Source organism: Dipteris shenzhenensis, chromosome 9, assembly GCF_047967505.1.
Source record: "Dipteris shenzhenensis isolate YYH24624 ecotype China chromosome 9, Dip_SZ_1.0, whole genome shotgun sequence".
Classification (NCBI taxonomy): domain Eukaryota; kingdom Viridiplantae; phylum Streptophyta; class Polypodiopsida; order Gleicheniales; family Dipteridaceae; genus Dipteris; species Dipteris shenzhenensis.
This window is the reverse complement of record NC_141604.1, coordinates 44,233,785-44,294,150: the sequence shown is the minus strand read 5'-3', so window position 1 is coordinate 44,294,150 and position 60,366 is coordinate 44,233,785. Positions and strand designations below refer to the sequence as shown.

The 60,366-nt window shown below is 41.2% G+C and overlaps 3 protein-coding genes and 1 long non-coding RNA gene across 5 annotated transcripts in view; 3 read left to right on the top strand and 1 right to left on the bottom strand.

The window, feature by feature from the left end:
- The first annotated feature begins 17,314 nt into the window (after positions 1 to 17,314).
- On the top strand, positions 17,315 to 38,876 carry LOC147898694 (putative 38.1 kDa protein). The gene is made up of 9 exons (XM_087378955.1): positions 17,315 to 18,005; positions 18,115 to 18,170; positions 20,596 to 20,710; positions 20,792 to 20,953; positions 21,126 to 21,316; positions 21,430 to 21,492; positions 21,594 to 21,753; positions 21,957 to 22,025; positions 38,608 to 38,876. Exons 1-9 carry the CDS (start codon positions 17,637 to 17,639, stop codon positions 38,710 to 38,712), a joined length of 1,290 nt encoding a protein of 429 aa, XP_087235081.1. The 5' UTR covers positions 17,315 to 17,636; the 3' UTR covers positions 38,713 to 38,876.
- Positions 21,608 to 33,520, bottom strand: LOC147898695 (uncharacterized). The gene is made up of 3 exons (XR_015541498.1): positions 32,858 to 33,520; positions 32,545 to 32,678; positions 21,608 to 21,731 (listed from the first exon to the last, which is right to left on the bottom strand). It is a non-coding gene; the product is annotated as an uncharacterized LOC147898695 (long non-coding RNA).
- A 16,098-nt stretch (positions 38,877 to 54,974) lies between the features above and the next one.
- LOC147898693 (thioredoxin domain-containing protein 9 homolog) lies at positions 54,975 to 57,262 on the top strand. 2 transcript variants are annotated; one of them, XM_087378929.1, is made up of 5 exons: positions 54,975 to 55,615; positions 55,754 to 56,020; positions 56,103 to 56,300; positions 56,790 to 56,946; positions 57,148 to 57,262. In XM_087378929.1, exons 1-4 carry the CDS (start codon positions 55,592 to 55,594, stop codon positions 56,847 to 56,849), a joined length of 549 nt encoding a protein of 182 aa, XP_087235055.1. In that variant the 5' UTR covers positions 54,975 to 55,591; the 3' UTR covers positions 56,850 to 56,946; positions 57,148 to 57,262. The 2 variants fall into 2 exon arrangements, with proteins under 2 accessions (XP_087235055.1, XP_087235056.1); XM_087378930.1 differs by having other exon boundaries at positions 57,154 to 57,235.
- The window catches only part of LOC147898692 (pentatricopeptide repeat-containing protein At2g33680-like), a 4,016-nt gene continuing 801 nt past the window's right edge, over positions 57,152 to 60,366 (top strand). The window contains exons 1-2 of the mRNA XM_087378928.1: positions 57,152 to 57,608; positions 57,777 to 60,366. The exon at positions 57,777 to 60,366 is cut by the window's right edge and continues 801 nt beyond it. Coding sequence (XP_087235054.1) covers positions 57,224 to 57,608; positions 57,777 to 60,366 — 2,975 coding nt within the window. The 5' untranslated portion in view covers positions 57,152 to 57,223. The remainder of the gene's footprint in view (positions 57,609 to 57,776) is intronic.

Below are 60,366 nucleotides of genomic sequence, written 5' to 3'. Positions count from 1 at the left end.
TTTTTGGGGGGGCTGTGTAAGCTTGTATTTTTTGGCAACATGAATACCTAGTAATTCAAAGAAAGTGATCTTTCTTTTGTTACATTGTATGCAATGCAACTATCTATGACAATGTAGTACAATCAAGCATGTTGATGAGAATTGTTTGTATGCAATGTCGTGATCTAGGACCACATAGTATAATTGTGTGTGCAATAATGAAACCATAGACGAGGATCTTGTGATATGAGTTACATATCTAATTTACCAATCGTTTAACAATGCACATTGTATGTGTATGGTTTAAATATAGGGTTTTCTTACTTGCATTATTGCAGGTTTTGCGATGGTTGGAGACTAAATCACATAATAAAGTAAGTACAAAAATAGCATTCAAGTATATGCACTAGGTAAAAATAGGTGAACTTGGATTTTGGATCAATCATTGCAAATAACCACCCCTAAGATCCAGGGTTGGAATCCGTGTACATAAGACATGATAGATCCCATTTGGAGGCCTTGCCATGTGCATATTTGAGTCAATTTCTCCAAGCCCACATGGCAAAGCCTTTTTCAATGCATGTAGGATCCATGTGTTGAAAGGATACCTTAGTTGAAGTGGATCTATTAAGGCAACTCTTTTCTTTTAAATGCGTATATTTTTTTTATCAGACTAGCAAGATGATCTAACCCCTTGCAAATGGAGACCGCCTACGAGAAGGTTAAACCATTAAGTCACCAAATTGTATTTTTAGTGAAATACCATCCATTATATAGATTTGGAAAATATGTTACCTTGGCTATAATGAGACAAAGATTTCAATGAATAACAAAGAAGTTAGGGGCTACCACAAGTATGAAGTTTGAATTTAAAGTCATTGTACCCATGCCGAGCATCATTTGTGTTGTAGTTGCTTATCACGGTGTTCACGATGATTCTTCTAAGGTCGTTTGTGTGTGTTTTGATCTTTGTAGTCAATACATAAGAAACAATGGTTGAAGCTTTGAAGTAGTTTGTGCCTTTGTTATGAAAGACAAGCTACTCCACCATAATGATTCTTTAGGCAAAGGGGGCAATTTAGTTCAATGATACAAAGAGCACACTTTTGCTAGTCTCTTTTTCATTGGGGAGAGTCTCACCACCAAGTTAGGGGTGGGTGTTCTACACATTCAACAAAATTGGAGGTGTTTTCTCCCAACAATTTGGATGAAGCTTATTTGATGGCAAGAAGGGTAGAGAGTAAGTTGAGTTGCAAATCTAGCCATTCCTCTAAGTTTATCACGTGAAGTTATGAAAACACTTGTGATAAGGCCTCTACTGAAGTCGACATCTTGCAAGGAGTGGTTACTTTCACCGTAATGTGGAAAGCAAAGAGAAAAGAAGTTCGGTATTGATTGTTGCATGAAACCAAACATTGTAAGAAGGATTGCAAGCCAAAGCAATCTAGTATCATGCATGTGGTTTTCAGAGTAAGTGTTTTAGCTAAGGAATAAGTCATGAATTATGAGAGCTTATGATGGTCATGGCCTTCTCCTCCAAATGGTCTACCTTCAAACTCAATAGAGGCATTCTCTGGTGAAATGTTTGGCCTACAACTCGAGCTCATCTTCATTCATGTAGCCTTGTACGGATGACAGGATATGACAGTGCAAATGAACAAGCAGTGATTGCATGGTGATTTACCAAACCACCAGGTCAATAATCAAAATGGCCACGTAGCATTCATATTCGCACATCAAGATGGGCACACATACTCTTTATAAGCACATCAAGGATGGGCATTGACATGGTCAATGGCCCATGAGGCAACCTTGTTGGAGAATGACTCAAAAAGGGGTATTTCTATCGAAGATTCTAAATGGGGACGGTAGACAATGGTGAATTCATTGGGAAAAAGAGTATGGCTTCAGAGAAATAATGGGAAAATAAACAACCCTCTCCATAGGCTTGTGACATTGATGGGAGAATTTAGGAAGCTCCCAAGTCCCACTTTCAAAAAAGGGGTTGACATTTGACCATCTGGCTAAATCTTAACCCTTATTTGAAAGTGGGACTTGGGAGGATTTCCTAATATAGTGTTAAGGGCTTGTTAAGGGCAAATTCCACTTTCGAAGAAGGGTTATGGTTTAACCATTTGGTTAAATCTTAACCATATAGCTTAGGATATTCTCTTCCTCATGGACATGAGATAAGTCCAAGTCTTTGGAGGATGAAGAGATTAAGAAAGAAGTTGAGATATGCTCTTATTAGGCTACGTAAGGCCTTCATCCACATGTGTGGCTCTAGTTCTACTTATTCCCAAGAAGGACAACTTCTTTAGACTCTTGAAGAGTGGGGGTATGAAAGAAATTCATATTGACACGTTGCTAGCTCATAGCCATGAATAATGATTATAAAAAAAGGATGCAAATATACTCTATTCCACGTGCCAATTTGTCAAATCATGACCCATCCCTATGTAAAACCTAGAATAGTTCCAATTTCCTACCAAGAATGCAACCTTGCTAGAGTAGGATAACTAAGAAGATGAAGTAATGGACTCACAAACACCCCAATGACCCCAACAAGAGGGCAACATAGGGCCCCAAGATAAAAAATAGGAGGTACTCCAATGTCCCAATTAGATTTTATTGGTTCAAGCCATGGGACATTCAATGAGATCACCACGGAGAATAGATACCCTTTGCAAAAAAATTTAGATGTCTTGGATCAATTATGATGTGTCACCATCTTCGCAAACGCCCATCTCAAATCAAGTATCATCAAACAACATCCAAGACGCACATACTTGGGAAGCAATATTTAAGAAAATATAAGGTTTTTTTATGTGGGTGATCATAACATTTTAATCCTGTTAATGCTCTTGCAACCTTCATGGTCAATGATTTCATAGCAGACTTGGAAAGTGGTGTACCTTGATTACCTCGTCATCTTTTTCACAAACTATTTGCATTGCTCTCTAATTATTTTACATAATTGTAAAAAAGTTCTTTCCTCACATTCTCCCTTTGGACTATTTGGGTTTCAGCCATCTCTTCTAAGGAAGCGGGCACTAATGAAGATATGGTGAATGTCATAGTTAGCCAAATCCGACCAATGTGCATGGTTGAGGAGTTTCGTTGGCTTAGGTGATTGCATTAGGAAAGATGTTCACAATTTTGCGGAGACATGTAGTTCTTGCTTTCACAAATAGGAATATTCCATTTTGAATCAAACTAAACCAACAAACATTCGATCAATTGAAAACATGCATTTCAAAGGATCTTTTAATCAAGTTACGAGAATAAAACATGGAATTTAAAGTGCACTGCATTGCTACAATAAGTCAAGTGGGCATGTTAATTTGAAACATATAAATGGGCATCATAGCCCATATATACAACGTTACATTCAATAATCAAGTACAATAAGTAAGTTGGTTGCTTAAGTAGCCCCCTTAATCAAATTCCCACGATTGGGTCCAATGCAATTCCAACATTCTAGCCTTTGAAGACTAGCCTTCACTATCTCTAATACACTCCAAATCATGGCCATTATTTGGATTACGTGGCTTTTGGTAACTCCCCTCTTTTTTTGCCCATGTTTCTTCTAGGTTTCCTAAAATCCTAACTTTTATAAATCTTTTGAGTTCAACCAACCTCTTTCCAAAAAAACCTTTGATATGGGTAGCACCCGTTGTCCATGTCTTCTGATTGATTCTTCTAGATTCTTTCTTTTTCTCCTTAAAGAGTTAGCATTTGATGGTCTTTTACAGCATTTTTTCAAAACATATCTATTTAGTTATATCCTACTAGGTGTCATATAATTCCTCTATTAGTTTGCCCATCTATACTTTTGATCAACCTATTCTAAAGGCCCTTAATCTCTACAAATTATTCCATACATATAACTTAACCTAAAGGAGATGGTAGTTGAAAAGGGCTCTATTTTTCAAGTTTTATTTCTTAGGTGTAAAGATGGAGTATCGTAATTAAGTTATGTCAAAAGGATGACTTCAAAATTTCATGCAAAGGGGGGACTTGAGCTCAAGAAATCCATTACTCATCACAAGGTCATATCATTAGGCTACATGGATATGTTGTAAAAGAAATAGAGGATAGGTTCTTAAATTCATACGCTTATAAAGGGAGCCTTTCCTCATGAATATAGGAATGTTCTCATTGGCCACTCTTCTTTTAACCCCTTCCCTTGCCTAGGCTCCCCTACCATCCTATCTTTTTTCACTAATCAATGGAGATGTTGTAAAAGAAATAGAGGATAAGGTTCTTAAATTCATACCCTTATAAGGGGAGCCTTTCCTCATGAATATAGGAATGGCTAGTATAGGTATTGCGTTAAGATCCCCCTATGTATGAATTTTAAAGCCATCCCTTTTAGATAGATTTGCATCAGTTGATGTCATCAACACTACAAACCATCAACTTGGGATCATATGACACGTTTGAAATCAAAAACCAAATGATATTTGGGGATCAGTATTGCAAAAAGATGCCTTCATTGGAATGGGGCAAAGATCCATCCTCTATATCCTTTAGTGAGAGACAATGTCCGCCACCACTACTTGGAAAAAGCTAACATATTCTAGTTCAAGAATCTAATCACGTGTCTGATTCCAGGGTATGGTGTTGCTTCCTGGGAACACTTGAGTGCAAGGGAAAAGCTTCTTTTTGTCACTTCCTGTTTCCTGTTTTGCCTACATTTCGCTTCCCAGCAGCTAATGATGATTTTGGCAGTCACATGTGATTGTGGAACGGAGCAATCTACCTCGCTTCCACATAGGATTGCTTTACTATTACCTTGCTCAAAGGATGGAGGGCTCAAGCTCTCTTTACCTCCTAGCCACTGCTGATTAATATGGGGCTCTCCTTGCTTTTTCATGTGTCAAGGTGAGGAGTCTTTTCCTCTCTTCAACCTCCTTCTTCAAGCTCGCCGCCCCCCAAGCCCAGCACTTGCCATTTGGCTTCCTTTCATAGTGCCATGCATCCCACAAGGGACCTTACTAGTTAACCCCTCTCATGGGCTCCCTATGTACCCCTTCATTAATGCCTAGCCTAGAATTAGATCTAGACTAAGCCCTTGATGCCCACTAACTGTAAGTGCTGTCGTGAGCCCTCTAGTTTCATAACCAAGACTTAGTTTTCGCAATTATGGCTGATGTAACATTCCCTTCCCATTGAGAATCATTTATGTCCTTGTTCTTGCCATATGGTATGTTTTGTTTCTTGTCTCACATGGTAAAGTAGCAAGTTCAATGAGTTCAACTAGGACTTCATTGCTAATGAGATTATCATCATCTCTTAACTTTAATTTTAGCCTACTTACATGAAAAATTGGATGTATTCTACATCCCTCTGGTAAGGCTAATTTGTAAGCAAGTTATCCAATTCTCTTAAGTGTTATGGATGGTCCACAGTACCGAGGAGACAAATTTGGACATTTATCTATCTTTAGAGATTCTGAAGATTCAGGTACCTTGAGATAGGCTTTCTCATTTTCTTCAAAATCCAACCTTCTACGATAGTAGGGATTTGCATAACTTCTTGCTCTATCTTGAGCCCTTCTGATGCTATCTTTAGCTAACTTAAGCATTTGATTCATATCCTCAAGAAAGTCTTTAGCCATTTGAACCTTCTCTTTTTCGAGTCCCATTACAACTGGGGCTCTAGGTTGAAATCCATACCTGATAATGAATGGACTAAAACCTGTAGCTGAATGTTTGGCATTGTTATATGCAAATTATGATATGGGTAAATATGTTCCCAATTAGTTTTCTATTTAGTTACATATGTTCAAAGCATATCCTCAATGACCTGATTGACCCTTTTAGTTTGATCATCACTTTGTGGATGATCCGCTATGCTCATATTCAAAGAAGTGTCCAACCAAATGAACACAGGACTCCAAAACTGGCTAGTGAATTTGCTATCCCATTAACAATATCAGCCGGTAGCCCATACAATTATAAATATGCTCCACAAATAGCCTAGCTAATTCTGCACTCTTACCTCTTGATTGGTTGGAATATAGTGAGCCACCTTCGTAAATTGATTTGCAATTACCCAAAAAGAGTCGTGCCCCCTCTGTGTCCTAGGTAATCCAACAAGAAAATCTAGAGCATGTAGGTCACAACCAAGTCAATTGTTGCATAATTGATCGATATCTCTCATGAAACAAGGGCTTACATATGAAATTCTAACCCCATGAAATGCTATTCCTATCATCGCTTTGGCCTCAAAGTATAGAATCGTGTCCTCCACGAGGGTTGGTCAACATCTTTAGGAACTCTTTCTCTCATAAACATTAGAGGCAATGGTGGTATCACAAATCCCTCGAGTTCTCAAAGGTTTTTGGTAGCAAATTGAGAATTGATGCCCATCGCAGGTGTGATCATGGTCTCCCCCCCGCACACTATCTTTGTGCCCCTTAAGTTAGAATGGGTCACATCCCACCACCTCCTATCCCTGCACCTCCTGTTCCACCACCTCCTCCACCTCTCATGAATAGGGTGGAGGAAAAGCATGGCCACCATGTGCCTATCCCCTTATCGCCTTCATGCACGCCTCTGGGTCATGGTATGTGTTTAGTATACGATTTATTCACATGGGTTCTTGGTTAATTTTCTTTTTGGGTGTTAATGTTCCATTAGGGTAGCCTACCATCCACATTGACTTAGAGACACCTCTAGATTGCAAGGGCAAAATGTCCTTGCATGTGGACCTTACTTTCTCGGTTCCACATGACATAAAGGGAGAGAGACCTATAGTCAATGAGCTGCCATAGGTTCCTCGCTTTTCAATACTCATTCACCACATGAGATGCTTGGCACTCAATTCTAACTATCACTTACTACATTCGTAGGTCCCCACGGTCGTTAACCTCGAGTCAGCAGCTACGAGATTCGATGAGACCATGAAGCAGGTGTTTTAGGAGCCTCTGGGTGTGGCCCTTGGTATGTTTTAATAGTTTCTATGTTTTAATGCATTACATATCTCAGCTTGTGTTGTTATGTATGCTTTGCTCATTTGTCATTGTAATAAATTTCAGGACCTGGTCAGGTAGCCCCTGACCCGCGCGTTAAGGAGATGATCATCAGTGTATCCTCCTCTCTTTAGGGTAGGAGGCTTCTCAGCCTCTAGTCCCACCTTAGCCTTTAGTCCCTCTGGTGCCTCCTCCATCTACTGAGGAGGACACACATGTTCATGTTGATGATAATGACGGGAGGCACATGTGTTTGCTGATGGAGACAACGAGGAGGAAGAGGAGGAGGAGACACTTGCGGATGTGTCTAACAAGGAAGAGAATGAGGCAGCCTCACATGCCATATATACGTTTGTCCATGATGAGCACATGGGCTACACGTGCTAGGAGAATTGGCAGACATGGAGTTACAGACACATGCCCCACGTGAGGAGGGAATCCTCGCTTATTTAAGGCCATGCCTTCGAGGTCATGGCCACAGTGTGGAGATAGGTGCTCCCTCAAAGAGTTGAACTCATTTGTAATTGAAGACATGCTTTTTTTAAATTTGAATATTGATGTGCAATTGAATTAGTTATTTTTATTTGATCCATTCTTTTTACATTTATGCATGCATTAAAGAGTCGAGATGATGCCACCCCATGAAGAAAGCAAAGTTCAAACATCTTTATAGCTTTGAAGTTCCAAATTAGAGAATACTTTTGAAGCTTTGGAGCTCATATTTTGTCCAAGCCATGAGTTCATTTTCTTGATATTATCTCATTTCAAAAGTGCTACATGGTTTATGCTCATGTTCGAATAATTTTAGAGGCATGGATGTTCATATTAATACGCATAAATGCATCATAACTCTTTTGTGCTTATGCTTATGTTCGAATATTTTAATATGCCCACGTTCATATTCTTATGTTTAAATGCATACGATTCTTATGTGCTTATGCTTATGCTCAAAAGTCTAAACGAATATGCTCTGTGCTTAAGAGTTCAATTGTATCCTTTTGTTGTACACAATTGGCTATGTTTATATGTGTTCCAATGGTTATGCTCTATTTGCTTATTCTTATGCTCATTCTTATGTGCTTATGGGCTTAGTCATATGTTCTTATTGTTTTGTTCAAATGATTAAATGCCTATGAATTTGTTCTTGGGGATTGTATATGTGCTTATGGGCTGAAATCTTGCTCATATGTTCTTACTGTTTTGTTCAAAAGATTAGATGCCCATGAACATATTCTTATAGATTGTGTATGTGCTTATGCTCAAGAGTTTAAATGCTTAAGAGTTCAAGTGTATACATGTACATTGGATTCTGGTTAGTCTTGATAGTGTATCCTTACAATTACATGTACATTCGATGCCTATGAACATGTTCTTATGGATTGTGTATGTGCTTATGGGCTTAAGCCTTACTCATTGCTTATGCTCTATTTCATAATCCTACATGTACATGCTTAAATGCTTATGCTTATGCACTTATATGCCTTTGCTTATGCTTGTGCACTTATATTCGTATGCTTTGTGATTATATATGCCTATGCTTACAAGTTAAGCACTTATGGTTATGCTCTTATATGCTTAGTTTATGCACTTATGCTTACCTTAATAATTGAATTGAATGTCCTTATGCTTAAGAGTCAAGTTTATACTTATGTTGATATGTACATTGGATTATGTTTATATGTGTTCCGATGCTTATGCTCTATACATATACATTGCATTCGAGCTTGATAGTGTATCCTTACAATTACATGTATGTTAGATGCCTATGAACTTTTTCTTATATATTGTGTATGCGCTTATGCTCAGAGTTTAAATGCATTAGAGCTGAAGTGTATTCTTATATAACAAATAATTAACTAATTTAACTAGCCTAACTTAACCGACTAACCTAACGTAACCTTAATTAACTAATTAATTCAACTTATGAATGAATTAATTAACCTATTTTAATTAATTAATTAGATTAAGGTTAATTAACTAAGATTAATTAATTATTTATTTAATTAACCCCTAATCGACTAACCTAACCCCTAACCCCTAAGCCAACCTAATTAATTAATCAATCAATCTAATTAATTAACTACTTAATCTAATCAATTACTCAACTAATTAACTAATATAATCTAATAATTTAATTAACCAATTAATTAATTAACTAATTTAATTAGCCTAACTTAAGCGATTGACCTAATGTACCTTAATTAATTAATTTATCTAACCCCTAAGCCAACCTAACCGCGATTAACCTAGCGTAGCGCCTAACCCTCAACTTAACCCCTATCCCTAACCTAACCCTAACTTAAGCTAAGGAGTATGGGCAACATGTGGTGCGCACCACATGTTTCCCATACTCCTCTAAGCATTTCCCACATAGCCTAAGCGTTTCCTCCACACTCCTCCCCCCACTCTTAGCTTAACCTGCGCCCACTCCATGCCTCCATGACCCCCCTCTACCTCCCTGCTCCCTCCCGCCTCCCTGCTCCCTCCTACTCTCCCTCTTGCCTCTCGCCACCTCTCCCCTCCTCCCCACTCCCTCCCACCTCTCCCCATCTCCCCAGTCCTATTGTTTGTTGTTCGCCCTCGACTTTGAACCATTTGTGTGACATTGCATACTTCAGGTCTTCAGGAACTGTAACAAACCATTGAACCCGTTTAAAACCTCTTTAAAAAAACCTTTCCCCACGAAACATGGGGACCTATCCTCATCTAATTGTAGCTCAGCCTTGTGGGAGGCAAGGTTTGGGATCCGAATGCAGCCCAATAAGGACAACTATGGTATAACTACATCGTGGAGCTCCCCAAGAAGCGGTGAAGTGCAAGAGCTAGCATTCGTAGAGCAGATAGAAAAACCAGGGAAGCAAAAGAGCTTACATTTGCTGGAGAAGTGGCGAAGGAAAGGGGAGAGGTGAGCGAGGGTAGGAGCTGAGGCAGAGGGTAGAAGCAGAGTGGGAGGCAAAGGCACGAAGGACCATGACGAGAGGAGAGCAGATGGGTTTTAGTTATGGTGATTATAGAAATAAAGAAAGAAAGCCTCTCCCCGCTCCCTCCCCACCTCCCCCTACCTCCCCGTTCCCTCCCCACTTTCTCTACACCCAAGAAGAGAATGGGCTCGAGAGTATACCTCGGAAGAGAAGCTCTGAGTCGATACGGATAGGCAAAGGCGAGGGAAAGCTTGGATTGCTCTTATTCAGGGACCGCCGACTATCTATGGGGCAAGGTGGCTTCAGGGTGGGAGTTCATTCAGTGCGGAGTTCATTGCAAGCGGGAGTCGAAGCAACGCAGTTGCTCAGGTGGTGCGACGACAGGAGCGGTGAGCCAAAAGGGAACTTGGACACAGAAATGGGGTGGGAGAGCAGGGGTAAGCCAAATGGGGGCTTGGAGGCGAGATGGGTGGGAGAGGAGGTTTGATGTGATGAGGGGGCTAGCGACGGGGCTACTGTCAAAATGGGAAGTGGTTGATAGAAGGGGGTGGAGAGGGATGCCAGGGTGTATGGCACCGGAATATATGGAGGTGGCCACCAGATGCCACCTGACTGGCAAGAGAGGCAACGGGTGGAGCTAATGGTGAGACAACAAGGCAAAGGTTTGGAGCTAACGATGGTGAGGAAAAATCTCAGAGTTGGATGTGGACCTCCCGGGATGGATCGAAGGGGGTGTCAAATTGGGAGATGAGTTGAATGGGGTGTCAAATTGATGAGTGGCGAGGGAGGAGGAGGGAGTTGGGAGGTCAGAGAGGGCCCAATTGACAAGAACAATTTTATAAAAAAAAGTAGTGTGAAAGAAAGGGGAGGGGAGAGAGAGAAAGACGTGCAATTTGCCAAGAAGATTTTTTTTTAAAAGTGAGGGCTCTCTCTCTCTCTATATATATATAGATAGATAGAGAATATATATATATATATATATATATAGATAGATAGAGAGAGAGAGAGAGAGAGAGAGAGAGAGTCAGTTGGTGTCAGTCAGTTTACAAGTACTATCATTGGGAAGGCTTCCAACTTCTAGCGTGATTCTACAAAAAACACCAAAATCCAAATGAAGGTAAGTGGAACATATGGTGTATGCCATATCTCCTTTTCTTTGAACACATCCTTCATTTAGAGAAAAAATGCAAAATTAAGCATAATGACTACTTAAGTAGATTGATTAATGAGAGAGAGAGAGAGAGAGAGAGAGAGAGAGAGTCAATTGGTGTTATCAATGGGAAGGCTTCCAACTTCTAGCGTGATTCTACAAAAAACACCAAAATCCAAATGAAGGTAAGTGGAACATATAACGTACGCCATATATCCTTTTCTTTGAACACGTCCTTCATTTAGAGAAAAAATGCAAAATTAAGCATAATGATTAATTAAGTAGATTGATTTATTACATTAATCAATCTAATTACATTCATTAAGAGATTAATTAATCTAATTAGATTAATTTAAATTAAAACATAAGTAGTTAAACAAAGTAGTTGATTAATTAGATCAATGTAATTGATCTATTAATGAGATTAATTAAATTAATTAACTAGATATATAAATCTAATTAATTATATTAATTACTCTAATTAGATTACTTAAGAGATTAATTAATCTAATTAGATTAATTTAAATCAAAATGTAAGTATTTAAATTAAGTAGTTGATTAATTAGATTAATCTAATTAATTGATTACTTAGATCAAGTAGGTTAATCTAAGTAAATGATTAATTAGATTAACCTAAATAATTGATTAATTACATTAATTAAGTAGAGCAATACATTTAATTAAGTATATTCATTACTCTAATTAGATTAATTAAGAATGCTTCCTTTTAAAAATCCAAAATTAAGCATAATGATCAATTAAGTAGATTAAATGTAAGTATTTAAACGAAGGTAGTTAATTAATCAGATTAATTTTAATTAATTAATTAATTAAGTAGATATATTAATCTTAATTATAATAATTTTACTAATCTCCTAATTAATCTAAGTAGATTAATTTAATCTAAAACGTAAGTATTACAATTAGGTAGTTAATTAATTAGATTAATCTAATTGATTGATTGATTAATTAATTAATTAGATTAACCTAAGTAATTGGTTAATTAGATTAATCTAAATAATTGATTCATTAGATTAATTATGTAGATCAATTTATCTAATTAATTATATTAATTACTCTAATTGGATTAATTAAGAATTCTTCATTTGAAGGTATGGCTCAAGCCACACCTTCATCTAAATAGTTCTACTTTTGAGAAAAAAATTCAAAATTTTTACATTTTAAATTGAGAATAATATAACATATGGTGTATGCCATATGTTGTTTTTTAAGGTGTTTTTAAGCCACACCTTCATATAAATATTTCTAAATTTGATTTAAGAAATCAAATTAATAGTAAAAAATGATACTCTCATTAGATTAATTAAGAGTGCTTCCTTTGAAGGTGTGGCTCGCCGCTCAAGCCACACCTTCATCTAAATAGTTCTACTTTTTATTTTAAAACCCAAAATTTTTACATCTTAAATTGAGAACAATATAACATATGGCGTACTCCATATGTTATTTTTGAAGGTGTGACTTAAGCCACACCTTCATCTAAATATTTCTAAATTTGAGAAAAAAATCAAATTAATAGTTAAAAATGAGGGTTTTAAAGAAAAAGTTTCTACATTTTGATTTTTTAATAAAAATTTTCCAAAAGGCCCATAATTTCACATTTGAAAGGTTTTTCCAATTCTATATCTAAAAATGGGGTCTCCAATTTTATGCCTCAAAATGGGAGTTTTCTTAATATTTTTGAAAATTTCCCAAATTCATAGCAAAAAATGAGGGGTTTTCAAAAAAAGTTTCTAGATTTTGAATGTTTTGCATATTTTTCCCAAAAGAAAAAGTCACATTTGGACTTATTTATTTTTTCCATAGCTCAAAATGGGAGTTTTCTAAAACAATTCTTTACAGTGTGAATTTTTTATCAATTTAATTTAAAAACGATAGGGTTTCTTAAAGAATACTTGTATATTTTGTTTTTTTCCTAATTAAATTAGGGTTTTGGATTTAGGGTTTCAGTAGGAAAACAAGAGGGTATGATACTTTGCACAGGCCTTAATTTTACTTACATTAAGGCCTATCCAAAGTATCATGCCCATCCAAGATGCAAGAAGCATGGTTTATGTATTTATTACTCATGCATGATCCATGGTTTCAAGTAAGTGAACAAGGAAATATGCATGTCCAACTCTGCAAATGATATTCCAAGTGTATGATACTTTGCACACGCTCTATTGCTATGTCTCAAAGTTGGGATTTAGTTTCTAGGAATAAAATATAAGGTTTCATTTATAAATCTCAAGCTTTAAGAAATTTTAAGAAGACCTCTCTCTCTCTCTCTCTCTGTCTCTCTCTCTCCTATATCTCTCTCTAAAACACATGTGTGTGCATAGATAAACTAATTAATCTCTCTCTCTCTCTCTCCGTACACACACACACACACACACACTCCTCTCACTCTCTCTCTTTATATGTATATGTGTGTGTAATATTATACAATATAATCTTAGAATATATATTAAACATTATATAATATGTTCTAATATATAATTCTCTCTCTCTCTCTCTCTCTCTCTCTCTCTCTCTCTCTCTCTCATGAGATGGTGGGTCAGAATGCGTTAGCATAGTGTTAGACTGTGCTCGACTACGTGTCAGACTCCTTTAAGGGTGAGTTACGTGTGCTCAGAACGCATGTTAGACTGCTGTAATAAATATTTTTTGATTTAAAATGGATGTTTTAAATCAAAATCTATTCTAAATCTGATTTATTTAAACATATATTATTATATATTTTTTATATTTACATATAATTTTAATATACATTTATACAAATTATTTTTTAATTATAATAGATATTTTAGATCTTAATATATTAAAATATTAATATATTTTTAAATAAATATAATAAGTACTATATTTAAATCCTAAATTAGATATTTCAGTCTTGAAGTTCTCCCGACCAAGACGAAATATCAAGCTTTTCTCCCTCAAGAAAGGTTTGAAATGTAATTTGATTATGAAGAAGAGACTTTGGGATGATCTCGTCCTGATTCCAAAGCATTCATTGTGCTTGTATGTCAAGAATTAGACATTCTATAAATCACAGAGTGTTTCAAAGTCTCCTTGTGGATGCTTTAAATCCACCTTCGGGCCGAATCCACTTCGGGGCGAATCACCTTGGTGATTATTATCACGCACCTTCTTTGACCACACAATTGAAAGTGACACAACCTCATGGGATCAAGACTAAATATTTGCCCAAAGGCAACCAATTCATTTTTCCTATACAATACCACATCTAAACGATGCAGAACCCAAGAGGCCTGTAATGCTATCCGAACAGAATATACAAGAAACTATAATGAAAGTTTGTTGTAAGAAAGTATGCCTTAGAAGAGTCACAAAGGAAGATTGTGAGGCTATACGTGTGGGTAGTTGGAGCAAGATAGGGCGAAATAGACATAACCATCTTCTTCAAGAGTTTTCTTGCTTCCTTCGACAACATGAAGGTAGCTTGCAAACAACGCTACGCAAACCTCTATTGAATGGACTAGTCATTTGTAATCGAGGATACCAGTGGTTAAGTGGATTATCACACGGCACCTACTGGGGCATATGAGCAAAGATTAAAGATAAGGTGATTCATAGAGTTCATGGAAATGTATGCAAGTTAAAAGGACAAAGAAGCACCTTAAATGCAGCCGCAACAATCTTTGAAGAAATGCATTGCCACAACCTCATCTTAAACAAACAATGTCGGATGAAAGTATCGTGTGCCAATGCCATCTTCCTTTAGGAATGACAAAGAAGGTTGTGCTAGAGTTCATTAACAGAATATTACAAGATAGAGAAGAGAGAGAAATTTCTAGAGCAACTGTTTAAAAAATCTGGCGCAAGCAATTTGGCAATGTGAAGATGCCATCAAAGCAAAGAATGTCAAAATGCAAGACATGTGATAAATTGAAAAATGCCATTGAGCATAGTATATGCAAGAAATCTCGAGGACAATATATAAGATGGAGAGAGATCCATTTACGTCATCTGCAAGATGCTAGAATGGTGTATGCTTCTTGGAGAGAGGAAGCTATTTCAGATATCAAGAAGTCTATGGCATCACCATTGATGGCATGGATCCATTTAGACACACCCCACCTCAATTAGTAGGCAAACGTGGACAAAAAACACACTTGTGGGGAGTATTAGTACGAATTCCGACTCTTTTGTGATCTATGGATTGATAGCTTGCAAGAACATGATAGTAACCAAGTGGCAATATCCATCATGAAAGCAACACAAAAGGTTAAGGATGCACGTGGATGTTTACTTACGAATAGATATATTTTTGCTTTGTGCTCTATGCTGGTTAGTTTGAAAATATTTGAACAAGTGGAAGTCAGTTTTCTTCTTGTTGGCCATACACACGAAGACATAGATCAAATATTTAGTATTATCTCTAGAGAGTTGAAGTCCAGGGATGTTTTGACAATGGACGACATGAAACATCGAATTGGGAAAAAAATTAGAGGTTCTCAGAAGGAAGAGCTAGAAGTGGCTATCTTGGGGAGGATGGTAGATTGGAGAGCATTCATAGAGCCACATTTGAATTGAGATGATGCACTATGTGGGCACACAAATCCACACTACTTCCCGTTTAGCATGCATGACAACACTCCAGTGATGCAATGAAAGTACTACTTAGTGCACGCAGATCATTTATGGAGTGCACCATCTGCTTTACTTAGAACGAATAATCCCCTTAGAGGAGACTACATTCGTTCTCACAAAAAACAAAGCACTAGACATGGATGAAATGAAAGGCTTTCAAGCATTCATTTCTCACGTTAGGAATATGATGCATAAATACCCAGAAAAATGTCTCAAAATGTATTCAAACATAAAACTGTATGAAAATCTTCCTAGCATCAAACTATTTAAATGAAAAATGTCTCAAATGTTTCCACCATATAAAAGTTTGAAAATTATGTATCAAATCCCATGCTACTCCTCCTTAAAAAATCCATGACCTCCAAGAAAATTCATAACACAATTATGGACACCTGCTGCTAAAAACATAACACTGCAATTCTCCAAAGCTAGAGCCCTAGTACCTTGAGGCTAGCTCCCCGCAATAATTTTCAAATCACTGGCCTGAGAACGATCCAACACTTCCAATACCTTAAACAACCCCTCCGATGTTCCACTAGAAACATTCAATGACTCCATGGCAATTCCCACAGAAACCTTTAACGCATCACCAGAAACACCATCAGCATTCGCAACGGCACAGCTACGCTGAATAAAACTTGCATCCTAAACATCACTTCCCCGAAGACAAGCACGCTTGACAGACTCCTGAGCAAAACTCCACTGCAGAACACAAGAATCGCCACTATTGCTTTCTGAGTCCCACAGAAAATAGGATTAACACAGATATCAAATGGAACCTCAGCAATTCAAGAACGACCACTCTCAATTCCTACTCCTTCCGAACAATACAACCGAAACAACGATACATATACATTAGAGATTCTGACGGGTACATTTTCCCATTTAGCTTAATAACTTGAAGAAAACTTGAAGCAAGTCATTTAGTTCCCCCAAATCAAGCTTCTCAATTGGAAGGCTACAATCCAAACCCCTCGACCTCCTCCACTCATCAAAGTGACATCTAGCCCAATCATCCTTCAAAACACTTTTGTTCTCACCCATCGAGACACCTTGCCGACAAGAGCACGATCCAACTCTAAGAAAGGAACTCCCACTCCAATCGAAATCTCCTCCAAACATAGAAACAGGAACATTCTCGACATCCATAGTGTCAATTTCACCTCCAACATTATCCACAAGTACTGTTGCATCGGAAACATCTCCATCGGCATAAAGATCGACGCAAGGAGCATCTTGCATCACCATTGCACTCTCCAAATGACAAAACCTCATCGGCAGCAGCAGACAACATGCAGAACAACGAAGGCGCATGCAGCAGCAAACAAAACCAAATGCAGTAATGGAGACGAAGCACTCAGAACCCGAACCATGCAAACAACGAAGCACGAAGCAAACAAAGCTCCATAAACCCTCGCACGCGCCTGCCAATGATCGGTCGATCACGTAGCGCAAACAATGCAACCAATCACAAACCGACAAGGAGGCGCGGACCAATCCAATGCCAACAACATGCACCACAACTGCACGTAACCCGTGGTGAACCAAACCGGGAAGACGCCAAGTGTGAAATGAAGGAGCCCTCCGAGGAATAATCCGGCACCGAGCAATGCGGGCAGCATGTGGGACACACTTGCGGGCCGGTGGCCGGATTCAGAGCAGTTTACTGCTACTAAATTTTTATGTATTTCACAGGCAAATTCGGAGGAGTTTCCGGTCCGAAAAGTCCTGCTAGGCCGAAGAGCGACAGCAACAGCAACAGCAGCAACAACAACAACAACAAAGAAATATGTAACGGCAAGAAGCTCACGGTCACAGTTTACTAAGAACTTCCGGTGATCCAGCTTCAACCATTTGTAGCATTCCGTTAATCAATATCTCGCCTTTCTTCATCTAAGTGAACGAGACACACTTGCGACATTTCCTACTTTTCAAGCTCCTTTTCCCTTCCTTTCTCTTGGTCAACTCCATGCCCTCCCTCTGACCCTTGCGCATGTCCATCCCCCACATTTTAACTTTGGCACTTCTCGCCTTCCTTCTGCGCACCTGCTCTGTATACTATCCGTTTACTAGTTTCGATTCAGTAGCCGATATCACCTCCCTTCTACCTCCTCCATCTCAAAGCCTCGATTCTCAGTCAAGCATCAGATTTTCAATTTCACAGTTCGTCATGGGAAACACACTCCGAAAGCTTTTTAGTGACTGCTTTAGTCCCACAGAGAGCGACCAACATAAACCATCAGCACCAGGTGATGATGTACGTTATCAAGCAACTCCTTTAGGACCCCATGGAGTCACTGTGGACACGGTGGGATTTGCAGCATTGGCTCGTGATCTCTTTCAGTTCGAAGTTACCGGCAAGGTAAGCATGAGCTTCTTTGAGTGTGCATGGGATCATCCATTGCCCCGTTCTTCACCGTTAAAAGGCCACGCCTGTTTTTCATTGAATGGAACTTGACGAACCAATGAAGGTACCGGAGGGACTCAGCGAATACGTGCAATCATCCACAACCGCACAAACAAAATGGTAAGTGTTTCAAATTTGGTTTACAACTTGAGCTTATGTTTCGTAATTAAGTTGCGATGAGATGCGCCTTTGACAATCTTCCTCCTGAGTCCTCTCAAGACTCAAAATACACACCGTTTCCATCCTGCTGGAATGTGGACACATATGGCTTGGAAATTTTAAAACCCCTAGACAAGTAAGCAAGCAAACGAAGGAAAAGCTGAACCGAACTTGATAGTGACGAGAGAAGGTAAAGGGGCAAGGGGTCATGTACTCCATAGCTTATGAATGGCAAGTTTGCGTTCATAGGTACTCATGTGATTAAGGAATGCTTGTTAATAGGTTTTGTATGAGTCCTAGGAGAGGTAAAATAGGGCCATGTTTATAGCACCATGTTTGGACTTCACTTTTAAGTGTTCGAAAAAATAGTACCTTGGTCACCATGTTGTGGGAGCACATTGGTAGTATTTCAATTTGGGGTAAGAAATAGGACCTTGGTTAGCCCTTAATTAAGTGAAAATATAAACCACCCATGGCAACGACATCATGGCATTGGCTCTAAACAACCCATGGCAAGACCTGAACTACATGCTTACACCCTTGTTGTGCTCTCATGAATGATCTAAGCGTAGGCAAAATGAGATGATGGGCTTCAAGAGAAAGCTTCAACAACAGTGAAACAAAAGAAGATGGATGTAAACGCTTACCTTTGCTTTATTGTCAAAACTTGTTCCTTTTCTTGCCTTGGTGCTTTCAAAAAGTTGTGTAGGCAAAGAAGGTTGTCATGAGCTTGAGGGATTTCTTTTGAAAAATGAATGACTCAAATAATTAATTACTTATTGGTTGAAGCCTATCATACATCAGAAGTACAAAGGGCATAGTTTCAAAAAGGGCTTGATCAAGGTTGAAGATTTAAAAAAAGGTGTTTCCAAGCTCACGATTGTCTTTACAGTAAGAAGTAATCTATTCCATTCAAAACAAGTAAGACCAGAGGTGGGAGAGTGAGAACTCTATCCTTGGCTCTACATTATGAATAAACAACCATGGGGTCTATAATGCCACATGGTCCCAAGTGGAGTAACATGAAAAAACAAGGAACAATCCTAGGTAAAACAAGATCAGTCCAAATGGAAGCTAGTATATCAATGATAGTGAATGCGCGTCCACCAATGACCTGGGCCAGAGAAGGTGCATTGACCATGACATAAGGAAGAACGTTTAATAGGGCCTCGAGACCGAGTGTGCCCTGATGCCAAATAAAACAATTTGAATTTCTTTGAAATGTTTTATGCTACCCTTATCTAGCATTGATTACATTTGTGCATTCTAAGCCAACACTATACTCAAAATGAGTGGACATTTTGCACACCAATGGCAAGCATTAGGATGGAATAAATATAATTGGGGGGAGGGGGTTCTTTTACGAGGTGAGTTTGGGCATGTTTAACTGCATGTACTTTTCTGCCATATTAGCAGCATGCAAATTTGGCCTTGTGAAATCGTTGGAGCTTGCTAATATTGTGAGGCTAAGATGAAATAATCTTGTCGACTGTAGCTTTCTCCTCAAGTGCTAGCCTTCATGATTGAGTTGGCCCTTCACCTTGTGTTGACAAAAATTCAGTACAAAGACCTTCATAAAAAACAGATGCTCATGGGAGTGTGGATGCATATGCATGTGTAAGAGCATATATGATCATAACTGGTTTCAACCCTTAGGTACTGATAACATTAGGGAGATTCGATATGGTTATACAAGGGGTGCCCATGACGACAGTGGAAAAGTCATGGTACCTAGCTCCCAAATGATTCTAACTTTTTTGGGCAACTATGACAAGGTTAAAACTGCGACGTTTGTTTGCTTTAGAAGATGAGTTTGCAGCATTCAGATATTTGTGCACATCTAAATGCATGCTCTACAAGCACACAAGGACAGTAAAATGCATGTGCATATGACACAAGCTAGTGTGCATGTGAACTCATGAGTGGTGCACTGCTGCAAATGCACAGATAAATAAGGTTTTACAGAGGAAGAAATTTTCAGTTTGAGCTTAAAGAGTTTTGATAGGCTAGCAGTTACACTCATCCTCAAAGCAAACATTTGGTGTGACTGATTTCAGGACCATGCATTTTGCCATGAAAGTGGATAAGACATTTGTTCATAGGACCTGTCAACTTAATTATGTACATAGGACCTTTCAACTTAATTATGCTGTACTGGCTGACAAGATCATAAGATCAATGCAAAAATTATTCATTCTCATCTAGCTCTTCATTAAAAATCACCCATTAACAGGTACCCAAAGCTGCTCATAGCATGGAAAGCTGCTCATGTCAACTTAATTATGTTGTACTGGCTAACAGGAGTATAAGATCAATTCAAAAATTAATCAAGGTTATGATCTTTACATTCTGATCTAGCTCTTTGTTAAAAATCATAAATTAACAGGTACACAAAGCTGCTCATAGCATGGAAGGCTGCCCAACCTCCTCCAAGCAATGCCCAAGAAGCTTCGCAGCTTGTATTTCAAACACTCCAGGGTCATCGGAAGGCTGATGTGCAGGTAGCAAGGCTGCGCTATGTCTTTAATCTTTGCAGATTTCTGAGATTTTAAGTCAATTTCATTTAAGTTGCGTTGTTGCAGGGCTTTCTGTCTTTCTATGGGCTCCCTCCATCACTTGCCTCACAAATTTCCATACCTGCTCCAGCTGTCCTAATCCCAGCACCAGCAGCAATGTATCCACAAGTGGCGATTGCAACAGGACCTTGGCCAAAAGGCGTGCAGTATGAACTGCATACTCTCCCTGTGAGATATAAACCTTGGAGCGATTTGAAATGCCTTTGAAGCTTGTGCTCAACAAGGAAGAAAAACACTCTCATCAAAGTGGGCAAAAAAAGGGTTGAGGGCTAAATCTTCTCAATTTTGAAAGAAATCCAATGTAGGCATACTGATCTTTGTTTGATTTTGTTTGTGGCAGGTGGAGAGCAATTGTGTTGTTGATGGTGATACTCTCATAGTCTATGTCAATGCAAGCAGCGATGCAAGAGAAGCTGCAGTTGTGCCTCTTTCAGTTAAAGAAGCAGTAGCCAAACGAAAAACAGCTCGGTTACAACGTGATTACAGGACAGCAGATGCATTGCAAAAGGAGATTCTCAAAGCTGGCTATAAGTTAGATATCCTGCCCCACGCTATATTAATTGGTTGCTGTACAATTGCTAGAATAACCTGCATGCATTTCAAGCTGCTGATAGCCATGTTCCTTATCCTTGCGAGTTTTGCAGAGTTCTAGACTCCAAAGATGGTGCTGGTGAATCAATCGCCCGCAAATATAGAGTTCGGCTTAGGTCAGCTAATTTACAATATATGTTCTCTGAAAACCAAAGCTAATCTATTGTAAGAACAAAAAATAACTTCCTTCATAATTACATGCATTGTTCTCTGATAGGGGAGTGGATGCACCTGAGAACAGCATGCCCTATGGCCAGGAAGCAAAAGCTATGCTTCAAAGCATAGTGGATGGGCAGCCACTGCATCTTCTGGTGTACAATGTTGATCAATACGGCCGTATCGTTGCTGATATTTACTGCAGCAGGGGATTTGTTCAGGTCAGTTTTTCATTTCAATACTGACCAGCTATCACAACATTGCTTAGTTTGAGGAGTCATTGAAGTCTTAACACAGTGGATGGCAGATTTTCATTTTCAACCAGAAGCTGCTTATCAAACCCATCAACACTGTCAACACGATGATTCTTAAAATGGTTTCAATAGCCTATGTACTATTGGTTGATCAATTGTAAAATGTGCAGGAAATTCTTCTGAAAAATGGGGGTTGTTGGCATTATGCTGCCTATGATAAACGTCAAGAGTTTTCAACGGTATTCATCACTCTCCTTCACTCTCCTTCATTACAAACAATTAGTTTTTTAATGGAACATCGGGACAATCTCTCAAATGAAGACACTCTGTCTCTCCTCTCATCTTTCTCTGCTCTCCTAACCACACCAAAGAAAAATCAAAACAACAATGATGGCAAGAAATTGTATGAGAGGTTTCATCAGTTTAAAAGTGTTAATACTTCCCACAAACACAATGAGATGACCTGAACTCGTAAAAAACAGGGTAATGAGATTGACAAAGCGGGGTCGAATGCAACCTTGAATACCTATAAGTTGGAATTCACCAGAAGAACATCTTGATCTACCCTCCAAATTATCTAATACTGCCAAACTCAATTGATTGAGAACCATTGTCAGGTGTAGGCAAAGCTTTTAGAAATCAATCAAGATCTTTTGCCTCTTTCAACCTTTCATCCTTTCAACTTGCATCCATATACTTGCACATAAGATCTGTGAAGTTGTAAAACTGCAGTGGGAAAAAGTTGCCTTGTGAAAAAACCACCTTGTAAAGCTATCTTGTGGTGAGGTGTCTCAGGTCAGAATCACTCTGCGTCTTCTTATAAATTCTTCAATTTTTCTTGTACCTCAGACTTACATGGTAGAATTCTATAGTTGCGGAAATGGCCAGGACGGAAGTTACCTATGTCACCCCCATTTCTCAAATGTTTGCAGACTAAAGATTAAGTACCACAAATGCGTTGTTATACCCTCTGTCACCTTGGCCAGTCATGCATCTCTAATAAAGCGTTTCTCAAGTGTTTGCAGACTAAAGATTAAGTCAAAAAATGCTTTGTCATACCCTCTGGCACCTTGGCCAGCCATGCATCTCTATAAAGAGTGCAGATTGACCCGAATTAAACCAACATTGAATCTCTAAGGTTAGAAGCAGGTATGGTCAAGCACAAGGAAGGCTAAACCTTGGATAACTTATCACTCAAGAAGAATGCTAGTATAAGGAGACACACAACTACCCATAATTGGCACAATATCACAGATGATATAGTTCAATGTAATTCCACCTCATCACATCCCTAAGCCACTCTGTGTTTTCAACAAGGTGATCTCTGCATGTCTTAATGAAGCAGGCGAATTGTGCCTCATCTACCTCTGTTGCTACAAAGTATAGATACTACCACTGTCCCAATCAACAAACTAGACTCCAAATGGCAGGATATCCAGTAAATCCTTGAAGAACATATCATAAACTAATTGATCCCTTTCATTAAGCAAATGGTAAAAGAATCTTGCTCCAACAAGCAGGCTGTTTGGCTCAATGACAGTCACCACAAGACCCAAAGTTGTATGGACCTATATCATCCAAAATCATGGAAACACTGAGGTTGCTAGGCCAAAACAATGACCACTGTGTCAAGCTCACAACTTCCCAAAATGTTTAAAAAAAGTATGCTCTGACAAACCTGCTGCTTTGATGCCCTCTGCTGAGATGCTTTATAAGGTGCACTCGGCAGGACTTGTAAGCTTGTCATGCAACTGCACCAGACAAGATTATGGTAAAGCTTTTCTTTCATTGTATGCATTGACCCAACCAATGTTTCATTTGAATAAAATTTGTGCTAACAAAATCCTTCAAGAGACCTTTTTCTGTACTGTTTGGAATACAAAGTTGAGGTTTATTGTAGCCTTAAACAACCTTTACAGGTTGTTTACAATGATGTCCACAAGATCATGCCTTGAATCCAAATAAATGGATTTCTCATTGAAACTTCTTGATGTGCTAAATCATGCCATCCATTGCCCTCATCGGCCTTTGAGGACAAGGTATGATCATTGTTCAGTATAAACTAGTGGTAGCCAATAAGGCAAAGGATGTGTCCAACTTTCTTTTCCATGAAACTTCAAAGAAGACAAATCCAACAAAACATAAAGCAAAAGCAGCTAAAACACTACTTTCTTGCCTTAAGCAATGAAAAAATACAATAAACTCTTGATACTTTCCACTTTCCAATGTAGAGTCTCAATTAATCCTCCGCCTTTTATAGATCTCCACTTGAGTGAGGATGGCTTTATCCAAGAACCAGGGTGCCTGCAGATACACCTCTCCAACGCAATATGGATCTCTATATGTCAGCTCAACACCTCATCCATCGATTCTAGGTTGAGGCAGACACGAGATTGAAGCCACACAATACCATAGATACTTGAGATTGTGCACCCTTTATGTGATACATAGGAGGCAAAGACAGAGGTGAGCATAGTTATCAATTATCCAGACCAGTGATGTGTTGCACATAGTCGGAATAAATCCCAGCACATGGAGTCGATTCCTATTTTTCTATCCTATTTTGATCAGTATCTTCTTAGAGGTGTGCTAGTCCTTTAGTTCCCCCCTGATGGGGGGTGCTTCAATGATGCATTCCGTTTTTACACCTAGCTTTAAATATTAATAAATCTCTCTCTCTCCCTCTCTCTCTCGCTCGCTCGCTCGCTCGCTCTCTCACCCCTCATAGCCTCTCCTGCTGTTGTGCTACCCTCACAACCTTTCTGCTCCCCTTCATAGCCCCTCTGCTCCCTCCCAGCCCCTTCTGCCCCCTTACAACCTCTTCGTCCCCGGCTACTCCTTCCATCCCTTCACAGCCTCTACAACTCTTACACCACCCCTTAAAGCCTCTTTGCCACTCCCTCCCAACCCCTTCAGTCCCCTCTCAAACTCCCCATCCCCTCCTAGCCCCTTCTAACCTCTCATATCCTGTCTTGCTGTTGTGCTACCACTCCCAGCCCCTTCACCACCCCTCCCAGCCCCTTCTGCTCCACCCAGTCTCTTTGTCCCCTCCCAATTCTTTCTCCCCCCTCACATTCTGTCTTCTCGTCTCCCAGCACTTCCACCCTCCTGCTACTTCCCCGTCTCCTTGTGCTGTTGCGCCACCTTTCCCAGTAGCTTTGCCTTGCTACTGGCCACCTTCTTAGTGGTTATCCTGCATACCTTCTGCAGGCTTCTCTCCCTCCATCTTGGGCCCTATGGCTTGACGTAAACATTTAAGTTTGAAGCTTCACTTTCAATTTTCAAGAATCAAGTTTGTAGAATAAAGTTTAAACTTCAAAACATATCACAATTCACATATTTCATGACAAGATGCAAACATAAAGTATATTGGTGAAGGCAACTCAAAGTGACTAAAAACAATCTCTTGGGAAGCCATGAGCACTTTTTGCCATGCTTCTTACATAGAGACGTTTTGAAATGTTTCAGTTTCAAAGAAGTGTGTTTTTTTGTTTCTGTGGAAGGATGCCATGTGAGCTTTATAGGGCTGCCACGTGGGGGAGCTGCTGTAGCAACATGATTGATGGCCATGTGGGCTGCAAATGGAGGCCTAGACACAGGGGTGACATAACCCAGACCAAGGGCTGCACTAAGCATGCCCTGGGGTGTAAATGCTTGTGTTTCCTGGTGCAATTGTGCACAAATGGAGTGATCTTCTTGGAAGAAGTTGTGTGATCTTGGGTGAAGTCTTCCACTGCGGGAAGTGGGCTACAACAAGCATCTCTCTTTTCTTTTCTTTGGCATTAAAGCCCAATGGATCAACAACCAAGATCTACTCCAAATAAAGGGTGAAGTTCTTTGCAAGAAGGAAAGAGCATCAATATTCATCGAGTTGTGTCTATTGTCAAGTGAGGTCTGTAGGGTGTTGGATTAGTTGCATAGTGGTGTTGTGTCTATTCTAGGATCTTCATTCCAATGGATTCACGAACGCTTCTTTGGAATTGCAAAGATGCAAGCAAACTAGATGGGGCAATTACTTGATCTAAAGTGAAGATAGAGAGCTACATCGTGGCAAGGAAGGTGTGGAAGGTGACAAGAAGAGGAGAATGTTGGAAATACAATACGCACTTGTAGAGAGAGCCGGTTTACTCCTAGCCTTAGTAAGAGACAATTTCATAAAGTGGATAGATCCAGGACATCCATCACCTTAAGATTTTTGGTGTTTGGATGGCTAGACCAATTTGTGAAATCTATGGTTAAGCACACTCAGGCATGAACGAATTGGATGGGTGACCTCCTAGAAAAGAGGTGTGGCTACCCCCATCGAGATTTCAACACAGTATACGAAGTTGTAGAGAGAGCCAGCTACTATGTTTGGATCTTAGCAAGAGACAATTCAATAAATTGTATAGATTGAGGACACCGATCACCTTAAGATTTTGGTGTTTGGATGGCTAAGCCAATTTGTGGAAATCTTTGGTTAAGCACGCTCAGCTGTGAAGGAACTCAGATGGGTGACCTCCCTGAAAGGGGAGGTGTGGCTACCCCCATCGAGATTCAACATGGCATGAGAGCCATGGTTGTCAATTTGAGAGCTAGGATCTCAAATGAAGTGTGGCTTGAGGGAAAGTGTTTGAAATACAATCCACTCTCCTTTCAAGAGAAAAGAACTTTCTATTGATGCTTGAAAAATCAACCATACAAATCAGCTGTCCCAAAGGTGCTGATCATGAGAAAATAACTTTCTATTGATGCTTGAAAAAATTGTATGAAAGGAAAAATAGCAGCCTATCGTCCAGAGAACCTAGCTCACTGTCTACTGAAGCTCTGAAACAAGGAGAAGGACTATACAGCCAATGAATCCCTCACGGTGTGAAAGTAGAAAATATGCCTACAAGCCAAGCTTTGCGGAAACGCTCTTGCCTTTCAGCAATCACTCTAGATCTCGATGTCCCACCGCCCAAGTGGCGCATAGTGTGTAGATGATATCTGCCAAATAGATACCAGAGTCACTGCGGGTGGAATCGATTGCCTGCCCATCACTAGGCTGCATCGTGCAACCCAGATGTTCCATGCTGTAATGCTGTCCACTGTCTCCCACACATAGTTTGATGAGGAGGGGAGGGGACCGTGGTGCACCGGTGGGATCATCTCATGTAGCTTAATTCTGAGGATGCTCTGACCATGTCTCCTGTAAGTTGGGGAGACCTCATCGATTGGCAAGGTGCGACTCCCTTTTGTCAACCAAGCCACCATGTCCCAACTTTGAATCCTTTGTACCCAGAGCCACAATCCGAAGAGGTGTGTGCTGGGACAACCCTCATAAGCAATGAGGGATCGACTCAAGAACTCTATTCCTGTAGTGGTGACACCAGCCATCCATACGCATCTAAGACCATCGTAGGCAACCATCAAGTAGAAATATGAGATCTTCCCTGGCCACGTGCTAGACCATAACCATGCCCAGAATCTAGATCTGACCTCCTGAGGCACCTACTGCTTTGCCTAGTGCCTCTCACTCTTAAGGGTGTGAGTCTTCTAAAGAAATTCCAGGAGTCACAACCTACAGAGCCAGTATCAGAGGATCCACCAGAAGTGGATGAGCTGGAGGAGGTCCTTCAGCCAAAGCAGATTGTGTACCATACTGTACGTAAAGGCCCTCAAGGCAAGGAGTTTTATAGGTATCTTGTAAAATTCAAGAATTATACAAGATTGGATGCCAAGTGGATGGATGAAGACATGTTATCCGATCATCCACAGCTTTTGTATGTTTACAAGGAAGCTTTTCAGTTGAGGTCAATTGAATAGAAGCCAAGGGGATGTCACCACAATGTAAATATCCTAAGTCAAAGTACAATTAACCATTTATTTGATCATAATTAAAGAGTTTTCCATTCGTGTTAATTATCGTCGAAGAGTTCTTTTAATGGTCAAAGAATTGACTACGGTCAAAGATACTTGACTCTGGTCAAGTAAACCTGACTTCAGTCGGAGAGACTTGGTTTATTATCAAGAGGGTTAATTGCGGTTAACCAGAGAATCACAGAGCTGACTACGGTCAACGAGACTTGGCATGCGCCAAGAGGGTTAGCTACGGTTAATCAAGATGTGCCAACTTCGGCTGGAGAGTTGTGCCAACTTCGGCTGGAGAGACTTGACTATAATTAAGGTGCCTCGACCCTTAGTCAAAGCCCCTTAATTATGATTAAGAGAGTTGACTTCGGTCAACCAGAGAATAAATATATATTTTTATATTTGTTATGTGTGCACATGTGTTCAGTGGGGACGCCCACCGGGACTAGAATTAGTCCACAGTGTGTTATTTGCATGCAAAGCGCTAACAATTAGTGGGTGCCATGGTGGTGCGCTTAAATTAATTGTTGTTGGTACTAGGAAGAGTTATTTTCCTAAGCGCTACGGGAGCCTAACAAAAGTCTAGGAGGCGGTTTGCGTGACCAAGTGCTTTGAAGACTCCAGAGTTGCCCTTAGTGGCATGTAATTAGGAAAGTAATGTAGAAATTGACAAGTGGCTTGTTGCCAAGAAGGGGAGCCTTAGAGCTCATGTAATGATTCATTAACGTTTTGGATTTGTATGAACAACTTCCACGCTGAACTATGTATTCTTTCTTCTCTCAAGTAATAAAATCCTTTGGGGGGGGTCCAGCCCGACGGTTGCCCTAGTGTATTTGAGAGAGAGAGAGAGAGAGAGAGAGAGAGAGAGAGAGAGAGTGTGTGTGTTTGCAGAAATTTTGTCTACGAGATTCTAGTAGATGGTTTCATTTGATGTTGTAAAATTTTCTTAGAGCAGTCGAGATCATCATTCCCCATAGGCATCCTAGGAAGATCAAATATGAAATCCATGGCAATGCTCTCCCACGGTCTATCTGGGATTGACTATGGCTGCAACAATCAAAGTGTTTTCTACCTGTCAAACTTGACCTTTAGGTAGATGATGCATGTTTGACAAAGGCATGCACATCCCATCTCAAAGCTGGCCAATAGAAAGTGTTCCACTGCTTTCACTGTGGCATCAATGCCTCTATACTTTGCATACGGTGGAGCATGAATTTCTATCATAACCTTGACCTTAACTGCTTTGTGACACAAAGGCGTCCATGCATCATAATAAAGCTATCTCTGAGAGCATAATGGTCATGCTGCTGATTATTAGACATCTGGTCATAAATCCTGGAGAAATCCTCATTCTGCGCATACTGGTCCTTCATTGCATCCAACTCACTGTGGTAAGCAATGGTTACTGTAGAAACCTGACGCTCCCTTGACAATGCATCGGCCACCACACGTTCTTTTTACCTTCCACATGCACTATCTGGAAGTGAAATATAGATAAGAAATTGGCCCAATGCATATGAGTCTCATATATAATTTCGTCTGAGTGAGGAAATATCTCAAAGACTGATGATCTGTCTGCTGGCCCAAGTAAATAATGCTTCCATGGCCAGAAATTCCTTTTCATAAATGCCCAAATGTCTCTCATCATCCTACAAAATTCTGCTCTCATAGGCCACTACCTGTCCTTCTTGCATAATGACCGCTCCAAGGCCATTCTTTCCATATGCATCAGCTTGGACATGAAAAGCTTTCCAAAGATTTGGTAGGATCAACACTGGGTCTATGGTAAGCTTTTCTTTTAGCATCTCAAATGCTGCAATTGAATTCTCAGCCCATACGAAGGATGCTCCCTTCTTCTGCATAGCATAGTGAGGCGAAGCAATTTCAGCGCAATGACATATGAATCGCCTATAGTACGAGTAGAACCTTCTTTGCATTTACAAATTACAATCAACCTATGCTTGCTGAGTTCTGCAAATACTATTGCTGGATGCTTTTTGTGCTCTGCCTCATCTTTTGAATACACAATCATATCATCGAAGAAAGTGCCCACAAAAGACCTATGCTCACAGAAGATTCTATCCATCATCCGATTAAAAGCGGCAGGAGCATTCGTAAGCCCAAATGGCATAACCAAGAACTCATACAACCCAAAGCTGGTCTTGAAGGCTGTCTTGGACACATCCTCTGGACGAATGTGTATCTGGTCATACCCACTCTTGAGATCTATGCGCCTGAAAATAGCTGACCCTTCCAATCTATCCAAGATATCATCAATTCTTGGAATAGGAAATCTGTTTTTTATGGTTATCTTGTTCAATGCACAATAGTCAATGCACATTCTCCAAGAACCATCACTTTTTTGCACTAATAGAACCGGTGAACACTAAGGGGAAGAACTGGGCTGAATCAGCCCCTTCTCTAAAAGATCCTTCACTTGGCTCATGATTTCTTCCTGCTGAGCTGCACTCACCCTATATTGTGCCTTGTTTGGTGGACTACTGCCTAGCACTATATCAATTGCATGATCCTCAGGCATCTCAGGTGGAACTTCACCTGGCAAGAGTAAAAAAAACACTCTCCAAACTGATTAAGAAAATATGTCTGCTCTTTATATAGCTTAGAGATTACAAATTGTGGATTGTTAGACTTGGTATCCTTTGCAAAAACTAAATACACAGAAATATGATGTTTCATTATGGAGCATATGGCTGAAGCAGCTACAACAGGGACTTCTTGCCAATTTTGGAGAGAGAAAATTTGCACCAGCACCTGGATCAAAGAAAATCAATGTCACCTGATCCTTCACTTTGCCCAATGCTCTGCAAAGCTCCGTTGCATCACCATTAGGCTGCACTAATAACATCAGGCATTAACCCTGCAGGCTTTTTAGGATTCTTGCCTTTTCGCTCTTATACCTAGATGAATCCAGGAACATTCCCAAACTCATCCTCTAAAAACACAACATAGTGCAGTTTCAATCTCATGATAGTCACTCACAAGGTTGAAAACCATAAACTCCATCATGCATAGCAGGGACTAGCTACTATGACATCCCCACTGACGTCATCAGCGCCCAACAGTGGGTGTAGACCATAGTATAAAAATATGCTCTCACACATACAAATCCACACATATAAAAATAGGATTCTTGCCTTTTCGCTCTTCCCTATCATCCACATTTCCTTTAAGCTTACGTTTTGGGCAATCCCGTGCCACATGGCCCTCTTCTTTACAATGAAAGCATTTATTAGCTTCCATCAAGGCTTTTCTTTCCTCACGTGATAGCCAATTAGAACTTGGCCTATCACGCTTTTCCCCTTTGTTAAAAAGAGGCTTGGAAGCATTCCCTGGCTTCCCTGCTTTCTTAAAATACTCGGATTTACTGCTTTTATATCCTCTGGTTTTTCCGAACAGCAATGCATCAGCTGTAGTAGCATTCTCAATGAGCTGAGACATGTTGGTAACCCTTGCTTTAGTACAGTAGTCCCTAATTTCCTTTGGCAGCCCACAACAATATTTTCAATCTGTTCCAACAAGGGCACATGCTTATAAGAGCTGACTGGCAAGAGAGCTTACCAAAACTTTTTATCGTATTCTTCCAAGTTATGACAATTGGCTGCATCCAACTTGTGCCATGCTGTCATAACATCTACCTCAAAGGTAGTGGTCAACCAGATAGCTGAAAACACCTGCTTAAACTGAACCCAACTCGTGGGTGCTCTATTTTGGAGTAGCAAATTTGTCCACCATTGTAGAGCATTTCAGGAAGGTGGCCGCCTTTCGCATTTTTGATGACTCGGTGCTGAGAAGGCTGCATCAAACTGATGTACAAACGTTAGAGCCTTCAACTTGTCCTAAGCCACATTAAAGGCGTCTCAAACTTCACTGCTGCCCACCCTCCTTGTAATCTTTTACCTTTCCTTTGGGTGCCAGATTATCATACACAGGAGGCTGCAAAAATGGAGGTTGCATTGCGTTCCCTCCAGCCTATTCTGCACTGCCACTACCCATTAAAGGGTTTGTCAAACCAGCCCTAGGCATACCGAACATACCTGTAGGAGGTCCAAAGGTCCCTGACCTTCCACTTTGCATTCCTGGCTGCATGCCAATATTCCAATACATCATGTTAGGCATTGTGGGCTGCATACCCCCAGATACATTACCTTGCATCCCAGGCTGAAAACCAACAGGGTAGATAAAAGACAGCAGGCCAAGAGGTAAGGAGGAAAAGAGGACAACTACTTGGATGGGTAGAATGGAGCCTGCACACACGGAGGAAAGGAGGCAGCAAGGCCAAGACAAACCTAGGATTAAAAAAGAGGCAATAGCTAGACAAGTCTCCTCGTGCAGATTGGAGTGGGACTAATTTAGTGTCTAGTATTACTAAGAACTTTTTGGTTGACGAGCTGCATGTTTGATCTCTTGAAAAAAGGCTCATAACACTTCACCTGCAGTTAATTTCTCTTTACCTGCAACGAAAACAGGAAATTTCATCTGAAAGTTCACAGGTTTTCTCTTTCAGCTTTGGAAATCAACAAAAGCAAGTTATATATGCATCCTTTTTTTCGTTCAGCTTATCCTGCGCTTAAAGCATCCTCATACTACATTTGCACTGAGGTATATTTAGCAACTTGTACGTAGGTCAGCTCTGTCGACACATACTAGTCCTTCGCTCCCAAAGTGCTATCTCGCCAACCTCTTAGATTTCCACGTAGGCAACGACTGATCAGTATGACTCATAGTCCCAGTTGGACCCGCATTTCTTGATAGCCAATATCTAAAATAGTTTTTGGAAGAAACAGAGCTTTGAGAATGCTGAAAAAAATAAGAAGGTCGATCACACATTAGATATCCTTCAATCAAGAGTTTCCAATGTTTCGGGTACTAATCAATACCTACAAGAATGGGAGAGAGATTGTGCACCTGACACTTGGTGCCACTGCAAAAAGAGACAGGTGTGCAAGATGGTCTGAAAAGGGATTTTCGATATACTTCACACCAGAGCATGAACTCAAGAAGACTCCCCTTTGCTCCAATTACCAGTTCACGGAACCTACCTGGAAAAGCCATCATTCTAGAGGTTATCTCCAAAAGTTCCGCAAGAGAAAGTAAGATATTGAAAAGCATGGAAGCATTGGGATTTAACCAAGCACATACAAGCCTTACGAGAACTCCGCCACTGTGAATTGCATAACAGGTCTGGTTTGCGATTCCTATGGAACATCCTGCTGATTACCTTCTGGTTCTCGGCAATGTGGGAGACTACTTTGAGCCCAAAACCGTGGTGAAAACCATGGAAACTGCTAGCCACAAGCACTTGCACACCAAGAGAGATTCGCCTCTATTGTAAATTTTATATGGTGAGATGGCTTCCCCCTACAAATGAACTGCACACGTCTGCGCGCAGGTTGGGTGGACACTTGCAGATTTATCGATTGACTCCTTGCGCATGCGCTCAGATTGCTCCAAAAGGCCACCTTTGAGAACACCTTTTATCGACAACACTCTAATTGATTGCTTTCTTAGTATCAAGCTCTTCTCGTGGCCTTCTGAGGGGTTGCTCGCCAGGAGTTTTCCGGCACCTCTGCTACGGAGATAGGTGCTTGACTAGAGATTGTGGAGGACCTCGGTGTGCTCCTCTTACCACTCAGATCGTTTTGCATGTTTTTGGGATCGCAGATATCTGTGCATCTTGAGCTATTTAAGCTACTTACAATTGCTCCTGCAACGCACTGCCGACATTCCCTGTCGTAAGCTTAGTCCTGTCTCTCGACTGCCTCAATTAATCGCTCACTCTAATTTCTGTTGATGATTTGGCTCTAGCGTGCTCTAGACTGGGTTGATGATTTGGCTGTATTTGCTCTAGATTGCTTCATATCCATCCAGAAAACGTATGTGTAGGAACCCTTGCCGTTTCACTTCAAAAGCGTTTTCGTTTTTGGATTGGCGCTTTCCTTCTTCGATTGGCATGCTGCGCTTTCGTTCTTTTGTTTGCGACACATACTCTGCCTAACTCAGCTTCTCGACCATGACACATGAGAACCCATGCCAATCAAATTCATGGAGGTCGAGATTTTATCAGGGTGTTTAGAACTGTTGGCTCCTCAATGCTGATGCGCATTGTTGCGGATTGCTCGGCATTTGTACTCATCACCTCCTTTGTGCATGTCTGCCACGTCGGCCAAGTTGGCCCGAAATACATGTAACCTGTGTCTGCCCAGCTATAACAGCAGGGCCCCGAAATGCTCAAGTGGAGGGCCCTTTTTATCGTTTGCCCCACGGCGGCAGTGAAATGCCACAGTTTGGCAGGCAAGTCGTGGGAATATTGTAAACCTTTCAGCATAATGCTACGATGTAGCATTTGCGCTTGAGCAGGAACATGCTTTTACAAACTACGGGCACTCCTGCCTACGTATAATGCATTGAATGCATCCGAGCTGGACATGGACGAGCAATTTTGCTGGTCCATGATTGGTGGGCATGCCCATGGTGGGGTAAGTTTGTAAACATCAACATCCAGCAACAAGTAACATGGACAAACACCTCACATCCTCATTTTGGGGAGATTGCTTCCAGCCACCCCCCAAGCACTCGGTGTAGGACCAATCACAATCCAACCTCAAAATATTCCCATGGTCACAGGTAGGGTGCGTGAATACAGCACTGGCGGGGGTGGGCAAAGTGCAGTGTCGTAAAGCTTGTAATATAGCGCTCTCAGCGGTCCATATGTGCGGTTTGTTGTGGTCTCACAGTTATGGCCTTGTGTCGGACAAGTGCCAATGTCATCCTTGTCCACCATGCCTCCAATCTAGAGAGAGAGAGAGAGAGAGAGAGAGAGAGAGAGTTTATTAGAAGTCTTCCAAAGACCGAAGAGTCTATGACTCTAAAAGGAATCTAATATGATGAGCTGAAAGGGTGGAGACTCTAATCAGGCATCATCACCCATAATGAGTACAACATAATCAAATAACATCAGATCTAATCTAATACATGAGAGAAATCTGGGCCTGTGGCCAGGGTGGCAAGGGAGGTTCGACAATGAATGAGGCCATGATGATAGGTAACCTGTGAGAGATTGTTGATAGTGTTCGGTATGTGTGTCCTGTTGTGACCTTCTAGTAGCAGCCCTACGTTCAGCCCTACGTTTTCCAAGAGCCACTTTAACCCCCATCGAACATGCTTGTTGTTGAGTCTGTTGTGTCACTGGCTCTGGATCTAGGCCTCACCAATTACCCATGGTTTTTTGGTTCGTATGATCTGGTTGGAAACTGTGATCATACTTTGGGTAGAGTCTAGCTGTGTACCCTGACCTTGCCTGTGTATCCTGAGCAAGTGCTCTCCATGTTTGACGATGTCATGGATGAAACTGGAAAGGCATCTCTAATTTGGGTAAGAGAAGAAGTTGGAGATGGGTTCGAAACCCTCTTTGAATAGATGTGATAACGACCTTGAATCTCATAGTACATAGGGCACCTGAAAGCGAAAGGCTCCTTTGACTCAATAATCACATATAGGGTTCAGATGCAACTCTCCCGAGGTATGCGAATCATCTCTGAATAGATAGTGATAATGACCTCGAATCTCATAGTACATAGGGCACTTGAAAGCGAAACACTCCTTTAACTTGATCTCATGTCAATCACATAGGGTCCAGGTGCAACTCTCTTAGGTATGCCCTTAGCCTGTCCACTCTCAATGCAAAGTCAGTGCAAGAGACACGAAATTGTCCGATTGATATCTTCAATGAATGTGGGAGGTGGATCCATGTATATCTTAGTGGATCAATGAAGCCCTTTTCTGAAATCCACAAATAGTGGTCCTTGTAGAAGCTTGCTATGTGTCTTGAATGTGTATAGTTGTAGGAGGTCCTCTCGAATGACTTGGTTGACCTTGTGCTACGTGAGCGGGACTGAAGGAGCCTCAATGCTATACTGGAAAGGAGGTAATCTACCTATGTGGAGCCCTAAACTCTCAAACCATCTACATGAATGCACATACTAGCGTCTCCGATCACCCTAGTTACTAAGGTTGCGAAGGAAGATAGGGCTAGCCACGGTAGTCTACGTCGTCCTGAGATGCAAGAGCCATAGTCCTTGACTCAGTGATGACTTGAAATGTCGCATCAAGTTGTAATAGAGATGCACCAAACTCAACCATGACAATCTAATGTGGCACCAATAGGTTGCTACTGTGGATCATCCGTGATAGGAAGGGAACCTAGAGTCGCTCTTCCCAAGCCAACTCGTCTCTGATAAATCAAGCCCCCAACAAGGGCTGCCGCACATACCCCTTGGGTAGACCAAGGAATAAAAAAGAAGAGACTTGGTCCGGGGATCCTAGAAGTGGGAGTGGAAGCACCGTTGCCCTAGTCGAGCAAGTGCAATATATCCCTTCTTAGTCGGGCTTGTAACATTGTTCGCATCATGAAAATTGAGCTAAAGAAAAGAACGCCCAAGTATGTGTATGATGAAACAACCTCCATTGGTAAACCATGTAGCATGAACTGTTGTTTGTGCATAGCTGCTCGAGATCATAACCTTGGTCTTGCCAAGGTTGACCTTCAAGTCGTGTGACTTAGAAAAGGTAAATCCAAATGTCTCTAAGGGCCCTCCGCTAAGGATGAGAGCAGGAGCATGTCATTTGCATATAAGAGGATTTAAATCAAACCGCTAGTAAGAGAGCAATTAGCCCCCCCTAATGTCTCCATGGAAGTCTCAAGCTTAGGCCAAAGAAGGTAGGTGACAGCGGGCAACCTTGTTTGACTCCAATAGTGCTCATGATCTTCTCTATCCATCCTGCACCGATACGGGCCAACCCTGAATGGCCCAAATGATCTCCTCATCATAATCCAAATCTTGCAAGCATATTAATAAGGTAGGCTCTTGGCATTGTAGCAAAAGCTTTGCAGAAGTCCACAAAGCAACAATATAAACTCTATCTCTTTGCCCTAACCTCCTCAATGACACCCTTGACTGACAGATTGTGATCTACAATCCCATGATTGTGCCAAAATCTAGGGTGTTGTCCCTTGGCCCTAAGTTCGTGCCTTTGTGCAAATCGGCTGACCTCTGTATTGAGCACTGATGATTAAACCTTGGACATGACATGCCCACTCATAATAGTCCTATAGTGGTTCGAACTCATAGGATCCACTGCCTTGTGAAGGGGAGTGATGGTGTTAATAGTCCATTTATGAGGAAAGCCTAAGCAAACCACTTCATTGAATAGCTTTGCTAAGATTGGGGCCAAAGCATCTATTCCATATGCTAGAGAGAGAGAGAGAGAGAGAGAGAGAGAGAGAGAGAGAGATGTATTAACGTCTACGAGAGGCCTCACATGCCTATGAGACAAAATGCAAAACCCAAAAGGTAACTCATACAAACCACGAAGGGCTGAAGCAAAGGGCTCACTAAGGCCCTTGCTAAAAGCTAAAGTGCTAAGCTAGTAAGCAAAGCAGTAGAGTAGCAAAATATCAGAAGAGTATCAGATGCTCAGAGCTAATGCTCCAAGTACATGCCCAGGTTCCACATATCTAGGTAACCTAGTGGCTCTTTGATGAGATGTGAGGAGCTCTCGTATCTGTCTCTCAATGCGGTGGAGGGCGTGGTCTCCTCAATCTCTGTATCCGATGGGCTATGTCAAGGGTGACGACTCGTCTCTGGCGGTCATCTCTTAGGAGGGCTATCATCTCTTAGGAGGGCTGAAATAGATTGGACCTTGATAGTGCATGCTCTAGTCCCTCTCCGTGTCGCATGTGGAGTGTGTGTCTCTTGTCTGGCAATGGAGACTCCCAGTGCTAATCCATGATGCTCTCATCTCATCAAGTTCCTCTCCCTTAGCCTCACCGGCAGCTAACTTAGATGCATAGAAATTTGTAACAAGTGCATGTGCTCTGTCAATCTCCGTGACCTGTAGCATCAATCCCTCTTGCTCTTTGGTCTGTCGGATCAGTATATCTCTATGTTGCCGCATCTCAATCAGATAGAGCCCAACACAAACTTGATCGGAAAAATGGATCAGCCGTATAAGTTGACCAGAGACATGCCCCTCCTGAAAGAGGTAGTGGTATCACCCTCGGATCTCATAGTAGACTGGGCAGACACATAGAAAGTGCTCTTTTGTCGATCTCGTCCATTTGGCATAGTATGCCTATAGCTCTCCCTACCTCAATCCTCAGTTGATGTGATGAGACTCACAATCGACCGATGGCGATCCTCAATGAGAGAGAGAGAGAGAGAGAGAGAGAGAGAGAGAGAGAGAGAGATTTATTAACATCCACTAGAGGCCCAAAAAAGCCCATGAGACCAAAGAAAAGTGAATCCATCATGGAGATACACCCCTCACGGAGGGAATTGGGGGTGTCCATTACACCTCCAAAAAACAATCGATGATGAAATAAAATGAAAAACCTATAATGATCATGAACAAAAAGATCTTCAAGTGTTAAGAAAGAATGTTGTCATATCATGTCCTACCTTGTGTCAGCCCCATGAGTAGTTTAAGCTTCACGTGAGTCCAACTTAGTGTCTCATTGGGAGTCTTGGTATCTTTGGGTAAAGATATGGTCCAATGTGGAGACATTGTGAGTAAAACCTATTTGGCTCAAAGCATGCATGCCCATGCTCTCACCATGCTCACTTATGTGTAGAAAGAAAGAAAGTTTATTAAAGTCTTCAGAAGACCGATGGATCTATGAGACTATGAGAATACAAACAAAGTGTGAGGGCGGAGCTACTAAACGAGCATCCACACCAATGCAGAATGCAAAAACCTAGTGCTACGTACTACATAGTCATGTCAAAGTGATCAACTACACATCAATATCATCATCACCATCATCATCATCACATACACACCCACCCACACACACACACACACATTGTTTTGTGCTAACATGTTTATACCTTTATTTATCTTTGGAAAAGTAGCACTTTATGGGTTGCACATGAGGAAAATACTAATATGGAACATTTGTATGTTGGACAGTGGGAAGGGGAAGCTCGTGTAAGAAGATTAGGATTGTGGGAAGTGCACAATCCCCAAAAACCTTGGGAGTATCGAAAAGATAACCCTAGAAATGGGTCATTATAGTAAGTTTGAAATATATCATAAGCATTCAAAGACATTGTAACCTAGCATTGTAAAGATGAAAAAGTTATACTCATCATGCAATCCTTGTTCTCGTGTTATCACTTTGCCTCCCATTATCAAATCTCTCTCTCTCTCTCTCTCTCTCTCTCTCTCTCTCTCTCCTCCCTCATGTGATGCACTCTAACATCTAATACTGACATGCATAAACATGCTCTTATGAATTTGGTATTTAAAAGGTTGAATTGTATGGCCCTTTTTATAGTAATGTCGAACATGAAGAGGTATTTATCCCTTTTCAACTGTTTCTCTCTTCTCTAGGAGAAAATGACGTGCGTGCGCACACTCACCAACATGCGCACTCACATGTGTGTGTGCACACACGCATGTGCGTGCATGTACATGCACTTGCTTGCTTATATGCACGTGCACAGACACACTATGCATACATGCAAATTTAATTTATCAGTGCTAACATCATGGTTGTTAAGACACTCGTGTCTTATCTTGAGACACTTAAGACACGTGTCTTACCTTAAGACACCTTTAGACACTCTCTTTTTTTTTATTTGGGGTGGGTGGGGGGTAACAACAACATTGAGTTTGACTTAGCCATGCTATCATCGATGGTGACTTTGGATCTAGCAGTGGCAATGACCTCGTAGATTCGGATTAGGATGAATCTTCAGAGATTTGAGTCTTAAGAGTCGAAAGTTTCCTTTCAATTATATGTATTGAGATGCAGATTTCATTCATATCACATGTGACAAGATTCAATTGTCCATTTAAACCTTTAAATACTCAAAACTTGCGAGCTCTTGAGTCGCGAGTCGTAACTTTAAGTTTTAAGTACAACACATCCTAAAGAATTATCACAATGCAACAACAAGGGCTACTAAGAATCGCTAGCTTTCCATGCTTTACAAATGCACCAATTCATGTGAATATACTTGCAAAGCTTCACCACATCTAGGCATCTCGTCTTTTACTCGTAAAGTACAAGCCACATAACCGTCTTATTCATTTTACATGTATTCACATAAAAGCATGCCACTCTCCTATCAATGAACCTACCATGTCCAAAAGACTAACATGGGGTCTTCATTTTCGACGAACCCCTCTTCAATAGTCTATACGTCGCCATGCAAAGCTTAGCTAATATGCAGCGAATGTTGCAATGCACAAGGCATTACTAACACCAAATACAAAAATTAGGAGGTTGTTTGGGCAAGGCAAAGTACGTGAAAACCACCAATCACAACTACGCTACCTTAACCAAAAGTGCCAAGGTACAAATATATGTCTCATGACGCACTAAGGATCAGTTGCCAGAAGAAACGAGTCAACAGCCTATAATTCCAAGGTTATTCAGCATACAATGCTTGCAGAAACTCCCAAAGACTACTTGGGAAGATACCTCGTGGGCAATGGACTGCCAAGAACAATTATGACACTGAACCAAAGTAGCAATTATGAATCCATAATCAACAAAACTATCTAGACTGCATCTAGAAAAACTTCATAAATTAAGCTTATAAAACTATCATCCCAACATCCAAGCTCCACTACACGAAATCAACACAAACAAATTTTTAAACATCCACTAGAGCAAACCTGTTCCAAGTCTAACTCGATCTTGAATTTGCCCGGGGCATAGTAGTTCTCCATGATGGCATGCTTGAACTTCCGCTCTTCAAGTGGGATGCATTCTTGGAAAATATCAAAGTGAACCTGCCCAAAGGGTTGTCGATGGAGATTTAGTTACAATGGTTCCTTTGGAGCTTGGGATTGCAAAAGCTTGGGACATTCAAATGCCACTGACAAGAATTTCAAAGTCAAACGGCTTTTTAGTTTTCTTTTGCCAAGCGTGACAGAGGCTACGGCATAAAATAGGAGAATTGAATGAGACCTATTGCACTAATAGTCTACGGTGGACGTTCTGTTTAAGGAGAGACATTATATATGGATTACCTACCATGGAAATGCTTTCGTAGAACCGGAAAAGCCTCAGGTTCCAACTTGTAGCCACCACGAGACGATGCCTTGTACTTTGCCATAGTCTTACTTGACTTAAATTAATAATATCCTAAGCAAGATATATCAGAAATATAATTTTCGTAACATCCCTCTTGCTTGGATTGCAATTGGCCTCAGTTGTGTGTTTGATTATAGGAACTAATGAGGTATGGAAAAATTCGAAAGAACCGCTCAGGCATCCACTAAGCATCATCTCTCGGATGATTCTTACATTTGAGCAAATATTTAGTATAGACATTTTCTTTTTGGGTAGAGGTCTGTTGATGATCAATAATGCATTCAAGTTCTAGAATTTCTTCTTCATCAACAATCAATGGAGCCTCTTCATAAATAGGATGTATAGGTAAAGGTCCTTTGAAGGGCTTTAAGAGGCTGATATGAAAAGCATTATGTATTTTCAAATTATCAAGTAATTCAAGCCTATAAGCTGGATCATTGATTTTTTTAATCACCTTGAAAGGTCCATAAAAACGAGGGGACATCTTGATTACTAGCCATTTCTCAACATTATTCAATCTTCTTTTCTCAATCAGAAGAAGTACATAATCACATTCTTTAAAAAGTATGTGTTTCATTTCTTATTCACCTGTTTTGTGTACTTCTCTTAAGCAATTGCAATGGCTTCTTGAACCTATTTGAGAATATTTTGATAGTCATGGGTAAATGCTGCCTCCACTCTAAGGGTCAATCGTGTGACAAGTCTTGACTCTTAACTACATTGTACAAGTGCCTTCTTGCATTGTTTAAGTGAAGCTTATTGTACTTCTAGAATCTAGCAACGAGCTATGCTAGCAAGTTGTACATTTGTATACTTATACATATATTAATTAAATATTTATTATTATAATCACAATGGTGTGTCTTACGTGTCTTATCTTTAAGACACTTTAGACACTCGTGTTTGAAGCGTGTCTAACGTGTCGTGTCTTAACGTGTCTTACAACCATGGCTAACATTTTGAATATGCACTTAAAAACAAGCTTGTTGTATAATTGATTCTCATGGGACGAATGATGTTCATCTATGCATTGTCACCTGTAGTAGTAAGAATGTATAATATGTATTAGAAAAGTAAGTGGAGACTTTTCTAAAATGGTAGAATAAGAATTTATGGGTGAGGGAGGAAGCAATAGTAGCAAGGAATGTAGGATGAGGAGGGAGTAGAAGGAATAGGAGAAGGACGTGAGGGAGGAAGAAGCAACAGCAACTAAGCGAAGTAAGAGAAGGAGGTGAGGGAGGAGGTAGCAACATAGTCGCAAGGGAAGCAAGAGGAGGTAGGGGAGGAGGATGTGAGGGAGGAAGTAGCAGCAACAAGGGAAGCAACAGGAGGAGTTGAGGGAAGAAATAGTTGTAGTATAGGGAGGAGGAGGTGAGGGAGGAAGCAACGTCAAGAAGGGAGGTGGAGGAGGAAGAGGTAGGGGAGGAAGCAATAGTGACAGAGGGAGGAGCAAGTAAGGAGGGAGGAGGAGGGAGGAGTAGCAACAGCAGTAGGAGGGGAAGTAGGAAGGGGAGAAGGAAGGGCCAGGAGCAAAATAAATGTATGAGATGATGCTATGTTCTTTTCTCTCTCTCTTTGAATAGATTGATTGGTCTTTAAAGATAATTAGAGAATCAAACTATGAAATAGAGTCAACTATTCCTCTATTATCAACTATGTTTCATGATTCTATCATCAATCGCCACATGACATGGGATAGACTTTTTCTTTTGCAAGCATTTATGAAGGGTACTGGTATTTTGATATACTTCAGCTCTTCTATGTACTTCAAATGTTCTCTTACAAGAAGTGTATGTAGTTTTTGCAATGTACTTATTCTTGGCATTTGTATTTACATTTTATCTATGTCTTTTTTGGCATCTATATCATCACTTTTATGTTCATGTTATTATCTACAAATGTGCCATGTAGTTATAGAACTCCACAACATTAAAGTTGGGCTCTACTCATTGTCTTTTGTTCAACTTCCTTCATCATCTCCATAGAAAGAAATGCAATGGATTAGCAAAGATTCAAATATACACTCAACATTCCAGTAAATATCTTATTGCCAAATTCTTCCAATTACAAAGCTTGAATTGTGAGTAACATGCTTAGTTTTTCCACTAAATTATGTATTGGCGTTATATCATGAGAGGGATGTATTAATGGCAGTCTCATGAATTACATCCTTTGAGTTCTTAGCATTTGACCTTTTCATCAAATAGGGCTTGCCAAGTATAGTTTCATACATAGAGCGATAGCGATTTAGCATCTAGAATGGGTTTCAGCATGTAAAAAGGCATTTATCATCAAAATCTCAAAATCTTGAAGCTTATTGAACGAACAGCCTCCTTGAAATGCATCTTTAGTTTTATCGTTTTTTAAGATGAATGGGAGAACCTCTACTCTTGCTAAAGTTATGTCCCTAATTGTTAATGATGGTAACCCAAACATTCCCTCTTGGAGAAAAATCCCAAACAATATCCATCATGTGGAAGTTGCAATGAATCTTGTGTGCTCATGTAGCTCTGGAATTCCTAGCATAAGAGCATGGACAATATCTATAATTGCATTTGTAAAAATTTCAATTGCTCCATAATCTTGCACTTTTGATCATTTTCATTTGCTCCTACAACTATTACCTTCTTGTACTTTTGCCTCCAAGCTAAGTATCCATGTACATCACAACTTTCGATACCGTCGAAATATGGTGTAATAACCCATTTATTAGAGTGCACATAGGCATGGGGCAATAGCCCAGTAGTGGAACCTAGGCTTTTCTATGGGAAGATCTTGGGTCAGATGTTGTGGGCGATCCCAATGCACATGCTACTACACCCACCCAATGGTGAACCGGGTTACCTAGGTAAACTAGTCACTTGCAAAAACCTATTGTGAGGAAAATGGTCAACCAAAAAGATTGGTGATTTGACTTACTAGAAGGCCTACCTTGAGGATAAGGGGACATCATGAGGCTCTTGCCTCATAGGGAGGAGGCAGCTACTACAAAAATCAAGCAAGGAGTAGCCTACTCAATACAAGGGATACCTCGATTGCCTTTGGGTGGCATAGTCTCCAAAAGACATGATTACTCAATGGCCTCTCACAAAAAGCTATGTCCAAAGTTTCGTTTTTTGAAAAGATTGCACACCATCAATGGGTGTTTGTTGAACTGTGATGGATGTAAAACCCTTATATCACCCCCATAAAAGTGTTTTCTTACAAATTGTACATGCTCAAGATAAAAATTCACTTCTTTTATTTTTTGACCGTGAAATTCGTGCCATGCATCTACTCACAAGCATGTTGCCTATCTCAATAAACTCATCACTTAATCTATGCTACTATTTTACCTTATCAAAGTGATTGGTCGCTATCACAAGCACAATTTATGCTCCTACATGGATAATCTCCTTTGGAAATTAGTGCATAGACATGACAACAGTTTGTGCATAATTTATGCAAGCCTTTTCTTTCAACTAATTTGCTTTTATGTTGCCATATAGCTAATCTCCTTGGAAGTCAATGCATAGACATGATAATAGTTTGTGCATAATCTTGCAACCCTTGTCTTTCAACCAATCCACTTTGACATCTTTGACACTAATATGTGCGAGACTTTGACATGTTTCACACTAATATGTGTGAGGCAACTAGCCTAAATTAGACATCTTTGAATTGACCTTATGTACCTTGGCTTTTTGTTCTTGCTAGAAGTTGTCCCAAAAATCTGATAGCACTTTGTCTACTCTCTATTGTATGAAGTAATAGATTTCCATTTATACTTTAAAATTGTCGATGTATGCTTTCAAGTTTTTTGGCCCTCAATCTCCCAACTAAAGCATGCCATCTCTTCATGTTGTTGTTAAGCCAATTTTCTACCTTCTCATTGACATCTATCTTAGAGGCATGTAGCCTATAGAATGCATCATCACTTTGAATTATGCTTTTCGTTTCATAACATGACAAAGTAGATGCAAAAAAATCATGCAATATCTAATCGTTGTATTTAGCAAATCTTCCTTTAATTTCCCTAAGAGCTATCTATTCTAGCTCCACTGAGCTTCCCCTACAAGCTCTAAATGTTAGTGTGCCTATTGCAATTTAACAACAACAGGTCAATCTACATTTTGACCATGCACAACAAAGGTACACAAAATGATTCTTAAATCTACAAATAGAAAAGAGCTAATGCTGCCAAACGATGTAACAAAGCATGCAAGTAATGCAACATTTTGTGCCATGCATTAGGTTCCATGCATATATTTAAAATGTTTCTCCTCGCCTATTAGTGATTACTACAACTCCTGATCATATCAATTATTCATGAGCCACGTGATTGGTGCAACATCTTGATTCATGAGGTGATCCACCCTAACTTTCCAATCAATGAAAGAATGGTTTGAGCACTCATGGAAATAATGCATCATTTTTTTCATATAATATTATTCATGTAGATATTATTGTTTACTATGCATAGATTATCATAATCTATGGATCCAACTTATCATCCTATCAATCATGTGATTGGTGAAATGTCTTTATTCATGAAATTACCAACCTCACAAGAATAGCTAGAATTGATGCAACACTAGTGCAAGCCATACATAATTTTTGTTCATGCACTATATTTATGCACATGATTGGTTCAATGCCTTTATTCATGAAATGATCATCCTAATATTTCAATCATTACAAGAATGGATGAAATTGATGCAACACTCAGGCAAAAATGCATTTTTGTTTTCAAAAATATTACTTCATTAAGTATGAATGAAACCGCAAGAGCAAGCTCTAATGCGGGAGTGCATCATGCCATGCATGAGAAAAAAAACCCAGCTCAAAAAGAGCTACCAAAAATCCAAGGTGGAGGCTGAAAATGCCACCTCAACCTTGAAGGAGACTCAGATTAGAAAGGAGATCCTCTCCAAACTCTGCAAAAAGTAACTCTCCTACCTGTAGTAGCTGCTCTGGAGGATCCCTGCATGCTGGCCTAGATGGCCATCAGTGTGTGTATAGTGCCAGTCCATATACTGGCCATAGATTGGGAAGGGTGAACCTCGGAACCCTCCATTGCCTCCGTACATCTGGCCCTCCAAATATACCAAGTTGTATTGCTAGCCAGAATCTCCCATGATGTGTCTATTGAGGCATGAGCAGATTTGAAAGGAGTGAAGGGAACATCCCGGAGAGAACATAACTCCATAGAGTGTTGTCATATAATGAAAGCTGAGTATGAGTCATGTCCCTCAAAAAACACATGAGTGCCAGTAAGAGAGAACCATGCCACTGATCCCCAAGTCATGAAGAAGGGTGCTTAATGAAATATGCTAAATATCCTAGCAACACCCTTCCAAATCATCCTCGCCTGTTTGCACTCCCAGAGGCACTGCTAAACTGACTCAACTGCTACGTGGCATCGAGGACAAGTAGGGTCAGCCTCGAACCTGGATCTCCACAGGTTCACTACAATCCCTCCATGAATAGAAAGCCAAAAGAAGAGAGTTGTCTTTCTATTCTTGAGGGATTTCCAAAGCCTCCTCTAAAAGTTTTTTTGCACCTCTGCAAAAATCTGAAAACTATCCCAATGAGGAGCTTTGGAGGGCCTCCAATCTCTATTACTAAGGTGAAATCTCCTAGCATTTCTAGAAGGGGATGCTCTTCTCTCAGTGTCCATCAATCCATTCCCACTCCCTTGGGTTTCACTGCAAGAACCTAATGGGGTAGCCACCATACAACCAGAGTCTCCAAGACCCAAATGCCAGGAGAACAGGGTTAGGATCAAGATACCACTGTGAGTCTGTGCCCCACTCCATGTAACCTGCAATCCTAACAGGTTGGAAGGAAACCTCCAAAAGAATATCATCTGAAGATTTGAGAAGTATGCCTCTCGATTGAACATCAAAGACAAGGATCTCCTCATGTGCATCCCACAAGGCAATAACCCATAAAGGAATACCCATCCCCATGTGAAAGCTCCCAACCAAGGGGACTCTATGATCGGCATGTCATCCGTATCTATCCACTTTGATGGTATGGCGGCCTCTATTTGCTGAATCCTGACTGCACTCCCTCTAAGGTGGCCAACTGATAAGAGTCTCTCGTCCTCTCGAGGCTTCCTAAAAGCCTTCCAGGCACCTATTGTGGAAGGAGTTCCCCTCTTGCATCTAGACCACCGCATGTAATGTGACACTCCTAGTGATCTGCCATGCTCATCCAAAATAGAGTCATTCCACATGACTGGCTGCCTATCTATTTCTTCACAAGAGGAGGGTGAAACTTTTCGAAGAGCGCCTTTGAAGCTACCCCAAGCTTTCAGAATGGCAACCATGAGAGGGTAAGAGGGAGATATAAGATGGGCTCAAGTAAAGATCCACATCTCGAGTTGTCCATCCAATCCCCCCATGAGATAGTGTACAAGACTGAATGCTGTGTAAGAAAAAATATTTCCAAGGATCCTGTCGAGATATCAATCCTCTCACTACAAACTTGTAGAGCAAGGCCATACAAGCCACCCTAGATACAACATCTAAGGTGCCATCCAACCCACTCCATAGGAAGTTCCTGATAGGTCTCATAAGCTAGAGATACAACCTCTAGATCTGCACCAACATGAGCAAACAAACTAGGCAGTAGCGAATAATACCTGGTTCACAACCACTACTATGGATGCAAGGTCAAGTCTGGCAGAACTCCCAAAAACCCCCAAAAAATGTGTTTCCTCCTGATGCTCTCCAACACGAAAGAAAACTGCTGTGCTGAAGAGATGCCCACCCCATTTGGCATCCTAGGTACCTGATGGAAACACCCCTCCGAATCCAAGTGAATCCTATGTCATTCCCCTAGTCTGGAGTGTCCTCATCACTAATCCAAAAGCCATGGGATGTTCTAATTAATATGAACCCTTGCTGCAGTGCAAAACCAATCCAAGGCTGTCTTGAATGAGGTGAGTGTCTGCCAACTCACTATCTAACAGCTCATCCTCCTGCCTCAACAGAAGCCTCAGCCCTATAATATTAGCTTGATCTCTAAGGTAATAGCTCATAGCTTCGGCCACAAATAAAAAGAGAAACGGGGCTAAAGGACATCCATCTAGTAATCTGAAACCTGTCTCCCCTGACTCCACCAATAAGAACCTAGATATGGGCTAATCTGTAGAGAGCTAACACCCCTTTGATCCATGCATCTGTGAATCCAAAGTGAACGAGGGTACCCTCTAGAAAGCCCCAGTCTACTCTGTCATAAGCTTTCTCAAAGTCCAAGAGTAGAATGGCAAGCCTGTGGCCATTATACATGGCCCATTTAGAAGCCTCCCAAAATGAAAAGATGTTGTCGAAGATGCTCCTGCCATGCACAAAGCCCGTCTGCGTATCATGTATAAGATTTGGAGGAAAGAGCTACAAACATAGGCTGATTGCTTTTGCTAAAATTAGATACAAAGTACCCAGCAGAGTGATTGGTCTCCTTACTATGTCTGGGGCCAAGAGTAGAGAAGAATTGCTTGTTGACCCTACCTCCTGTCTGGCATGAAAGCAATATTCTACTCTCTAATCTAATAGTGACTGCTTTGCTGAGCCCTTGCTGTTGTAGCAAGGCGCTCCTAAACCCAAGCATCTGTAGGCCTCTTCTTCTCTTCCCTCTGAAGAGAGCAGTGAACTAATAGCAGATAGATGTCTCTCACCTGAGGATCTCACCTCTGCTGAAATGAGCAATTGAATGATAAAAGTTGCTACTAATATCTAAGAGAGCTGCAGCTACATCTAATGGGGAAAGCTGTCCATCGTGCATGTGAGATACCCAAGTCTGCAACACTACCTCTGTAAGGCCCTCCTCTACATAGAAGGCATCTGGGATCCTTATACTGGCAGAGAGGCTCCTCACCTGAGGACCTGAAACCAACAAAACAACTAGAAAATGATCTGAAGTGGACACCCCAGGTGTGATGCATACTGTCCCACCTCTATCCATAGCCCAATCATCCACATAAAATATGTCAAGCCATGCATGGATAGGCATTTGCAATCTCCTGTTCGACCAAGAAAACAGGAATGACTATGGCTAAGTGTGGAAAGCATCATCATGCCAAGCATCTCTGCCATTGTACCGAAAAAGGAAGGCATCCTAGGCTTCTCTCTCTCGGGAATGGATGCCACCTTCCCTACCTCCTCTTTTGTCTATGGGCTTTTCAACCATGTTGAAATCACCCCCACTGATCCAAGACTCTACAATGCATGACCAAGAAGGTAGGTGTTTCCATAGGACACGGTCCCCTCTTGAATTGAGGGCATAGAGGTTTAAGAGACCAACCTTGCAGCCACCAATCAAAAGAATGACCCACTGAGCTCTAGAGGGAACTATGATCCCATATCTAATCACCAAGGGGAGCATCGAATAAGAAACAAAAATGCAAGTACCTCCCCTGGTGCCCCAAGGTGGGTGACCAAAAAGTATGGCCTGAGAAAAGGTTACCCGACTTGGCACAATCCATGACATCTAGTTTGTGTTCCTAATAATATCAATGGGGCCCTCAGTAACACCTAGATGAATTTGGTTACGAATCAGCTACCTACATCGGCAGTGAGGTACACCTCCAAGGCCCTAAACATTCCAACTGATAATCCTCATCAGCCAGAGGAAGAGGCCGGATGAAAAACCTTACTCGACCTAGTAGAGGAGACATCCCTCTCCAGGGAAAATTTCCTCCTATCAAGAGGAGGGAAGTCAACAGGGGAAAGCACTCCCACACCTGCAGAAGGGGAAGCTCTGTCCACGGTGATCTAAATAACGTGCTCCTCAAAGGTAGAGCGTACAAACTCCTCTAACTCAAACTCTGCCGTCTGCTGCAAAAGAATTCTTGAGTGATGCTTCTGGTGCAGGTGTGCACAGGATCCCTGTAGAAGGTGGAGTGGAAGCAATAATCCCCTTGCCTCTTCCAAGAGGTGAAGAAAGAGGAGCAAAAGAGAAAGGGGGCTGCTTATGGAGAGAGTCCATATAAGTAGCATTAACATGGAGTAAGGCATGGGTTTTGACAACGAGTTGCTCCATAGATGGAAGCTCCTCCACATAGACGTGTGAGGGGATGGAGCAACCTCATCAACACCAGGATCTAGGACAGGAATATCTCTTGCCTACTACAAGGAAGGGTCTGTGGCACCAATAGTTGCCTCCTAAGGTGGAACTGGCTCAACAACTCTGATTGGCGCCCAACGGGGGTCGACTCGAATAAGACGTGCTGACGGTCTTGGTCGCGCTATAGAAGAAGGTCTAGGATGAGAGGCTATAGCCGACGGTGGTCCTGGGCAAGAGCTGGAAGGTCTACAGCATGAGAAGTGGTAGGATAAGCTATAAATCGTGACGTAGGTCCAGTCGAGGTGGTGCTATGAGGCACTACACCCGTGGACCTTTTAGGCCTTTTCTTTTTTCTTTTCCTTGGGCAATCTCTGGCAAAGTGCCCAGGGGTCCTGCAAATCCTACATTGATCCTGTCTCCCAGCGATCTCAACTCTTTGCCTGAAGAATGAGCCATCTAGACAATGGAGCATGATGTGGTCATCCGTGATGTAAGGATCAGAGACAATGACCCTAACACGCAGTACTCCATTTGACCTGACAGCCTCTGCTGCCAAAGAAGGCATCCCAAGGAGGGGGGGATCTTGGTGACCATCCCAAAAGTGGCTCTAATGGAAGATAAGAGTCGATGGTACACTTGAGGGAGGCCGGGGAATCTGAGGAAGAGTGAAATCGTCCAGCTATCCTCCTCCACAGGGTCAAAACCCAACAAGAAGGGTGTCAAGAAAATCCTCCTAGAACTCAGTGCTAAGGCAGTAGCCTGAAGCACTGCATCTGGGGAGTAAAAAACAACCTAGAAGAAACCTTGACCAAGTAGATGAACATATGTGAGGTGCCTTATGAGGTCTCCAGGTAAAGCAGAGAGCATCCATCCCTGGCTTGTAACCTGGAAGGGTGGGACCCAAGGATGCGAGCAAAGAGTGATGTCGAACTCTCCTGCTCTGTATCTTTTCTAAGCTAGTGCAACTCATCTTTTGAGAGCGTAACAATTTTCGTGGCCGGTGGAAGCGGACGAGGATTGGTTGAAGGCTGAGTGATCGTCAATTGAGGTGGGAAGGCCGACTTGAACACAATAAAATCTGTCCACTCTAGAAAATGATACTAGAGGATGAAGCCCAGGGGGCATAGGAGGGCAGATAGAAAGGGAATGAGGGGAGGTAGACAAAGGAGGGTAGGGGCTAAAGGTGTAGGCCAGGAGAGGAGAAGGAAGGAAGGGGCCGAGAGGAGAGGGGAGTTGTAGGTGGGGGGAGGGGACAGGAAGGGAGGGAGGGCAAGAAGGGGCGAGATGGGGGGGAAGGGGGCGGAATAGGAGGTAGCAAGAAGGGGTGGGGATAGGAGGTGAGAAGGGGTGGGGCAGGGGGCGAGATGGTGGGGTGGGGAAGGGGCGGGAGGGAAGGCCGGGGGGAGGTGTGTTGGAGGCGAGAAGGGCAGGCGGGGAGGAGGACGAATGGGAGGGGAAGCTAAGGAATAGGAGGAGGGGCTGCAAGGGGGGGGAGGGAGAGGGTGGAGGGGGGAAGGTGAGGAGGGGCTGCAAGGGAGAATGGAGAGAGAGAGCGAAGGGAGGGGCTACAAGGGAGAGGGAGAGGGATGAAGGAGATGGAGGGGCAGCCAAGAGCGTGGAGGAGCAGCAGTTCAGTGCCAAAATGCATATTTTTTGTCATGCACTATCAATAATCCATGAATTACATGTTTGGTGCAACATGTTGATTCATAAAATGATCATCTAAGCCTTCAACTATTGTAAGAGTGCTTGGAATTTATGCACACTCATCATATACTACATCTTTATTTATTCATGCTATCAATGCCACTTTTAGTCCCCTCAATCAATGGAGTGGATTGGTGCAATGTCTAGATTATCTTGAGATTTTTAATGATTGCATGAATGCATGTATGCAATAATCATGCACCATCTTTTTTTTTCATGCACTATTATCACAGACTATCAATGCAACTCTTCATCCTATTAGTCATTCAAGAATCACATGACTGGTATAATATCTTAATTCATGACAATCATCCTCTATTTCAATCATTCCATTAATCAAATTTCTCCTACACTCATGCAAATAATGCATTATTTTTTATCATGACTAGTCAAAACATCCTATCAATTGTTTATGATCATATGATTGGTGCAAGTCATTAGTGTAGCACCCATTTATTATTCATATTATTATTAGAAAAGTGATTGGTTCAGCATCTTGATCCATGAAATGATAATACTATGTTATCAAATAGTGCCATAATGTGTGGCATCAATGTAACATTCAAGTAAACAATGCATCTTTTTTTTTCATGCTATCAATGTAAAAATGAGCACTTCATTCTTCAAGAATTCATGAATCACATCATTGGTGTGATTCATGATATGATACATAAACAAACATACTATAATTCACACCCAAAAAGTTTAATAAAGTCATGCATAAGCGCAATTCACAGGCCTTCCCCTTTTTAATATTTTCAATTCTCAGCCTTTAACCCAATAATTTTTTATATGTTCAATCTTGTAACCCTCATAACCTGTCCATGCAAATCTATCCTATGCTTAATCACTTCATTGTTGCTATCATTACTCGTACTATATCCCCTAATTGATATAAGGAAAAAAGAAATCATGACACATTTCCAGTCTCTCATAATCTAAAGATTAAAAGGTGTAGCAATGCCATGGTATATTCTTCCCAATGTAAACCCAAAGAAAGCAACCGCAATGCATTTCCCTCCTTGGAAAGAGAGTCATTACTACATCCCATTTAAAGCTAGAAGATGAGACATTTCTTAGCCCCTTATTGAAATACCAGGAAGAGAAGCCACACCATAATGGATGTCATGAGCAAAGAGGTAAACTCACCTATAGCTCTCCACAAAGGTGAGATAACCCCTTGATGGGGTTGTCCTGCTTCCACAAAAGATAGCCTGCTAGCAAACATGCATTGCTTGATGGTGAATCTATGTGCTATTTGAACTTTAATCACCAATATATTTCTATTTGTCAATTATATATTCATACTATCAATATACCTTAATTTACTAGTGGTGACTCAGTTGATTACTGGTGAAATGCATGAACATTAAAAATAGCCACCATTTAGACTATGAATTGGACCTAGCATGGCCTTTATGTGATCATGGGCAATATTGTGCAAAGAAGAGAAGATACTTATGCAAAGTCTTGAAACATGTGATTGGTGATTGAAAGTCTTAAGCATGCAAATACTACAAGTAGAAGGTTGCTATCATTTTGGAGTTGTTTCCCTCTAAGTGTGTTTTACTTTTTGATTGGTAATGTGATGAAGGCGTCAAATTCTATGTAAAAGGGTATTATGCCTTTTGATTTTTGATTGAGGCATTGAATTATGCGCAATTAATGAGCTATAAAGATTCTTGTGTGACTCACTAGTGTAAGAATATGGTTTGCACATTGTAATTAAGCAAATGACGCATATCATGAATGTAGAGGCGATTTGTGATTGGTGGAGTTTGATGCACGCCTACAATAGGTAGGCGATCGGTGATGTGAATGGTGATTGTGAATTCTTGTAAATGGTGAAAGCAAACAATGTAATCGGTGAATTAAATGTGTGAGAGAGCCTTACGAATGGTTAAAAGGTCATTACATGCAATTGCTTTGGAATCTTGCAAAATGTGTGAATGGAGTTAGAAGGTGGAAGATTCATGAACTTTATAAAGTAAGCTTGTAGAGAGGCATGACACATGATTGGAGAGCCATAATCCAAGGACTTAGTGCTTCATCCTATGTCTAACATCATTTTGTAGTCCCATGGATCTTTCCTAAGAGGCCGTTTTCTATCAACACTATGAGTCACTATAGCTTTGTCACACACTACAGTGGGATATACGCTCTTATGTAGGCCTTAATGTCCTTGTATCCTACATATATCTAGGCCTTAATGGACTTCAATACTACACAATGCAATCCAAAGAGTGAAACTATGAATCTTGGGCTCTATTTGCAAGAGCCATTAAAGCGCTAAGAGCACAAGGTGCAACCTAGGGGTTGTGCTATGACTCACTCATTGATAGGCTAATGACGGAAGATGGATATGGAGGAAAATGATTACATGATGGAGAAGCTACTTTTCATCCCTAAAACATGATGGAAAGGCTATAACCAGGAAAAAGCTCCTCGATTGCCACTACAAACATGAGAGAAAGAGAGAGAATAAAATTGTATTACTGCAAATCATTACCATAGATAATAGCCACTTCCCGATCGGATGCTTCAGTGAAGAAGGTTCAATGTTGTGCCAACGGCATTGAAACCAAGCGGCTAAAATGGGTGGGTGTGTATGTGCCCAAGCCCCAGGGGCCACTGAGGATTCTTTCTCTAGTCACTCCGTATGGGTGCACTATTGGCACTTTCAATTTCGATTTCACTCTATAACGCAAAAGAAAACAAAGAAGAAGCTTTGATGGTGTGCTTAAAACAGTAAAGGATGTAGGCGGTATATTGGGTGAATATAATTTTTGAATGGTGACAGAGGCTACCATTATGTATCCCTCGTTGTGAGGTTGGTTGGTGCTCAATTGTTAGTAGTAGCTAATGTTAGGTCGATCACCGGATAAATCATCACCCCATATTAAGGAATCCATACCATTGAGTTGGGCGCTCCCACTCTTGAGGGGACCTCTATTGGGGTGCTACCTTGAACCCCTTGTACATCAGGCCACACCTAGTGTATAAATTAGGACCTATCGAGCATTGATGCTACTCATTTCCTTCTCCTCATAAAGGAGGGCACCATTCTCTTACTCCAAGAAGCCCAAAGAGTGTCGAAATGATGAGTTTAAAAAAGTGTCCAAATGACGATAATTTTCCACGAAGGAACCTATGAGTTGAATGGATAATGTACCAATAAGAAACCTTCTCTCCTAGAGTAAGCTCCCCAAGGCTCAAAAGTGAGCTCAACAAAGAATTGAGAACTTAAAGCCCTCTCATGAGCTCTATCTTCATTCACATGAGTTAATCAATGTAGGGGGGACATACTCCCTTTGATGAGCTTAAATCAAGAACATAACTAGCTCTACAGAATGAGCAAAAGGTAGCAAAGGATCTAGCCTCTCACCTAGGGCACATGCAACTTTTTTAGGCAGGGAAGGCAATCGGATGCCTATCGGAAGGCATTGGATGCTTCACTCATGCAATCGGACTACACAGGAAGGCAAGGTCTAGCAAGAGGGGGATATCCAATAGGAATGCTTCTCTCACCTATCGGATTTCAATCCTAACATGTGTCCGGTGAGCTTCGGGCTGACATGTGCCTTTACATCGGGTAGGAATCTTCTTGAAGGAATGCTATTGGACCAGAGACATGAGCCCAGCTGTCTAGTGACCGTTGGGATGGAGAAGCAAACGTGTATTAGCTTTCTAAAGGAAAATCTAACGAGCTCTAGACGATGAGCAAAAGGGAACAAAGGATAGCCCCTCTGTATTTACCATTTAGGTGCATGCAGAGATGGCTAAGTAGTGTGTTAGCATCAACTTGCCTTGAGAACGATCGAGATTGGTGCAGTTGTGAGCAGTGAAACCCCCTCAAAAAAACAAGAGTAAGAACATTGCAAGGTGAATCTCTTGTGGGATGGATCGACCAAGGCAAATTTCCAAAATCATGCAGCAAGAGTCTTGCCTAGCAGTACCCAGGAGGAATCATGAAGCGCTACAGTTGGACGGGTTGAAGGATTGCCCACCGGGACCTATTAACCATCGCTTAAAATTTGTACGGAACCACCCCTAGTGACATTTTAGCCATTGTGCCTCCTCGTCAGGCCCATGGAGAATCCCGATCTCCAACAGGTAGTGGTGCCCATTGCTTGTCTGCAACCATTTACTCTCTTGTAGCTTTCAAAGCTTTGAATTCGTTACCTGTATTTTCTGGGACTATTAGGGCAGGTAGATCTCAGTCGTGTGACGCTATAATGACCGATCCTGCAGATTTTGGAGCAGCAAGTACTGACCGTTGCTCAAGTGGTAGAGGAGAAGCTTGATGACAAAATATTAAAGCTGGATAAATTTAACCTTCAGCAATTAAGATTAAAACGCTTGCAGCAGTTGAAGAAGATGGTAGCGAGACGGCAGCATGTCCTCTGTCTCGGCCATGGAGAATATCAGGAAATTATGTGCGAGAAAGGCTTTTGTTCTGTGGCAAAAAGTAGAGGGAGGGTGGTTTGCCATTTTTACTGTGAAATTTGGCCCTGCAAGGTTGGTTACGCCGTCATGACACCTCTAATTTCCTTTTTGTTTGTTTGATTAAAGCTGCCTAAACATAATGTTCTCTCCACAGGTTATGGACAAACAACTTACATTACTTAGTGAACAAAACGTTGAGACGGGGTTTGTGAAGAAGTTAATAAAACTTGGCAGCTTCACAAGCAAGTCCCAGACAAGCCAGCCTACACATCAATTTCCAACTTATCCACATGCTTCAACATCAGTTTCAACATTTGCCAGGCATCAGCTCCAAGTATCCCGAAGTTGCCAGGTCAGACCGATGCAGATCAGAGGCTTGCCAGCTCAGTAGATACCCAATTTATGTTGTTATTTTCTTTCTTTATTATACGAGAGAAGAGCAGGAAAAATATGAAACTTCAATGGGGACACGTGATTACACTTGCTCTTTGGTAATAGCCTTGGATTCAGTTATATTTTGCCTTGTTGTTTGATGTGATGGGCCTGAATACTTAAGCAGACACCTTGGTAATGTTGTCTGCACCTCTTGGACAGAGTAGGCACTCTAAGTAGATAGTCCAATGCACCATAAAGTTTACAATTTGAGTTTTCGTTCGTGGGTCTTTGTCTGATACCAAGTCTGGGATATCTGAGCTTTTTCATCTTTTGGTAGTGCTTTTTTAAAGTTCGGTTGTTGCTGAGGTATTCCAGTCACAGCTCTTCTTTTGGGGGGTGATGGTAGATTGTTGGAGGTTTTGTCTATATGGCATAGTCCTCTCTGATTGACATCTGCTTGGTTCAGTCTTTCAAAGAACACAGAGAACATCTAGTTTTGCTAGAAAATAATAAATGGGAGGCATGAAGATGGTCACTTTGATGCCAATTCAAGCTCACTCTGGTTGTGGAATAAGAACTGCACATCAGCTGAAATCTGGAGGTCCAGGCCAAAAACATTCCAGGTGTCCTTTCAAGCACTAATTTCTGATTAATAAATGGGTTGGATTTTTGGTTTACACTGCTGTGCAGCTATTACTCTAGCAAATGAGGTCAATGCCTCGATAGTTTGTGTTTAAGGCTTCCACATCTTGGAACCACGTTTGCATTTGAAGTAGTGCTGCTCAATTTCTTTTGCAATTGACTTGGAATGGTGCCTATGCTAGTCTCAGGGATTCAGCAGTTGTGACAAAGCGGTCCACCGATGGGGGTCTGAAGGAGGCACTTAAGTCTATAGCTCTCATGGACAAAGGAGTCCCCGTTTCCACAAATATGCTTTCTTTCCTGCTTCACAGGTGCATTGACAAGAAAGATCTGACAGCAGGCAGGGAATTGCATTGCCTCATTGTGAACAACGGATTTGGGTCAGATGCCTTTTTGGGTAGTTACTTGATCCACATGTTTGGTTTATGTGGTAGTTCGTTGGATGCAAAGAAAGTATTTAGCAGACTAAGTGAACCTGATGTGGTTCCATGGAGTGCAATTATATTTGCGCATGCCAAGCTTGGAATGAACGAGGAAGCTATTGATCTGTACCAAGAAATGCGAAGTTCACATGTGAAGGCAAATGGACATGTTTTTGTCGCAGTCCTTAAAGCTTGCACCAGTTTAGCGGCTTTGACACAGGGTAAGCAAGTTCACGCCCATATCATAGAAAGTGGCTTTGAGTCAAATGTGTTTGTTGCCAACAGTCTAACCAACATGTATGCCAAATTTGGGAGCCTCAAGCAAGCTCGCAGCATATTTGACAGGTTACCAAATAAAGATGTGGTGACATGGAATGCAATGATTGCAGGCTATGTCCAGGAAGGGAATAATGAAGAGGCGCTCCAACTTTTCATGAAAATGCAGCACCATAGCATACTTCCAAACGAAGTTACCTATCTTTGCATCTTGAAGGCATGTTCCAGTCTAGCAGCGTCAAATCAAGGCAAGCTAATTCATGCTCATATTCTTAAGAATGGCTTCGAGCTGGATATATCTGTTGGGAGCACCCTTGTTGACATGTATTGTAAATGCGGTAATGTTGAATGTGCATACAGGGTGTTTGTGAGGTTGCCAAGGAGGAATGAAGTAACATGGACTGCAATGCTTTCGGGTTATGTTGAGCACAGGCAAGGTCACAAGGCTTTTCAGCTTTTCAAGCAAATGCATGTGGAGGGCATTATGCCAAGTTATACTACATTTCTTGGCATTTTAAAAGCATGTTCTAACATGTCAATCCTAAATGAAGGCAAGCAGATTCATGCCCTCATCCTGGAAAGTGGTTTGGTTTTGGATATTTTTGTTTGCAATACCCTCATTGACATGTACACAAAATGTGGGAGTCTTGAGGATGCACGCATAGTGTTTGACAGTTTGCCAAAGCGAGATGTGGTGACATGGAGTGCAATGATTGCAGGATATTCACAGAACACACAAATTCTTGAGGCTTTTGAACTTTTTAAACAAATGCAAGAGGATGGAGTGCAGCCAAATCATGTTACGTATGTTTGCATCCTGAAGGCATGCTCCAGTTTACCATTACTGAAGATGCTTCATGACCTTGCTATTAAAGCAGGTTTTGAGACGCATTTGTCTGTTAGCAATACGCTAATCAGCATGTACGGCAAATTTGATAGCCTTGACAACATGCATAATGTGTTTAAACAATTGCCAACTCCAGACGCTGTGACCTGGAATACGATGATTGCAGGGTATGCACAATATGGGCATAGCCAGGAGGCTTTCCGACTGCTGCACCGAATGCAGCACGAAGGCTTAGAATTAAATCCATATATGTCTGTCTCCATCCTGAAAGCATGTTCCAGTCTGGCAGCCCTAAATGAGGGCAATTTAGTTTATTCCCATGTCATTACATGCGGGTATGAGTTGGATCTGTTTGTTGCCAGCACACTGATTGACATGTATGCTAAATGTGGCTGTATCCAGGAAGCTCACAATATATTTTGCAGATTGCCACAGCGAAATGTGGTGACATGGAATGCAATGATTTCAGGTTATGCAGCACATGGAAGCTGTGAGGAGGCTCTTGGACTTTTTGGAAAAATGCAGGAGGAAGTATTGGAACCCAATGCAGTCACATTTGTGTGCATTCTGAAAGCCTGTTCCTGCATAGCCAGTCTGGAAAAGGGCCGGATGATTCATGACTGTGCTGTTGAGTATGAATTTGAGTCTGATGTGTTTGTTGGCAATGCCCTCATTTGCATGTATGCCATATGTGGGAACCTTGAAGATGCACACCGGGTGTTTGACAGCTTGCTTTTGCGAGATACTGTAACATGGAATGCAATAATTGCAGGGTGTATCCATCATGGAAAAGGAGAGGAGGCTCTCCAACATTATCAGCAATTGCAACAAGAGGCAGTGGAACCAAATCAGATCACATATGTTTGCATTTTGAAGGCATGTTCTCGTGTTGCAGCCCTAGATCATGGCAAACTGATTCATTCTTACGTCAGCAAAACCAGCTTAGAGTCCGATGTCGTTATTGGCAATGCCCTTATCAACATGTATGCAACATGTGGGAGCCTTGAGGTTGCAAGCAAGATCTTTGACACGATGCGAAAGCGAGATGTGGTAACTTGGAGTGCAATTATTGTAGGCTATGCCCAGCATGGGCTTGGCTATGAGGCTCTTCAGCTTTTCCAGAAAATGCAGCAAGAAGGCATGAGGCCTAACAGGGTCACATATATTTGCATCCTGAAAGCTTGTTCCACTATAGCAGCACTAGATCAGGGCAAACTTATACATGGACTAGCCATTCAGACTGGGCTTGAGTTGGATGTAAGTATGGGCAATGCCTTATTAGATATGTACATCAAATGTGGTAGCCTTGAGGATGCATGCCATTGGTTTGAGGGGTTGTCAATACTAGACGTGGTGTCATGGAGTTCAATGATTTTGGGTTATGCTGAGGCTGGGCGTTGTCAGAGTGCTTTTGTGCTTTTTAAGCAAATGCAAGAGCAAGGCATACAACCAAACCAAGTCACCTTTGTGTGTATCCTGAAATCATGCTCCAGTTCTGTGGCTCTAAATCAGGGCAAATTGGTTCATACCCACATCATCGAAAGTGGATGTGCATCAGATTTGAATGTTGGCAGCACTCTCATTGACATGTATTCTAAATGTGGTAGCCTGAAACATGCACGTACAGTATTTGACTTATTACCAAGGCATAATGTGGTAACTTGGACTTCGATTATAGCAAGTTTTGCCCGTTATAATGATTATAAGGCTGCCCTGCAATATTTTGAGTGCATGCAACTAGAAGGCTTCAAGCCAGATCAAGTTACATTTGCTTGTGTTCTCTCTGCATGCAGTCATTTGGCGCTGGTGGACCGTGGTTGTCACTATTTTAAGTCGATCATACAAGATCATGACAT

Excerpts from the sequence above, each read along its gene's own strand:
- LOC147898693 (XM_087378929.1), top strand. The coding sequence starts at position 55,592 with ATGGAGAATCCCGATCTCCAACAG. Across the intron at positions 55,616-55,753 it reads AGAATCCCGATCTCCAACAG|ATTTTGGAGCAGCAAGTACT; the intron begins GTAGTGGTGCCC and ends CCGATCCTGCAG. Across the intron at positions 56,301-56,789 it reads AAGTATCCCGAAGTTGCCAG|TCTTTCAAAGAACACAGAGA; the intron begins GTCAGACCGATG and ends TGCTTGGTTCAG.
- LOC147898694 (XM_087378955.1), top strand. The coding sequence starts at position 17,637 with ATGTCCATCCCCCACATTTTAACTTTGGCACTTCTCGCCTTCCTTCTG. Across the intron at positions 20,711-20,791 it reads ATCGGAAGGCTGATGTGCAG|GGCTTTCTGTCTTTCTATGG; the intron begins GTAGCAAGGCTG and ends GCGTTGTTGCAG. Across the intron at positions 21,754-21,956 it reads GCAGCAGGGGATTTGTTCAG|GAAATTCTTCTGAAAAATGG; the intron begins GTCAGTTTTTCA and ends TAAAATGTGCAG.